Below are 60,948 nucleotides of genomic sequence, written 5' to 3'. Positions count from 1 at the left end.
CTATTTTGTTTCTTAGTTACAAATTTATTTCCTTTCCTATTTCATATGATACATACAGGAAAGTTTATTGAAAGAGAAGCCTTGAAAAAAAAGTAACCCCTACTTTGACTACTGTAGCAACTACACTATAATCTACAGCTTCATTTATTTTGGCCTAGCTACTTGAGCTGGACTTCTCCTCGCACAGTGGAATACTTCCAGGCTGCTCCAGGATATTTATATGCTGTTCAACATGAGAAAGAGGCCTGAAAAATCCCAGTATCACTTTACACAGAGGTATAATAAACTCCAAACTTAAAAGTAGATCTGAATAAATAGTTCTTAGCAATTTCAGCATAGCATTATTTTTAGGATAGGTTAGGTTCACAAAAATTCCTGCTTTTTCCTTCTCTAGAAATGGAAAGAGAGTATCAATTGTTTAAAAATATACTAATAAAAAATTTATCAATATTTGGAACCCACACTACAGTGTCTAACTGAACACTAAATATAGATGACAGTTTTGTGCTTCCTTTTACAGGACCTATAGGAATTCACATGCCCTGAGGAAAGCAGGGAAAGAACTGCAGGAACCCGTAGAAAGGGGTTTTTGTTTGTTTGGTTGGTTTTTTCTGGGGGGATTGTTGTTGGTTGTTGTTTTTCTTGTAGTGGCTACATGAGTGATTTCTATTTGGATCTGGCCCCTTTAAGCGGCTCTTCTGGAATTGCTGTAAGTTATTTGCATGTCACCTCACTTTTGAGGGCTGAGTTGTCTTTCTGGGGGACATGGGGGTCAGGGTTGGAATTTCAATTGTTCATTATAGACACTTATAACTTTTAATAGATATTATTTAATTCTTTTAGATTGGATTTTTTAAAAAAATCAACCATTCTGTTTGGGAAAAAGGATTAAAAAAACAAATTACAATTATTCATTCACTTAAGATTTTCATTACCCTTGAATTAAATTCTTTTGGGAAACAATTTCGGTTTGGTGGACAGAAATACAAATGTGTACTTGTTTCTGTGGCTTATTAAGGATCTGTGGGGAATATAGTAAAACAGAATGTTTATAGAAAGTCATTTTTATTTGTCACATTCTTGGGATGGTAATGAGTGCTTTCAAATAGTGACAAGGAGAAAAAATCAGTGGTTAGTTAGCAGTGAGATAACAAGAGAAAATGGAATTACTCACAGTTATTTGAGTTCAGGGGGTTTGAAGGGATCTTGGTAAAAAGTTGCTTTTAAAGGGTGCCGCTAATATCTGGCTTAGCAAATGTGGCATGACCAGAGGATCATTATGACAATGAAAGAAAGGCTATTAAAGCTGAGTCTTCCAACAAACCCAGCTGGTCCCAGTTAGCCTCAAAAGGAGAGGCTAGAAATAGCAACAACTATGTGACCAGCAGCTGCAAATTGTGACTTTGTAGACTGCTCAAAATTGTGGATGGGCAGAAACATAGATTTAAAATTGGAAGGCAGTTCGGAAGTCACCTAGTCCCATTTTAGATATGGAAATATTTTACATTTATCAAGGAATTGCTATGTTCTAGGCAGTGTTCTACTAAGTGCTTGGAATACAAGTAAGTAAGATAGTTTCTGCCCTGAAGGAGCTTATATTCTAATGGGGAAGGACAACATATAAAGGGAAAATGAAATGGAAGATGGGTAGGGATAATTTGGAAATGATGGTTGCTAAATGACATAAAGACCTGGTTCCAGAAATGTGGTGGCAGAGCAGCTAGAAGGCTAGATTTGGAATCAGGGAGACCTGAGTTCAATCCAGCCACAGATACTTACCAGCTGTGTGACTCATGGTAAGTCATTTAACTTCTGAGTCTCACTTTTCTCATCTTCTAAATGGAGATTATAATAGCATTCACTGAAAAGGGTAATGAAATAGTATAGGTAAAGTACTATGTGTGTGGTAACTATGTTGTTATTATTCCAGGTAAGATAAGACAAACACTTGCCTTTTAGAGGTTGATGTCTAAGGTGAGGTTTTAGGGACAGAAAGACAGATGAGGACGATGGGCTGAAGAACAGGCAACATGATGTAGAAATGGTAGCCCAGAAAGAGGAGCAAAGAGAAGTGAAGACTACTGTCCAAAGTTATATAGGTTCTAAGTAACAGAGTCAGGATTTGAACTCATGTCCTCTGACTTCAAATCCACAACCTCTTTACTTATCCAATAGTGAAGCAACATCCTGGACCACACTCCTGAAAACCCCACCCAACATGGCTCCCTCCTACTTATTTCTTGACTCTTCCAGATTTGCATTTTACAATTTCTTTAAAAAATTATATTACAATCTTTCATTTTCATGGTTTCCAATATCAGAATGCCATTCCTCCCAAGAGAACAATGTTCAGATTCTATTTGTCTGCACTGGGTTGCCTTCTGAATTCTCTCTGGTCCAATAAGTACAATAAGGGACACATATTTTGAGTGGGTGGAAATTCCAGCATGTCTACTTTTGTCAACTGAATCATTGCTTTTCTGTTTCTATAGCTATGACTCTTCCAGCTACTGATCTACTACTTTACAAATATTAATTAAGCATCTATGTGAGAATTAAGATATAATAGCACCATTTTCCAGTGGAGGAAGCTAAGGTACAAGCAAATCAAATCATTGATCCAAGAATGTAACATGAGTCAGTCAGAGTTAATAAGTAAGACCCCCAAGTTTGAAATTTAATAAGTATAATTCACAAAAGTATTCCCATGTTGATGCTCAGTATTATGGATAATCTAAAGATTTGATACTAGCAAATTTGAACTCCTCTATAATCTTTCTAAAAGGTCAGCCTAAAAACATGTGAAACTCTTATATTTGTGTGACCTTGGACAGGTAGACCACTTATCTTTATGAGGCCTCAGTTTCCTTATCTGTAAGAAGATGAATTAGATGATCTCTTGGGTTTTTTTGTTTGTTTGTTTTTGCTGGGCAGTGAGGGTTAAGTGACTTGCCCAAGGTCACACAGCTAGTAAGTGTCAAGTGTCTGAGGTTGGATTTGAATTCAGATCCTCCTGAATCCAGGGCCGGTGCCTTATCCACTAGATGATCTCTTAAGTTTGTTCCAGCTTTGAAATATGATTCTTGCTTAAAAGTATTTCACTCTCCATGCTATTTCCTCTTTTCTGTGGGAAAAGACCCCCAAAATTACTTGGCTGTTAATAAAATTTATATAGAAATGGTCCAGTAATAATACCTCTATTAACCAAAGATCTTGGGGCATGAGGTAATTGAATGTAGGTGAATGTATTGGGAGAGTTGGGAGGGGGTGGGGAAGTAACTCAGTTTTGTTGCTAACATATCCTATTAATATCTGTCTGAGATTTTTTTTCCTACCACACCTTCTCAGAGTGTTGGTGATCTGTGTGTTTTGCAATTGGTAGTAAACATAAATGTTGTTTTTGTGAAATTAACCTTTTTTATGTTTTAAGTTTGTGGAAGGAAATTATTCCTGAAATGTTACTTATATGATGATTTGTCCTTTAGAGTGGTGCATTTGTCATCAAGTACAATCAAGAATCACACCAGAAAATAAACAGTATACAAGTGGAAAATTTCTCACATTTGTTTTTCCTGTGTCTCATACAACAAAATAATAATGTAGAGAACAATCGCCACCCCCCCCCAGCTACTACCTTCATATTCAGCTTGTGTTGGTAAATGTTTAACAAGGGGAGAATATCTTAAGTCTAGACAGTCAACGAAAGAATCAAACCCTGATTTGTAAAATTTGCTGATTTCTGAAGCATAAATGTTCACACTGAAAATTTTAAAATCTGCTCAGGAGCTGGTTTGAGCTAGTTCCTGTACACCTCTCCCTATTTATGACTTCTTATTTGCACATCCCACTTTCCATCCTTTGTGAAGAAGAGAGGGTAAAAATCCTAAATTAAAAAAAACAACAACAACAACCATTATTTTATTATTTCACCTCCATACTACATAATAATCTCTAACCACAAACCAGCTGCATTGTAACTAGTATGGAGGGAATGGAGCTTTGGCCCAGGGCACCTAGGTCATTCTGCCTCCTTGCAACGATTTCTATGTCCTTCCCCCCTCCCACCAATCCCTAAGAATCTTGACTTACAGTTCTCTGCCCATCATTGTTCAATACAATTGCCACAGTAGATTCTGAGTCCACCTTTCCCTCCAAACCTTCTGGATACAAGGACTGGACCATAAATTCTTTCAAGTTATAAATATATAAACCTGTGTAATTTTTGGAATTTGGGTACATTTGCCATACATATCAATAAAACTTAACTGCTTGATCAAAATTTATGTTTTAAAAAAATTATGAGGGGCAGCTAGGTGGCACAGTGGATAAAGCACGGGTCCTGGTTTCAAAAGGACCTGAGTGGGGCAGCTAGGTGGTGCAGTGGATAGAGCACCAGCCCTGGAGTCAGGAGTACCTGAGTTCAAATCCAGCCTCAGACACTTAACACTTACTAGCTGTGTGACCCTGGGAAAGTCACTTAACCCCAATTGCCTCACGAAAACAAACAAAAAAACCCCCCAAAAAACAAAACAAAACAAAAAAATCAGAAGGACCTGAGTTCAAATTCAGACACTTGACACTTACTAGCTCTGTGACCCTGGGCAAGTCACTTAACCCCAATTGCCCTACAAAAAAAAAATTATGAAGACCAAAGATTTCAAAAAGTTTTAAGAACCATATTTGTTTTTCCTTTTCCTTTTTAGCCTCCAGTAGGTACAATAGCATGGTAAACCTGACTGACTTTTTAGCCACCACAGCTAGGTGGTGCAGTGTATATACTACATATTGCTGGGCCTGGAGTCAGGAAGATATGAGTTCAAATATCACCCCAGACACTTTCTGGCTGTGTAACTCTGGGCAAGTCACTTAACCTCTGCCTGCCTCAGTTTCCTCAACTGTAAAATGGGGTGAGAATAATAGCACCTACCTCACAGGGTTATTGTGAGGATAAAATGACACAATATTTATAAAGTACTAAGTTCAATGTCTGGCACATTGTAGGCAATAAATACTTGTTCACTTCCCCCCTCTTGTTTGAAGAGGAGGCTGCAGTGCCTTTGATCATTCTGATCGTGTATTCTGATTGCACTGTGGATAGAGATGAAGGATATTAAGTTATATCTATACTCACATGAGGAAAAACTCTGGAGTTTGCCTTTTTGACCAAATCTTTGATCTCAGCTTCTTTTCTCGTGTTTTTTCCCTCTTCTCAATGTAGAGTGCAAAAGTATAGGCTGTGGAAAGGGGGAGTGAACCCAGATTCTGGGATTAGTCCTGAGTTCTAGTCCTGACTACCATTGACCAGCAATATATGAGTATAGGCAAACATATTTAAGGATTTAATGATATTTTTATATAATTAAGATGTTTTGCATCCATGTCAAAATAACTAAGGTGGCTCCAGTATGTTACTGATGAGGCCAAGATCTTTATCTCTCTGGTCTTTTACTTATAAAATGAGGGTATTAAATTAGGCAATATATAAAGTCCTCCCAACCTCTAAAATACTCTGACTTCATACTATGTAAGTAACCAAGCTGTCCCACAGGCTCAGTCTTGTCTAACTTTGTCCATGGACATGAATACCTAGCCTGAATGCCAATAAAGTAAAAGAATGAAGACTGTGGTGCCTACTTCCTTCATTTTTGAGATGTGCTTAAAAAATCATTTCCTAGTGTCCTTCAGGATTCAGCTTCCCCTCAGTACCTTGATACACATTCAGGTGGTTCCCAGTGATAATTAATCTTCCTTCAATGTTTGGTGATATCATAGAAGAAAAGTCTTATCAAGATAGCTCCTCCAGAATGGGCATCAATTGAAGAATGGCTAAACAAATTGTGGTATATGAATGTAATAGAATACTATTGTGCTGTAAGAAATGATGAGCAGGAGGAGTTCAGAGAAACCTGGATGGACTTACATAAACTGATGCTGAGCAAGATGAGCAGAACTAGGAGAACACTGTACACAGAAACAACATTGTGTGATGATCAACTGTGATAGACTTGGCTCTTCTCAACAGTGCAATTATCCAAAACAATTTCAAAGAACTCATGATAGAAAATGCTCTCCACATCCAGAAAACAGAACTGTGGATTCTGAATGCAGATTGAACCATACTGTTTCAACTTCCTGGCTGTTTTTTCTCTTTTATGAGGTTTTCCCCTTGTGTTCTGCTGCTTCTTTCACAATATGACTAATGCAGAAATATGTTTAATGTGATTGTGCATATATAACCTATATCAGATTACTTTCTGTCTTGGGGAAGGGGGGAGGGAAGAGAGGGTGGGAGAAAAATATGGAACCAAAAATCCTATGAAAACAAATGTTGAAAACTATCATTACTTGTAACTGTACTTGTAAGGTACTTTTATGATAAAAAAAGGAAAAAAAAGATAGCTCCTCCAGAAAAATTGTTCAACTTATATGTCTCCCACAGGATGTGAAGAATAACCCATCTCATTTATGTAGGAGCAGAGATTACTTGAGATTTTTTTTCATTTTTTCCAACAGATTTTTACTTTGTAAATGACCATATGTTAGTAAGAAATCAACCCTCACATTCTTCAGTCTTAATCTAAATTGTAGTTTTCCAATGAACAGTGATTTTCCTAAAGAAACAAGGTTAGAACCTTCAGTTTATCATGTTTTCTTTTTTTTTATAAGTGAAGCCTCTGTCTTTTGCCAAGTATCTCTCCTTCAAATTTCTTTGCTAGGCACTTTGCCTGGACTTCTCCTTTGCCCTTATACTGCTGGTATCATATTTATCTGTGTACTTGTAAGCTCATAGAGAGCAGAGGGTATGTCATATCTATTCTTGTATTCACTTAGCATCGCTCCTTGCACATAATAGATATAAAATACATGTTTGTAGAATTGGACTGAATTTACTCTAAGATATAGTTTTTGGTTCCTGCCCTCAGGCCTAGAATGTCTACTTTTACTTGGCTATGGGCATTTTCAGGGTGGAATAGATTTTGTTTTACTATGGAGCTTCCAAATTAAGACACCTAACTATGTCTCCAGAGAGGCAGCTTTGGATAATGGACAGAGACTTAGCCCCAGAGTGGGTAAGAACTGAATTCAAGTTCTAGTTCTGACACTTATCTGTGTGACCTTAGGAAAATCACTTTCTCTCTCAGGCCCCCAAGCAAATCTCTAAAAATATAAATTGCAATACAAGTAATGAGCTGCTTTGGTAGAGGGAGTTTTCTTACAGGAAATTCCTTATACAGATGGAATCATAAATCCAATCCTCAGCACTTACCACGCACCTCCCCACAAAACATTGTTCCAGCAAGGTATCCTACAGGGAGGTAGGGGGCTACTGCAACAGCAGGCCAAGATTGTGATTCTAAAAATGAGTATCATACATCTTATCCTCATTCATTTCATTTCCTGCTACTCAGAAAGTGGCTAAGAAAGGTTTTGTTTTTCTATTAGCCAGAATTTGCTTACCTTGCTTACCTGGGTTTTCCTTTCCATCTCATTTAAAGACCACAGTCTCTTAACGTACAAATTAGAGACTTCTTAAAATGTAAAATGTCTGTTCAATCTCTTCAGTGTTGATTGAAGTCACACTTGCCATTAGAGCATATCATCTTAAATGTGGCTTCTCCTAAACCTCAATTATGTTAATATTTGTTACTGAAATGACCCATCCCTTCCTGAACACTTTAATATGGTACAGTCTTCTAATTATCTATGTTATTTCTTAAACACAGCCAGGGAAGAAATAAACTTAATTGGAAATATTTTGTAAGGGTGACTATTTCCTGCCCTTAATCCTTAAAAAACTTGTTAAGTAACAAAAATCGAATCCATAAAACTCCAGGTGGATACTCTAGGTTCTCATGATGGCCCTGCCAATTGTTTGTTTCAGTTTCCTTGTTCCAGTGAGAGATCATGGCTAAGTATCTTTGGGCAAATTCCTGTTCTATAAAAAACAAAAACAAAAAAACAAAACCCTAATTCTCTTAGTCCAAAACAAGAGAAGTGTTGGTTTCTTTTCTTTCTTTTTTTTTGGAGGCAATTGTAGGTAAGTGACTTGTCCAAGGTGACACAGCAAGTCTGAGGCCAAATTCAAACTCAGGTCCTCCTAACTTGAGAGCTGGTACTCTATCTACTGGGCCACCTAAGCTGCCTACCTTGGTTTCTTTCTTTCTTTTTTTTTTTTTGGCAGGGCAATGAGGGTTAAGTGACTTGCCCAGGGTCACATAGCTTCTAAGTGTCAAGTGTCTGAAGCTGGATTTGAACTCAGGTCCTTCTGAATCCAAGGCCAGTGCTTTATCCACTGCGCCATCTAGCTGCCCCTTGGTTTCTTTTTAAAGATTACTTTTGAAATCTATTGATGCATTCTATTTTGATACAACAAATTTGTCCCAACAACACCCCCCCATAATAAATCCTTTACAAAATATCTTTCCTCTCAAATGGATAATTAACAATTAACAACTGTTAACAGAAAGGAGGGATGTATCCTGTAACTTTGACAATTCAGTATTAACACAGAGCACTATATCTGACCAGAGTTTTGTTGCCTCTGTATGCTGACTTTCTTTGCACTGTTACAGTTGTAACAGTAGCATGTGCCACTGTGGAAAGTAATGTACACTGACTGGCATTTCATCTTTTCTATTCCCTCCTCCCTTCTGGACAGTGGCAGAGCTAAATCCTCCCAAGCCTCACCTATCTCTTTCAGGGTGTGCCCTTTTCTTGGGATGATGCCTTCTCTTCTCTGCCTTTATGTCTCTCACAGTGAAAACTAGAGATTTACTCAAGCACACTTTGTTACAAAAATTAGCTTGCTTTGAGACCGACAGCAATACAATGGCCTTTAGGTCCCTGTGATCCATTCTCTGCTACCTTATGGGGTTTGTATTAGATGAAAAGTTATTAATAAAAGCAAAAGAGCTCAACACTCCCCCTATTAGGAAAATTCCTAACATTCATACAAAGGTTTAGCTTTCTGACCTGATTTAAATTTTGTGTATTTTTAGTTAACTCCACTCTTCCTCCAGACTAAAGGAAGTACAAGCAAAAGTTCAGACCAAAGTATTTTAGTATAGGCAAAAGGAAGCATTTTAGCTAAAAAGAAATAAGAAAAGAGTATATAAAAGTATCTTTTATCATACATAGCAAAGAGTAGATAGACCTTTCAGAATTCCCTTAGTCTTTGAGGAGGAAATGAACAATCAGCAGCTTCAGTCCAAGTTCTTTGTTCCAAGGCATCAACAGGGTACAGATCTCTGTCTGTCTTTTTTATGTCTCTTTTCTCTGTCTCTGCCACTCTTTGTCTCTGTCTCCATGACTCTCTCTTTCCCTCCTTCCCAATCTCCTCTTTTTCTTACTCCATGCTCTTCTCTCAAGTTCAGTCCATTAAGTCTTTGCCACATTATCACTTCTGTTCAAACTGTCACAGGTTCTTCCTTCTGAGAACATTCTTTTACTCAAGTACACCTCTTGGCTCAAAGGTTACAACAGTCCAGAACTCTTCTCAGGGCTGAGAGGGAACATTTGTCTCTCTCTGAACAATAGATTCCAAAATTCCTGTCAGTTCTCTGATCTCTATTATACAGTTATGGATAATGGGGTTTTTTTTTGTGGGGCAATGGGGGTTAAGTGACTTGCCCAAGGTCACACAGCTTGTAAGTGTCAAGTGTCTGAGGCTGGATTTGAACTCAGGTACTCCTGAATTCAGGGCTGGTGCTTTATCCACTGTGCCACCTAGCTGCCCCCTGGGTAGTGGTTTTTATTCCCTGATAATTCCTTCCTGGTAAGGGGATCTCAGACTTTATTCTACCAAGCCACCTCTGTAAGTCATGCCAGGTGCATATTATCTTCATTCACAAAGAGAGAAAAACAAGCAACCTGAGCTACATAAATCCCACCCACCCATCCCTTTCTGTGTGGTGTCTTATTTCCCAGATATTTAGTACATTGGGTTTTAATTTTAATTGGAATTTATCTTTCTTTTCTTCCTGGGATTGTTAATAATAAATAGAAAAGTTGCTGCTTTTTATGGATTAATATTAATTGAATGCTCAACCTGCAGTCAGAAAGACCTGGATTAAAATCTTGCCTCTGACACAAGGTGTATGTGACCAAGGGCAAATCATTAGTCTCTCAGAGACTCAGACAATTGTTGTTTGAGCTATAAATTATTGGATAAACAATAAGTTACATTAGTGAGGGGAATTCCTACACCAATAAAATCACAAGTCCTTGAGGTTTAAATTTTTTTAGTTGATTCTCTAGGTTTTGTTTTTTTTAAGTAAGTCATCTTATCACATGCAAATTTGGATGATTTTGTTTGTGCTTATTCCTTCAATTGTTTTTGTCATAGCTATAGCTAGTATAGCTAGAGAATTATTTCAAATAATGGTGGAGACATTGGCATATTTGATTTATCTTTGAGCTTACTGGGAAAGATTCCCTTGGTTCTGTTTTTTTTTTTAATTTTAAACTTGCTTTTGGCATGGATAGTTGTTGTTTTTTAATTTTTAAAAATAATATTAAGAAATGGACCTTTTATTCCTGGTTTGATTGTTTTATGCTTTAAAAATTCTCATAAATGAATGTCATATTTTGTTAAAGGCCTTTTCTGTGTCTGTTGAAACAATGTCTCAAAAACTAGGTTGAAGAATAGTTGTTAATCTGCATTGATAAAAGAAGTTTCTTTTTCTTATACCAATGAAAATAAAGGTTCAGAAAAAGGCAGTAGTGATTTTTTGAATTTTGCTATTAATATAATTTATGTTTATAGTCTTCCTAATATTGACCTATCCTATAAATCAACCTGATCAAAGAGAATAGTCTTATTCTATTTAGCACTTTGTTAATATTTTATTTAATATTTTTGTGTCGGTATTAATTAGTGATAGTGAACTCGAATTTCTTTCTCTGCTTTATCTCTCCTTGTTTTAGATATAACATTTTTCTGAAAGAAGGAATTTGGTAAGGTGCCCTTTTCTCTCTTTTACAAACAGTTTTTTTAGCATAGGGTTTTAAAAATATTTGATAGCATTTATTAATAAGTCTTACTGGGTTAATTTTTTTCCCTTTTAGGAGCTTATTTATGACTTGCTAGATTTTTCTTTCTGAGAAAGGATTATTTAGATTACTTATTTTGTCATTCTGAACATTTTATAATTTTATAAATACTAATTTGTTTTCAGGTTTATTGGCATATCATTGGATAATATAGTTACTCGTAATTTTCTTTATTTCCTCTCCATTAATTATGAATTCTCCCTTCTCATTAAAAAATGGTAATTAGGGTTTACTCTTTCTCTTAAAAAACAACAACAGGGTAACTAATAGTTTACCTATTTTATTGGTCTTTTAGAGCCTTGATTTCTGAAGTTTTACCTGCATGATCCAAAGCCAGTAACTTTTCATGGCCATGGAAAGGAAATTTAGTATGAAATTGTAACAGAATAGAGAGTTTCACATGGTCTAATGGAAGAGGAGGGTAGAGCAAGATAGACTTGGAAAGGGTGAAAGAGGGGGAAATGGCAATAGAGGAGAAAACTTTTTGTTTTTTGTTTGTTTGTTTTTTGCAGGGCAATGAGGGTTAAGTGACTTGCCCAGGGTCACAAAGCTAGTAAGTATCAAGTGTCTGAGGCCTCCTTTGAACTCAGGTCCTCCTGAATCCAAGGCCAGTTCTTTATCCACTGTGCCACTTAGCTGCCCCTGAAAGGGAATTTAGTATGATAATAATGTCACCTTTGGAGCAGGTAGGTGGTACAGTGAGTAGAACACTGGCCCTGAAGTTGGGAGGACTTGACTTCAAATTTCACCTCAGATACTTATTAGCTGTGTGACCCTGGACAAGTCACCTAACCCCACTTTTCATGAACATTTGGGGCCTTCTCCAGTTGTCCTGACATATATCTTTTTTTTTTTTTGGTGGGGCAATGAGGGTTAAGTGACTTGCCCAGGGTCACACAGCTAGTGTCAAGTGTCTGAGGCCAGATTTGAACTCAGGTCCTCCTGAATCCAGGGCCGGTGTTTTATCCACTGCACCAATCAGCTGCCCCCCCCCCCCCATTATGTATCTTGTCACTGGACCCAGATGGTTCTGGAGGAAAGAGTGAGGTTGGTGACCTTGAACAGCCATCCCTCACTTAAATCCAATTCACTACAGTCCATCACATCACCCTGATGTCACAGTCCTCTTAGAGGATAAAGGACAAACAACACCAAAGTTACATTTATAGAGATTTAAGGTTTATAAAATATTTTCCTCATTATAACTCTATAAGGAAGGTAGTAAAAATGTATACTTACCACAATTGAGAAAAAATGCAAATATAATAGCTTACTGATATGCTGCACAATTAGATAACTGTCCATAGTAATGCTCCCTCTGGCAATCACCTCAATTATGGTCAACTTGGCTTACTCTCCAGTGTTACTCTATTGATGTGTGGTAGAACTTGCCTTTCTAAGCTACTTTCTTTTTAAGAGTGGCAGTTGGGGTTAAGTGACTTGCCTAGGGTCACATACCTAGTAAGTGTTAAGTGTCTGAGGCCAGATTTGAACTCAGGTACTCCTGAATCCAGGGCCAATGCTCTATCCACTGGGCCATCTAGCTGCACCTAAGCTACTTGTTTTTAACCCCTTGTTTTCTTTCAGGAACAATGAATCATTCTGCCTTGGAAACTGGCTCCTTTGACACCCATGAAGAGAGAAAGCTCTATGTTATTGATTCCTTAAATGACTTAAACAAAGTGAACTTCTCTCCTACTGGATCTCAGCATGTAATCTGTATGTATGTGCCAGGGGAGGTCTGGCAACTGTTTCTTTGTTTACAGTTTGTCTAAAAATAACAAATGTTAGTAAGAGAATGTGGGTTCATCTTCAACATTTTGGAACTAACTGTTTATCACCAGGAAATTGATATTGCTTTACTTTTGTTCACTAAGTTCTTGATAGACTTATAGAATTGCTCAAACTAACATGGTCTTTCATTTTCTCTTTCTATTTATTTATTTACTCATTTATTCATTTGTTTGTTTAAAGATTGTATCTCTATCTTGCCCAGCCTGTAAGGGTAGCATCTTCTTAACAGTGGAACTTTGAACTGCTCTGTTACTGACCTAGGCTGGTTTACCTCTCCTTAAACAGTCTGTTGGACCCCTGCTACTGGGGACTTACCACATTGGTTTCAAACTTGGTGTAGACACTGAATGGCAACACTCCAATGATCCACATGCCTTAGTCTCCCCTGCAGACAGGATTATAAGTGTGTGTCACAATGCCCACCTCCCCTGTTACCGAAGTTTTTCAGGTGCCAAAAAGGAAAAAAATATAGCCCTGTTTCCCACCCCCTCATTCTAGGAGTATTTCTCCAAAACTCTTATTTTTCTACCACTTAGTACCATCAACTCAAGGTTTCCATTCTCATCTATTCATTTCTCCCCAAATTCCTATCTTCCTTGCTGGCTACTTTTAGAGAATCTTTAGTGATTTTCTTTTCTTTTCTTTTTTTTTTGGTGAAGCAATTGGGGTTAAGTGACTTGACCAGGGTCACACAGCTAGTATATGTCAATCATCTGAGGCCAGATTTGAACTCAGGTCCTCCTGACTTCAGGGCTGGTGCTCTATCCACTGGGCCATCCAGCTGCCCCATCTTTTGTGATTTTCATAGAATGACAGACACTCAGACTTAAAAGGGGGCCTCAGTGACCATCTAGTCCAACGTACACCTGAAAAGGGATCTTCCCTAGGACATAGCCCATGAGTGGTTATACATCCTTTGCTTGAAGCCCTAAAATGACAGCTAATATGTATTCTAATGCATACTGTCCAACTTTTCTGTACTTCTAATTCTTTTTTTTGATACTTTTCATTCTTAAGATTTTTTTTCTATCATAAAACTTAAATTTCTTTCTCTGTAACTTATATCTGTTGCTCTGTTTTACCTTCTGAGGCCAAACAGAACGGTCTATTCATTCTCACATGAAAACACTGCAAATACTTGTGGATAGCTATCTTGTGCTCCCTCAAAGTACTTCTTTCTCCCTGCTCCCTTTTCCTCTTCTGCTCTAGACACTCCTAAGTGCTTCAGAGCCTCAGGCGAGCTATTATGAGGCATGGCTACAAGCTGTGAAATGAATAGATAGAAGTGGGGAATGGCCAGTCCTTTCACTTGAGCATTCTTTCCATCTGATGTGGATCACTGCATGGTTGCTTTGGCCATAGTAAATAGATATTGATCATGAAAATGGCTGCTATGAACTGTCTGGTTCAGTGAAAATGAAGAGACACACTCTGTCTGAATCTCAGCCTCCACATCTCTTTTTATTTGGCTTTGATGATAAGACTATAGCAAGCATATTACCACCAAAAGGAAATCAACACAGGGTAGGTTTTGGGGTTTTTTTTAACCCTAAGGGAATTTTATATTTCATATACCAAAAAGACCTAAAGCCCAGTTACCCTATGCATACAAAGGAGTTGACACATCTTTCATCAATCAACAAAATATTAAATACGTATTCTGTGCAAGACAATACCAGGCACAGTGGGAGACAAGAAAAACTATGAGGCATGGTCCTGCTCTGAAAAGAGCTTACACCTAGCTGCCCCCTTAGAAGGTATTTCTAGAAGGACTCAAATACGAGCAGTGTCATACTGGGCAAGTCATTTAACCCCTGTGTCTGTTTCAGTAAAATGTGAAAAATCAAGACAATAAGCACCCACCTCAGAGTTATTCTGAAGCTCAAATTATACACACACCATATGTGTATATATATATGTGCATGTATGGATGGATGAATGAAATATTTTACAAATCTTAAAACACTAGTAAGCTATTACTGTTATTAAATTATTTTGGACCCTGCCTTCTTATGTAGAAGAGGGTCCTTACCTTAGGCAACCCAAATCTCCACCCCCTTCCTTAGGGGATTATAGAGTGCTGTTTTAGGCCACAGAGGAAACAAACTTCCCTCCCATCCAGATCAGACAATGGCTTAATTGTTTGCTGTCCTATACAGCCCTCTCCATGGCCCACTTACTCCTGACCTTCAAAATCTAGCTTCCAATCCACTTGGTGTTGCAAGTGCCACATTTTGTAGGTTTGGATGCTACATCAAACAAAAAAGAGTTGGATCTCGATCAACAAGCTCTTCCAACTTTGCCCCTCCCAGGTGGTAGTCAAAATGATAGGTATCCCAGTCTGCTATTCCTTATCTGGGAAACTAAACACCAGTAGCCTGAGTACATAGCCCCTTCTTCAGTAATAGGATTCTCACAACCAGGCTAAACAAGCCTGTGATTAATCTTGACCTGGAACACTAGTTCTGGCCAATAAAAATTGATCATTGACCAACTTAGAAGCAGCAATTCTGGAGGAGCTTCTTTTGGGGGAAAACAAAAACAAAAACAAAAACCCAACTTGTTAACCAATAAAGATGCAGATGGATGCCACTTAACTTTCTACTTCATTTAAAAGAGCCTTGGCATAACTTACTAAGATAAATGAATGGATGGATGGCTGGATCAATGTATTGTACTCTACTATACATCGAGCAGGGGTGCAGAGTAGACTGGGCTACTCCTAACTCTGCTTTCCCAGATTCCACTATGATCTATCTTTCCCCTCGACCTTTCTACCAATACCTTTTCCCCTTCTGGCTAGACACTGAACACCTTCCCCATCCACCCATTCCTAAAGGAGGAAGAGCAGAGCTCTTACTCCACTCCAACCCTTGGGCTCACACCTCACTTTCCAATATTTGTGGACCCTGGGTCATGTGGCCACTTTCACCACTTACAAGAATAGGTCTTCCTGACTCCAGGCCCAGCACTTTTCCCACTGCACCACCACACTGCCCCTGTTTATGATTTAGAATGAAAGAAAAATAGGGTCTTTCTCACACTTGAATTATGGTCCTGATTCTGCTACTTATATTCACTAGCTTAATGGCTATTCTCTCTGAGTCTCAGTTTTCCCATCTGCAAATAATGGATTCAGATTACATGCTTTTTAAGATCCACCTCAGTTCTATTTCAGACCCATTTCAACCAAATTTATAGTTTAGACTGTAATCTTGCAGGTTCTTCATACCCATGAAAATAGAAACATTGATTCTTTCCTATGTTAGAGCCCACTGAGAGAACCAATTGTTAAATTTTCAGTGTGAGCATTTACTACTATTTAATTACTACTAATTATTTACTAATATGGCCTTGATTTATTGTTTTGCTGATGGTCTAGACTTTAGAAGGTGTTGGAAAACTCTTAATAATGCAGATTAAACTTAGAGGTGTGTACATTTTCGCCCCCTGGAGAGCCAGCTGCTAGACATTTACCAGGAGTGCTGCTCAGATTTTAAAAAAATATACACAATCAAACATATCTATGAAAAGGTATCATTGGTTAAACTCAAATAGAAACAATCTGGGCCTCATATTGACTTAGAAATCCACAAATTAACATTATGTATTTTGTATTGTATTTTTATTTATTTTGCTAAACATTTCCCAGTTACATTTTAATCTAGATAGGGCAGCACTTGGGAGTTTTGCTTGTAGTTTGCAGCTTGTAGGCACTGAGTTTGACACCTCTGCTTTAGATTATTCTGAGAGGAATACATTTGATGGAGGAAGGAAAATTAAAGGAGTTGCAGAGAGCACTTGAACAATTCAATTCACCCTTCCCCAAGTTTTTGATTTCTTTATTGGAAAAGTTCTGTGAAAACAAGTCTTTCACAGTTATTGCATTTTCATCTCAGCTACAAAACAGTTAACGAACCTTCTCCACAGAACAAACCAGTCTTAGAAGCACCTTTTAAGAACCAGGAATGTCTCAGGGCCAGATTCAGGCATCAAATATTATTCTAGTGTTCAAATAACTCCTTAGAGGAAATTCTAGGGGCTCAATTTTTCACAGAAAGGAGAAATCCTATAGCCAGTCCAATTCTCGAGCCTTGGTCTCCATTATATTTTTATCTACTTCAGGGAAAAGGGTAGAGAATATCTACCAGCTCTTCTGCCTGACTTCTTTCCTCTACCTCTCAAGAAAAAAAGAAATCCTTCATAAAGCAATAAGCCTACCTCTATAATTGGCTGCCACCTGCATGCTCTAACTTCTTAGAAATTATCTGAGCTTATTAAAGGAAAGGACAGATAGGCAGCAGAAGGTATAGCAGCCTGGTCTTGGAGTCAGACCTACATTAGAATCCTGCCTTAGCTTATTAGTTGTGTAACCCTGACCAAACCACTTAACTTTTCTATTTCAATTTCATCATCTGTGAAATGGGGACAGAAGCACATATTTTAGCCTAGTTATTTATGAAAATCAGATGAGATAATGTTTCCCAAAAGTATTAGTGTACTTTTAAACAGTTAAAATTTAAATGGTTATTTACTTTTATTTAATAATATAAATATTTGTTTATTTTATTAAAGCTATTGAAGATTAAAATGGCACTAAGACTTCAAAACTATTATAATTTTCGAATGCACTAAGACTTTTGGGGCACTGCAGTGTATGCAAAGCTCTTTGCAAACATTGAAAAGCTATATAAATGTTAGCTATAATTAAGGAAGTAACCTAACCCTGGGCACCTTGGTGGCACCATGGATAGAGTGCCAGGCCAAGAGTCAGGAAGACTCATCTTCCTCGGTCAAATCTGGCCTCAGACACTTACTAGCTATGTGACTAACATGTTTCCTTGTCTATAAAAATGGCTGGAGGAGGAAATGGCAAACTACTCTCATATCTTTGCCAAGAAAACCCCAAATAAGGTTAAGAAGAGTCAGACCCACTGAACAACAACAACCACCCCAACCCTGGTTATTCTTTGGATGAGAATGAAGGAAAAAGTGGGGTCAGTGGAGGGGGAGAAGAGGAGGGGGAGGGGGGATCTATATAATAACACAAGTCCTAGGGGGAAAAAGCTGAATAATTCATGTTATCAGTCCGAAGACAGCCCTGCCTCACTCAAGTCAACTTTCTCAAAGATCATAATAATAGCAGCTAACATTTATATGGCACTTCCTATGTTCCAGGCACTGTGCTAAGCATTTTACAATTATCTCATTTGATTTTCATGAAAACCCTGGGAGAAAAAAAAGAAAAAAAAAACCCTGGGAGGCAGGTGCTATTATTATCCCCATCTTACAGATGAGGAAACTGAGGCAAACAGAGATTAAGTGACTTACCCAAGAACACACAGGTACTGAGTGTCTGAGATGGATTTGAATTCAGGTCTTTGTGACTCCAGGTTTAGTGCTCTAGCCACTGCTAGCTGCCACATTATCATAGATTTAGAGGAGAAAGTGATCTCATAAAACATTTAATTCAGTTCTCTCATTTTTCAGATAAGGAAATTGAGGTCCAGAGGTTGTGTCATGCCCAAGTTTCCACCGACAGCAGGGAGCTGAGCTGAGATTTGAACTCAGATCTAAATTCAACACTCTTTCCACTGCATCACAGTTTTCCTAACAACTGTTGTGTTGAATTCAGCTAAGTTGTTTTGATATTACCATTCCATCTGCTTTCCACAGCAGGGAAGATTGGAAGAAAGTTTGAGTAGTGACTGAGTCTTTTTCTCATTTGTTTTACATTAGCTCAAGAGAAGAAGTTCATAGGAGGTGCTGTTAACATAGGGAATGGAATCAGGAACCGAAGCTTATTCTTTGTGGGGCTGATCATTGCCTTGATCGTCAGCTTGACACTGGTTTCTTTTGTGATATTCTTACTAAGTAAGTAAAAAACCCAGCAGGAGCCTCATTACTTAAAATGTTAATTAATAGAATGTGCATCCTTCAATTGACTTGCTTGGCTAGCTATGATCCCTTTGTGCAGTGATATGCATGAATAACTTATAATGTTATGAAGCAGTTAGGGATTTTCTAGGATGAAAGATACAAAATAACACCTTTAGAATGCAAATTCTTTGAGAGTATAGATTTCTTCATTCTCCATATATACCTTGTTATTTACATGTTACCTTCATTTTAATATAAGCTCCGCGAGGGCAGGGGCTGGTTTTGCCTTAAAAAAAAATCATCAGTGTCTACCACCTAGTTCCTGACACTTAGCAAATGATTAAAAATGCTTACTGATGCACTAATTGACCTAGTGCCCAGCACAGTGCCTAGCATAAAGTAGGTGCTCCTAGAGAGCAATTTATTCTTTGTAATAATATTAAAATAGTTGCTATTTGTGTAGCTTTAAGCTTTGCAAAGCATTTTCCATATATTACCTCATTTGATCCTTGAAACAATCTTGTATGGTAGATACTATTATTATTTTTATTTTACAGAAGAAGAAACTAAGGCTTGGAGAGATTAAATGACTTGTTCAGGATCACCTAGCTAAGTAAGTGTCTGAGGTAGAACTCAGGTCTTCTTGAATCCAAGATGTTCCATGAAAACACTAAAACACTAGATGAATGAAGATGACGACGATGATGGTGCATGATGATGATGACAAAGACCATGGCAATGAAAAATCTGCTTTCTTGGAGGGAGTTATGCACATCTGGGAATTCTCTAGTATTCTTTTATCCTACAGAATTATTTCATGAAATTGCAAGAAAAGTCACTTATGCATATTACTTGACCTTACAGAGAAGTGTTATCTCAGTTGTCACTGGGTCTAGATGCTAATAGAAAATTATTCATGGACACTGACTTTGTAATTTTTGTCATTATCATCATCATTATATGTGAAATTGGAAGGAAATTTTAGGAAAGCTTACAAAGTACAGGGAATCCCGAGCCCATTTTCTCTATCTTTCGTCCTATATATGATGATAGTGAAGTTAAAAATCAATAGCCTAGGGAGCAGCTAGGTGGTGCAGTGGGTAAAGCACCAGCCCTGGATTCAGGAGGACCTAAGTTCAAATCCTGACTCAGACACTTAACACTTACTAGCTGTGTGACCCTGGGCAAGTCATTTAATCCTCACTGCCCCACCAAAATAATAATAATAAATCACTGCCCTAAATTGTGTTTATGTGCAAGGGTGCTATTAGGTCTTATATTGATCTTTAGGGGCTCAGACATTCTTTTTTGCATCTAGGATGTAAGGATCCTATAGAGAAATAGAAAAAAGAGAGCACATCATATTTTAGTTCCACAATTCATCAAACATTCATTAATGTGGATTCTAGCTTATCTTTGTAGACAGACATTTCACATTTCCCCCCTTCAAGCACTTCACTTTCTAACCCAATTGGCCAATTTTCTTCTCCCCGAACCTGAAATTCTGTGTACTGCCCCTTTGCCTTTTTGCAGGCCCCCCTTTATGCCTGGAAAGTCCTTCAACTCTTAGAAACCTTGACTTCTTCAAGACTCATCTTAGGGGCAGCTAGGTGGTGCAGTGGCTAAAGCACCGGCCCTGGATTCAGGAGGAGCTGAGTTCGGATCCAACCTCAGACACTTAACACTTAATAGTTGTGTGACCCTGGGCAAGTCACTTAACCCTCATTGCCTCACTAAAAACAAAAAGACTCATTTTAGCTAAACCTATATCTGGGAAGACTTCTGATTCTCCTGGTTGTTAATGTTCTATTGTCTTTCAAATTATCGCCTATTTCCTTACCTTTATTTGTTTCTGCCTGTAGATTGTCACCTCCTAGAGGGGAAGGACTACTGAATTGATCTTTTCTGCCTTTGTTTCCCAGCCACTTGTGCAATGCCTTGCCAATGAAAGGCACTTTAAGAAATACTTTTTTGCATTGGTGTTTATTGAATGAAATTAAGTGCCTGTTATCTACAGATCGCTGTCCTATGTGCTAGTGATACAAAGACTGGAAAATGACTTTGTCTCTTCAGGAGCTTAAGAGGGGGAATAAGATGCATACAAATACCTCAGACAAAAGTTAGAAAAACATTAAATGTACAGAAGAGCTCTGCCTGAGTGGTCTGAGAAACTTCTAGAGGGAGGAGATCATTTTTAGCTAAGGAGATTAAGGAGAAATTCACTTTCAAGATGTTTCTTGAGATAGGAAATGTTTCCTGGAAATCTTTAGATTGGAAACTGACCAAAAACCTCTATAAGACTTGGTACAGAAGCCCTGTCCTTATGAGGTTTGAGGGGGAATGAGGATGTGGGGAAGGTGAGAATTAATTCCTGAATGGCAAACCTGCACATTTTAATGCTTTGGTATTATACAGGAATAAGTCTGTTTTATGGTTTATTTAATTATTGTTAAATGATTTGACCAAATCTTGCTTGATTTTGTTTTTTTATCTCTTGCTCCCAACATTGACCCTGGAAAGGAAGTGAGGACGAGAGGGTGAATTATTGGTGTTTTTGAAAAATGTATTTGTTGTGTATACTATATACACATACAAACATACATTTGTGTATATTTGTATATGTGTGTACATGAGTGTGTGTATGTGTGTAATCATCATCATCACTAGTCCTGGAATCAGGAAGATATTTATTAGCTGTGTGACCCAGGCAAGTCACTAATCACTCTTTGCCTCAGTTTCCTCATCTGTAAAATAAGGATTATAATAGTATTTACCTCCTAGAGTTGTTGTGAGGATCAGATGAAATAATATTTGCAAAGCATTTAGCACAGTGTCTGGCACATAGCAGTAACTATATAGATGCTCTCTCTCCCTCTCTCTCTTTCTCTCTCTCTCTCTCTCTCTCTCAACTACACTCCCTTAAAAAAAATGAAGTCAGGGCAGCTAGATGGCGCAGTGGTAAAGCACTGGCCCTGGATTCAGGAGTACCTGAGTTCAAATCTCGCCTCAGACACTTGACACTTACTAGCTGTGTGACCCTGGGCAAGTCACTTAACCCTCATTGCCCTGAAAAAAAAAATGAAGTCTCCTCCATCCATAACAAAGAAAAACAACTGAGCAAAACCAATCAACCATCACGGTATATATCATCCCACACCCATAGTTCCCCATTTCTTTTTTTTTTTTTTAAAGTGAGGCAATTGGGGTTAAGTGACTTGCCCAGGGTCACACAGCTAGTAAGTGTTAAGTGTCTGAGGCTGGATTTGAACTCAGGTACTCCTGACTCCAGGGCCGGTGCTCTATCCACTGTGCCACCTAGCCGCCCCTCCCCATTTCTTTACTGAGAGGAGGGAGGTATGTTTCTTCATCTATGTTGGGAGTCCAAAATTGGTCATTAAAATTAATCAGAGGTCAGCTTCCTTTAGTGTTATTTTCATTGACATTATTGAAGCATTATTGAAGTCAAATTCTTGTTGCTTGATTCAGAGTTAGAGAACCTGGGATTGAATCTTGGCTCTGCCATTTGATATTCATGCCACCTTTGGGGAACCACTTAAGCTTGATGAGCCTCCTTTACCTCCTTTACAAAATGAGATGGTTGGGTTAGGTAGCTTCTAGCTCTAGAGATGTCATCCCATGATCTTATGATTAGATGCCTCTAAGATTCCGCTTAGCTCCAAATTCATGATTCCAGGCTTCCTTAATTTTGAACAAAGAGAAAATTTTTACTTTCCTTTCTTGGGTTAATAAGACTCATCATAATTAAGAACAGATTTAAGGGGTTCACAGGGAGAAGAAAGTGTTACTGTTAAAGGATACAGTGACAAATGTTGGTGGAGGTGTGAAAGAATTTGAATTGCATACTTCCTTCTCAAAGTATATGGTTAGCTTTGCCCAAAACTGTAGCCCTGCTAAGGTCCTATCTTTCCCTTATGTATTGACTGGTATAATTCACCCCAAATAACTTCAGATTCAAGGAGGAGCAGGTGCTTTATGGTCCATGTATTTCAAGGCTGGAAGGTCCAGTTGGAAAGCTTAGTTTACTTTTCCATGAGACTTTATCAGCTGAGAACAGTAGCAGGTTATCAGCACAATTAGTCCTTGGAAGGTGGACCTTGGAAAAAACTTCATGAAACTGTGATATAAATAGGAACTTCAATAGAGTAATAGATTTTGTTCTATAGTTCTGGGAAATTTTAACTTCTGTAAATACAACTAAAGTTGTTGTTCTCTGTATTACTAAATTGCCAGGAGTTCTATTGAGGTCAGGTTCTGTTTTCATTTCTGACTTTGGATCCCCAATGCTTGGCATAGTCCCTGACACATAGTTGATGTTCAAATAAGTACTTATTGAATTTAATTGGTTTGAAAAGATTTTTTCCTCCTATCTCAAAAGTCATTTGAAGGGGTTATTATTCCAGAACTAGATGAACTATGTTCAAATAACTCTAAAATGGCATTTAAAAAAATTGTTGTCTTTTGCTTTTTATGTCATTTCCTGATATACTGACATCTCCCATGGAGCCCTCTTTTCTAACAAAAGAAAAGAGTTAAATAAAACCAGTAAAAACTGAAACTATGTCAGACACTGCATGTTAACATTCTGACCCCAAGTTCCACCACCTCTCTACTGAAAGAAGTGTGTTTTATCACAACAATCGAAGAGTCAAATCCATTTTGGAGGATGCTTTTCAGAATAGGGAATAATCATGCTCACCATTTTAGTGTTGGCACTGTGAATGGAATGCTGGACTTAAGAGTGAGGAAGACCTGAGTTTGAACTTTGTCTCAGATACTTACTTGCTACATGATACTAGGCTAAGTTTCCTCATTTCTAAAATAGGGTAATAATAACACCTATCTCGCAAGGTTGTATAAGGATCAAATGAGATAAAAATGATTATTATTGTTTTCATAAATGTTTTTGGCCAGGCCAAGGTTTATATTTATCTGCCAAGGGTATTCAATATTGGCACCATTTCAACTACCAAATATTTCAGTGAAGGATGAACTTTCTTCTGTTCTCTCCTCTCCCTTCTCCCTCTGCTCCTTCACTTGACAGAATGTTGTTTCACTTCCTGACAGGCAGACTTGTCCTTGTACAATTGTGTTCTTTCCAGTGCCTGGATGAATGTTAAGCATTGAGTAGTCATGATAAACACATTCAAAACCAACTGATAGAATTTATTTTCCTTTTAAAAGTTCAAACTGGAAGCAAGATGGATGAAGTGTCAAGAAGATTAACAGCTGAAGGAAAGGATATTGATGAGCTGAAGAAAATAAACAGCATGATATTAAACCGTCTCAACCAATTGGATGCTATTGAAAACTAAAGAAATGATCTGTAAAACATCAACTGTGAAAGTCTGGAGGATTCCTCTTAACTTTACAAAGAATATTTAGGTGAACTTTTCAGGAGGTTACTATAAGAGAACAACACATTGGGTGACAAAAAAAAAAAGGGTTGATGACATTCTTTTGGTTGTATCCATGAGAAAAAATTCTAGAAATAGCAATTTCTCAAGCCTCCGTGATATAGTTGTTAATGTTTTTGGAGGATAAATGATGTGAATGAGAATGGAGAAAGCACTGGATTTTTAGTCAGAATACTTGAGTTCTATTCCTGGCACTGCCATGTACATTACCTGTGTGACCTTGGATAAGCCACTTAATAGCTTTGGGCATCAGCTTCATAGGATCATAATAATCATAGATTTAGATTTGAAAGGAACCTCAGTCTACCTACTCCTACCCTCTCATTTGACAGAGGAGAAAACTGAAGCCAAGAGAAATCCAGTGACTTGTCCAAGGTCACACAGGTAGTAAAAATCAGTTTTTTTTTTTTAATAACTAGTTTATTTGGTTTTGAGGGTTTTTTTGGGGGGGGGCGGTTTGTGAGGCAATTGAGGTTAAGTGACTTGCCCAGGGTCACACAGCTAGTAAGTGTCAAGTGTCTGAGGCCAGGTTTGAACTCAGGTCCTCCTGACTCCAGGGCTGCTACTCTATCCACTGTGCCACCTAGCTGCCCCTAAAAAATCAGGGTTTTAATTCATTTCCTCTCACTTTAAAGCCATTGCTCTTTCCACTATACTATGTCTTTCCTTAAGTGTAAAATGAGAAGATTGCATTAGGTGAGTTCTAAGGTTTTTTCCAGCACTAACATGTTTTATGTTCTATGTTAAGGTGCTGGTATGAATGACATTAAAACCTCCTAAGTCGGTTTTAAATATATCCTTTAAGAATGTTTGTTTCAAGACATGCTAATATATCTGTCACAAATTTCTAATACTCTGTGCATATTTCCTGAGAAGACTTGAGGAGTTACTCCTTATAATTATTGGTTCTAAGGCTAAGTAGAGACAATGTCTTTTATATTTAAAAAAATTCTTCTAATAGAGTATTGTACTTTTGTTATTCTCTCTACCTTTCCAGTCCTTTCTTTTCCTCTGCTATTGTATCTTACCCTCCACATACCCTACTATCCAGTGACACTGGCCTCCTTTCTTTTCCTCACATATGACATGTCATCACCCAGTTCTGGGCATTTTCGATGTGCTGACCCCTCTGCCTGGAACTCTCTCTGCCTCATGGCTCCCCTGACTTCCTAAATAATCTAAAGTCCTTTCTTTTAAAAGGAGCCTTTCCTGATGATCTCCTAATGCTAATCTGTTGATTATCTCCAATTTATTTATTTTTTTGTTTTGTTTTGTTTTTTGCCCAGGGTCACACAGCTAGTAAGTGTCAAGTGTCTGAGGCCGGATTTGAACTCAGGTCCTCCTGAATCCAGGGCCGGTGCTCTATCCTCCAATTTATTTTGAATGCAGCTTATTTGTACATAGTTGTTTTCATGTTGTCTCTCTCAGCTCCTCGAGAACAGGAATTGTTTTGTGCTTTTCTTTGTATCTGCAGTGCCTGACACATAGTAAGTGCCTAGTACATGCTTATTGATGATAAAACAATAAAAGTAAAACAACAAAAGATAATTCCAGATTAGTTTCCTGCATATATGATATGAGTACTTGTGTCTCTGTATAAGAGCAAAAGAAATAAATTTATTCTCCTCCAGTAAGTTTGCTATAAATTTATCTTATTTATCAGATTTCCCACAAAAAGAAAACTTTTTTGGATGACCCTAACCTGTTGGTGAAGGGCCTTGAGTTCATGTTGAAAGATTTTTATTTCATGCCATAAAGGACTTGGGACATGATAATTATCTTCAAGTATTCAAAAAGCTATCACATAGAAGAATGTTGTTGTTTTTTTCCTACCTGGGCCAAGAGGGCAGAACTAGCATCAAGAGGCAAATTTGTGGGTTTGTTTTTTGTTTTGTTTTTGTTTTTCAGGGCAATGAGGGTTAAGTGACTTGCCCAGGGTCACACAGCTAGTAAGTGTCAAGTGTCTGAGGCCAGATTTGAACTCAGGTTCTCCTGAATCCAGGGCTGGTGCTTTATCCACTGTGCCACACAGATGCCCCCAAATTTGGGTTTAATATTAGGAAAAATTTCTTAACTATTAGATCTGTCCAAAAATAGAATGTGCTGCTCTTTGTGGTAGTAGATTCCTGCTCACTTGAGTTCTCAATTGACATTCCAATGTCAAAGAAAGAATGGATGATCACATCTGAGAGGTTTGCAGAGTAGGTTATTATTCAGGTATGGGTTGGACTAAAAGAATGTAAAGAATTAATTGTTATTTGAGGTTTTTATGCCTTGGTGTGCACTGGCCTGGGGCTCCACAAACCACACGGTGCTCCAGCCACTGGTTGTAGCCGTTGCCAGGGCTCTGGCACCTCATGTCATCACCACTCGCTGATGCCTACATGGGCCTGGCAAAATTATAAAGATTAGAAGCCTAGTGAGGGCAGTCATGTGACTGTCAGAGCAGCCATCCCATTGGTTGGGGCTGTGTGGGGTGTTTCTAGGTTAGGGGGAGGAGAATTGGGCATTCTAGGTGGAAGCTGGAAAGCAACAGGTGTCCTGCTGCGTATTTTCAGCTGATTCCTGGGCGGTGGTATTTTTTCAGGTATTATAATTTCCCTTTCCCCATTTTATTTCCTTTCCCTTGATCCTACTAATCCTGTTTGTGTGTTTTTTTAAGTTCGTTCTTGTTAAAATAAATCTTGTTCTGTTTTGAGGAAGGCTGCCAGTCTCCTTCCTTGCCCCAATATTGTGGCGAGTCACTTAGCTAGCACTCCCCAATTAAAAATTGGTCCCCACAAGGCCTCACAAACTTGACATTTTGTGATTCTGTATTAGCTATCAATGACTTCATGTGTTAGTTTTCCCAGGGATGTTTGCCTTTCTATGAGAGATAATTCCTCAACTTAAAGGAAAGTTGAGTGCTTATTATACATTACTTTTCCTTTGAAGTAGATATCTTCCATACCTGGCACACATTCCCTACTTACCTTTCCCTCAAATTCAAACTTAGCTCAAGTACCATTTTCTAGGTGAGCCTTTTCTTATTTTGATCCCTCCTACCAACTGCCATCGCTCCCCCAAAACAATTTACCTCGTATTAATTTTTAAAAAATTTTTTTCTCTAAATATATATATGTGTATATATATATATATATATATATATATATATATATATATATATATATGCTGACCCTCCTGATAGGAATGTAAGCTCCCTGAAGACAGAGACTGTTTCACTTTTTTTTGGTATCTCTAACACCTAGCACAGTGCCTGGCACATAACAGGAACGTATTAACTGCTTGATGATTGATTGATTGATTGATTGATTGATTGATAGCCATTGGTGACAGCCTGGTAGGTGAAATACTTAGGAGGTGAGAGGCTTTCCTGGTGCCCATCAAGTGACACTACTTAGGTGACTGCCTGTGTAACCTATTTGTAAAACTGTATTAAAATTTTATCCTGTTCTAGTTCTCCTGATTCACCCCCTCTTTCTAGTTAGTATAGTAAGTTTATAAGTAGCCCATATAAAGTAACAAAAACAGGAATTAAGATTGCAAAGGGGAGTATTGAAATCACTTACAGATTGTCTCATAGATCAAAGGAGTATAATTTGCAGACTGTATCATATATTAACTAAAAATCACATCCTGAGAGTACATGCTAAATCAGGGGAAGCTCTCATAGACCTTGTTGTCAGAGCCTTTTGGTCCTATGAATTGTAAAGCTCAGATAAACTCCAGACATCTGCAGTAAGACCGGTAGGACACCAAATGCTACTGATAATTGAGATGATGTGAATATATTAATGAGCTAACCCCAAGGTGGCACAGGTAAAAGTCTGTCCCCCACAAAATCCCTGTAAAAATGAGACTCCAAAATCTTCACCCCTGTGTACTCTTCCACCTTCATATGGGTCCATGCTGCCCAAATGCTCCCAAAACCAATCCTCAGTTATATAAGTGACTCTCCCTTTTCCCATTCTCTTCCCCAAGTTGCCTACCTTTCTCCATCACTCTCATGCCATCTACCTTCGTGTCTTCCCCCTTTTGCATTGTCTCTGAACTTTTTGTGCTATTTGCCCCGGAACCCTCTCTGCCTTATTGAAATGTGATTGAAACCTTACTTCCCACTGCCATTGTAGTTTTTCCCAGCAAGTAGCAAAGAGCCCGGGAGTGTCTGCCCTCATTTCATTATTCATAAATTAATCAGCAATTCACTGAATTGAACTCCGCTTACCATAATTCAAACAAACTAACCATAGATTCTATAATTTGGTTTTTAGGAAATTGAGCATCTAGGCAAAAGGAAACATCAACTTCCCTGAATAACTGCCCATCTATTTCCTAGAGATACTCTGTATGCTCTCTGGAAAGTCTACATAGTTGGTTTGGTCATTGGATACCTAACTCCAGAGTATTTCTTATGGGTAACTATAGTGCACATAATAATAATGATAGTTATAAAATAATAATAATAACAAAATAAATGGGATAACTTTTTTGTTTAATAAAAACATGGCTGTCTCATGGTAAACATTGTAGAAGTCCTTGCATTTAGAGTTAATCTTTATGGAAACAAGGTTTTTTGTATCTAAGATTTCCCTCCCCTCCCGACCCCCCCCACCCCAGTTCCCTGGTATAAAATCACTTTTTGGTAGTGGGAACAAAAGTTAAAAAACATAACAAAACAAAAATAAAAACAAGAACAAAAACAGAATGTCAGAAGAAATGAATAATTATTAAAAATTAATTACTTTGCCCCCCCAATGAAATGATAAATGGATGGTGGCAGCTTTAGATCCAGTTATCTCCCTTGGGAAAAATATTTTCTTCCCTAGCTCTTCTTTCCTAATTGGTGAATGAAGTTTTAATAATTCCCCAAAGAAGTATCTTCATAGGAAAAATAGTAATAAAATTTAGCCTCATTTTCATGGGTATGGGGGCAAAATCTTTTGATAATCATGAAACGAAGTAATAAAACTTCTGTTTTAATTGATTAAATATAGATTGAGAATCTACTATATTCCCAGCTCTGTGCTAGGCACTAATGGAAGATACAGAATGAAAGCCATTTTCCTTGTCCTCAAGTGTCTTACAATCATACTGAATATAAGATTACAATTTATATTTGTCATGAAACACTTAGGTAATGCCATTGGACATTAAGTGAGTAAAGGCTTTCAACAGCTTGTGCTTTAGAGCCCTGGTTTCAAACTCAAATAAAATAGGGGCCACTAAACTATACATAAGGATCCCTGCAGGCTGTATATTGATTTAGAAAACCACATATTAATATTATTTATATTTTGCTGCATTTTATACATTTATTTATTTATTTATTTATTAGGGCCAATCATGTGGGGGTTTTTTTTGGTTGTTTTTTTTTGTGAGGCAATTGGGGTTAAGTGACTTGCCCAGGGTCACACAACTAGTAAGTGTTAAGTGTCTAAGGCCAGATTTGAACTCAAGTCTTCTTGACTCCAGGGACGGTGCTCTATCCACTGCGCCACCTAGCTGCCCCCGCCAATTACATTTTAATCTGGTTTTGGTTGTATTCAGGAGTGCTAGGGACTGCAAGTTTGATACCTGTTCTATATCAATGATCTCCAAAATGGAGATCCTGGCCTGACCCCAAAGGGTATTAATCAGCTAATCTGAGAGTGGAAGGATCCTCCACATGGCTGTCAAAGTGATTTTCCTAAAGCAAAAAATAGTCTGACCATGTCACTCTCCTACTCAATAAACTTCAGTGACTTCATATTGCCTCTAGGAACAATTCTTTGTGTGTTATTTACACACAATTTACAATCTGGTCCAAATCTACTTTTTTCAGCTTTTATTATACATTACTTCCTTTCATGTACTCTATGATTCATACAAACTGATGTTCTTACTGTTTTTCATATACATCACATCATCTCAAAGGCTGTTCCACATGCCTGGAATGCACTTCTCTCATGCTCCCTTACTTGGAAGCCTTTGTTTCTTTTAAAACTTATCTTATGTTACTCTTTATACAAAGTCTTTTTTGATCACTTCCATAGCTTCTGGTGCCCCCTTAATTATTATGTATTTGTTATCTATATATTTTATATTTGTTTCCACATGTACATGTTGTCTCTCCTGATAGAATGTAAGGACCTGAGGTCAGGGACCACTTCATTTTTGTTTTTGTATAATATCTAGAACAGTGACTGCCTGGCTTAGAGTAGGTGCTTAATGATCGAATGTTGATTGGTTAGGAAAGGTTTCAAGAAGGGTGGGGCTATGAGTATGGTCTGTTCCAGAAGGAATGAAAATGCCAACTTGGATGCAGTGGAGGACACTTGTATACTTGGAGCCCTGAATAACCAATCTCCATCAATAAGGAGAGTCTTATCTAAATGAACTTTCATCGTTTTTCTTCACAAACCTTTCCTGCAATTTGGACACTGACAGAATGTTAAACCATGAACAATTCTCCGTTTAAGCTGCTAATAGTGTATAATTAACCAGAAGCAATACTCACTAACAGGAGAGGAGGGACACCTGGTGGCAGTTGATCATTACAAGTTAAGGAAGCAAATTTGGCCAAAGAAATAAAGGAGATCAAAAAGATAAAGACTGTCAATGGAACAGCAGGTTTTAAAGGAAGCCCCTATTATGTGCTTTTTTCCTTTATATATCTAGAATTTAAAAGATAGTGCCTGGCACATAGTAGGTGCTTATTAAATATTGTTTGACTTGACAGTCACTGTGTTAAGTGATGGAAAAATAAAGCTCTCAAGGAGTTTACATTCTGGAAAGGGGCAAGGGGTAGGGAGACACAGCATGTACATACATATAAGTTTATACAAAATGAATACCCTCCCCAAAAAGCATGCCACCAATTTTTCGAGAGGGGATGATAATCCTTTCACTATTCTATTTCAGGTAAAACAATGATGAAGAAGGAGAAAATAGAAAGAGGGAAGAAGAGGAAAAAAACTAAACCCAGCAATGTAAATAGAACAGTTAAAGAGGGGGCATCTAGGTGGTGCAATGGATAAAGCACCGGTCCTGGATTTAGGAGGACCTGAGTTCAAATTCGGGCTTGACACTTATTAGCTGTGTGACCCTGGACAAGTCACTTAACCTTCATTTCCCTGCCCCCCCCCAAAAACCAAAAAACCAAACCAAACAAAAAAATAAAACAGCTAAAGAACAGTGGCCACATCTAGGGAAAGGTCAGCAGAAAATCAGAATGGAAGGAGAGGGAAAGAAAAACCTAAGATTTAGCCTAAGGAAACATCTGCTTTTAAAGTCCTGATGTGCCACTGAGCCTTTTCCTTTCCCTTTCCAGCTTCTGCTCCAGACACATAGGCTGATAGCAAGAGTGTGCTGGAGCCAGATCCAACTGGCTTTCAAGAGACAATTTTTAAATTTTCAGGGTGAACATTTACATCTCCAAAATCAGCAAAATGCCACAGATCATGACTTGATTTACTGTTTTGTTAATAGTCTAGACTTAAGAAAGTGATAAAGGATTATATTTAGGGTTTTTTTTGGGGGGGGCAGGGCAATGAGGGTTAAGTGACTTGCCCAGGGTCACACAGCTAGTGTCAAGTGTCTGAGGCCAGATTTGAACGCAGGTCCTCCTTAATCGAGGACCAGTGTTTTATCTACTGCACCACCTAGCTGCCCCCAAGAAAGTGATAAAGTAAATGTTAATAAAGGAGAGCAGCTAAGTGGGGCTGTGTTGGGCCTGAAGTCAGGAAGACATCTTCCTGAGTTCAAATTTGGGCTGAAAAATTTACTAGCTTTGTGGCTCTGGGCAAGTCATTCAACCCTGTTTGTTTCAGTTCCCTCATCTGTAAAATGAGCTGGAGAAGGAAATGACAAACTATTCCAGTATCTTTGCTGAGAAAACTCCAAATGAGTTCATGAAGAAATATAACTGAAATGACTGGAAAACAACCCCAAACTGCACATTTACCAAAGCATCACTATCTGGTATTACTCTTTATGGAGTCCGTTAGCTATTTAGTGATTTTTTTTTCTGGGGCAGTGAGAGTTAAGTGACTTGCCTGGGGTCACACAGCTAGCAAGTGTCAAGTGTCTGAGGTCAGATTTGAACTTGGGTTCTTCTGAATCCAGGGCCGGTGCTTTATCCACTGTGCCACCCAGCTGCCCCCTATTTAAGGATTTTTTATAAGGCCCTCGGCTAAATAAATGACTACTTCCTACTTCCTAATGAATTGAAGAAAAATTCGAAGATTCTGCTCAAATAAATCAGTCAGTGAATCACTGAATCCCTAAAGTGTCCATACAATGTCCTAGGTCAGGAGGCATAGTATAAACTATGGTCTCTGCTCTAAAGAAATTTACAATCTGCTTGTAGGATCAAAGGATCTCGAGGTGGAAGGCATCTAGTCCAATATGATCTTTCTTTTACAAATGAGGAAACAGAGGCCCGAGGAAATTAAGTGTCTTACTCAAGGTCCCATAGGTAGCAAGCTTCAGAGGTATGATTTGAAACTGGGTCCTCTGGCTCAAAGGCAAGTCTTTGTGCCACTCTTGTGTAGAGATAAGGCTAATATTATAGGAAAGAACAGTACACGGGACAAAATAAAGCCCCACATTGTGTGGTACAAGATGAAAGACCTTGTAGGAGCTGTGATGAAATAATGAGATTTAGCAGATACTCAAAGACCCACCTGGAGATTAATCTATACTGATTGAATCAAGTGAGAGTGATTGACTGCTGATTAAGCCTACTTCGAGTTAACTGGATTGTAATCACACCTGGCTAGCCCTTAAGAAGGTATTGTTCTCAGAAACTAGACTGTGAACTCAACATGAGAACACCTTCAAAGCCAATGGATTTGGAGGACAGCAACCAATCACCTTGAAGCAGTGTGTAAGGACCAACTCTGTTCCAGACCTATAAAAAGCTTCCACAAACAGCTTGCTGGGGAGTTCCTGATTAAAGCAGACTTGTGGAGGAGGACTTGAGGAAGAACTCAACCAGGCTGGAACTCTAGGCTAGGTAGGACTTCTTTTTCTTAACTTTCTGAACTCCTTGTAAATATCTATATGCTTTAATAAATGTTTAATGCCCAAAGACTGGTACTGAAGCTATTTAATTTAAGGCAACCACAATTTAGATTTTAAACATCACAGAGCTTAGAGGAAAGAAAGCAGTATCCTTGTTGTAGTATAGACCCTGCTATTTGGCATTTAAAACCTGTCTTATTACATATTACTCCACCCAAATGGCTTTCCTGCTATTCTTCCCTGTCTGCCCTTCATACTCCCCTCCATCACATAGAATCCTGAGGCTCCTTTAAGACTCAGAGCAAGCACCATAGAAGACCTTTCCTGATTCCTACATCACCACAAACACACCTGCTAGTGCCCTTCCCTTCTATTACCTTGTATGTGTTCTGCCTATTCCAATACAGTATATGCACATGGTGTCTCCCAAGGTAGAATCCCGACCCACCTGAAGTTAAGGCTTGTTTTACTCTTTTTTTCCCTTTCCTCCATAACCTAACAATATCTGGCACAAAGTAAGTGCTTAATGTATTCTTTTAAAATTAAATGATTGATGTTTCTCCATAGCATATTATATTGGCTCTTGGATTAAGGTGCTGTTATTGTATTGTGGGAAAGAATGCTTCTATAGCTATTCTTTTTAGTGTTTTTATCAGGAATATTGAATGTTAGATTTGATCAAAGGCTTTTTCTGCATCTATTGATATCATCATATGTTTGGAAGACTTTAAAAATTCATATTTTATTATGTTGATAGTTTTTCTGATATTGATATTGATGATATTGAATGAGCCTTGCATGCTGTTATAAACTGGTTACGATGAATTTTTTCTTTTGTTTTTATTCATTTGAACATATATATATAAAGACAAAAAAGAGCATTTCCATGCACACAGTATATATATATATATATATATATATATATATATATATATATATATATTACATGTATATATAAAGAATAACACATAAAGAGAATTAATTATGAAAACATGAATTTACATTTCACACTGTTTACTTTTAAAAAAGTATGTAGGGGGCAGCTAGGTGGTGCAGTGGATAGAGCACTGGCCCTGGATTCAGGAGGACCTGAGTTCAAATCCAGCCTCAGACACTTGACACACACACTAGCTGTGTGACCCTGGGCAAGTCACTTAACCCCAATTGCCTAAAAAAAAATTAAAAAAAAAAACCCATGTAAACACTATACATTTTTTTTCAAAATTACTGTTTTCTACACTTCTTTCTAAATTTTCTTTTATTCTCTGCTGCTATTTAAAAATTGTATTGCTGTAGTCAATTAGCTGATAGTTTATTTAGTATTTCTGTATATTCATTATAGAAATTGGTATATATTATCTCTCTTAGAGTTATCTTACTAGGTTATTAATATCAATATAATATTTCTCATAAAAGATATTGGACATTATTTCATCTTTCCCTATATTTATGAATAATCTGTGATATAGGTATATTATTTGTTCTTGAAATATTTGGGGAAAAAATCAGCAGTGCTCAGTCTGGGCCAGGCATTTTTTTCCTGGATACCAGCAATTTTTAATGTTCATACCCTGGGGCTCCCTCAACACTACCCCCTTGAGGTGGTACCTTGACAGCTGGATCCAGGTTCAAAGTACTCTCTTTGATTCAGCATCTATTCAAATCTATAGCCCACATACTCCCATATAGTGTTTCATTTTTCCCTCCAGATGAAAGCAGATGACTCATGAATTCAAACAAAAACTACTTTGTGAAATTGGTGTGGTAAATAAGAAGGAAAAATTCCTCCATCCCCACTGTACAAAAAGGAATGTCTCCAGACTCCCATGTCACATTTGGGAAAGGGAATTCTCCAGGAATAAATCATGAACTTAGGAATACAGGGTTGCATCTTGGATGTCACATCTTTAATGGCTCCTCCACCCACTGCACTATTATGCTCCTCATTTTGCCTCATTGCTAATTCACATCACTTATAAAACTGCTGTTATTCCATCCCAGTAGATAAGCACGCAGTGATGTGGCTATTTCTTTGCTGAACTACTGCCATCTACTGGTGATTTCTTCAGCTACTGGTGTTTTTCCCTCCTCAAGTGTCTTACCACTATTTTGTGAAACTGCTCTGACCAAAACACTCTAATCTAGGATTGTCAGTATACTTTCACTTCTTTTGCTAGACTGGATGCAACAATGGTATTGGATAATTTTACAAGAATGATTTTGAGGAGGAAAATGCCTGCGTGTCCACATTCTGACATAATAGCAAAAAGTATTTCTGGTTAAACTGTCTGTTTGACATCTTGATTCTCCTTCAGTCAGAACTCCCCAAATCCACACAGTATTTAAGTTGAGGTGAATAAACTCTTTCAATTCCCATAATGCCCCTAGCAGCTCGTATCAGTATGTAAATTAACCTAGAGTTGCACTTAACAATACTATAGTGGGCCGGGTAGAACAGGTGACTTTTGTCTTACATTTAGCTAAAACCAGATTGTTGCCCTCCTTATATGCCCTTGGGTTTTTGCTTAAAGAAAGAAAGTTTAAAAATTAATGTGCTTAATTCCTCTAGGAATGTATCAACTCATTGGACATAGGACAGAAACTCTACATTTGGGATATTAAATTAATGTCTGTAGGTGGTCCAAAAACCTGTGTAACTGTTAACAGTATTTGCTTCCTCTTTAACCACTCCACCACTCTATCAATGCATAAGAGGAAGAAGGTCTCACAGGGCTGAGAACCATTTTTATTTTTGCCTGTTTCATGGGTTGATAATGCCAAAGAATTTGTTCCCTATTAGCCAGTCAACTGAGGATTAACTTTTCCACACTTAGTAAGGCTGGGCCTTGGACAACAGACACAATCCATTATCAGGACACAATTCATCACCCGAAGCATTTCTAATTTGGTAGAATCTACCCCAACTTGTGCTCTGTTCTTGTGGAATCAATATTACCTCCTTGTGACAATGAGGAATTGAATAAAGACTTTGGGGATACCCACTGAAAGTACTATCTATTTAATTCAAAATTGACTGTATTTATATAGAAATGAAATATATATATATTTTTCAAATATGTGTGTGTATCTGTATATATCTATATCTCTCTATCCATAGATTTATCTATCAATGTTTTGATCCAGGGAACACATATCTATTCTATGTGCAATCTACTTCTCTCAATTCTACCTTCTTTTATTTTATGGATTATAAAAAAAGGTGATTTTTCAAATGAAAATCCACATGTTCCATTCATAAACATTGATTCAACATGTTCTGGGTTTAAATTATAATAATAGTGGAAGGGAAGAAAACTATAGCAGGGACATGAACACTTGCTGTTGTAGCAGTATTATTGGTTCCACCTGCAAGCCCCTCATTCAGAGTTCTTGGTGCCATCCTGAAATTTTCTCAGCATTCAGGGTAACTTGGCGATAAAGACAGTAGTTGGAGAAGAAAATTGAAAAGTCCTAAAAATGTTTTTCTATGGTTTCAGAAAGACATAACAGGAAGTTCTGACCATGTGTGAGGGACACTCTCTAAATCCTGAGAACAGGGAATGACTGCATGGAATTCACTCACCTATCTTGGCTAGGACTCAGGTCTGGCTAGCTTTGATTGAGAAAGGTGAGAGAAAGGTCTTCAGAAGAAATGTATAGTTGTCTAGTGAGAATCCTTTTTGGCCACCAAATAATATCTGTGGGCCTGACTAAAATACAGAAATGTTTTGAGTATTTTGGAGGCATATTGACTCAAGAATGGCTCATTCTAAAATAGCATTTCTCCAGAAGGCAAGAACAGTGGGGACCATAGAACCAGGCAAGATATGCTGGCTAGGTGCAGTGAGCTTCTGGGTAGGGCACTGAGGAGTTCCTAGGTCAAGCAGAAGAGTTACATGACAACTCTTTAATTTGAGGCAAAGAGAGATAGGTTAGGAGATCATGCTCAGAGAGGTAGTGTTCTGAGTTCAAAATATTGGAGGTCTTGTGATGATATGGCCTAGCATGTGACCATAATGGTATGGATTGCTATGGAGTGGTGAAATGTAATGCTCGTAAATGTTTAATAATCAGCTCTCTGGAAAAAAAATGTGCACACAAAATACTTTAAAGTTTAATCTACATAATTAACATTTTCTCCATCACTTTCTAAAGTCTAGACAATCATCAGAACAGGAAATCAAGATCCAATGTGCTTTTGCTGACTTCAGAGGTATAAATGCTCATACTGCAGATTTAATAATCAGCTCTTTGAGCAAACAGGACCTGGCTCCAGCACGCCCTTGAGTGGAGATTGAAGTAAACAGAGACAAGTATGTCAAGGAGTTCAATGGGCCAATGGTATTGAGAATAAAAAGGATACTGATAAGGAAGAGAGGAAGAATGTGAGTTAGGTCCTAAAATTATCCAGAAAGGTTTGAGTGAATCCCCGCTGACAGAAAACAAAAGTAGCAATTATTTGTAAAAAGTGGTATATAGCTGATTGATCATGGACTTGAATAATGAAGTAAAAGGGGGTGTGATCTGAGAATGGCACTAAAGATTGAAGAGAAAGTTAACTCTCTATTCTTAAATGGGAAAAGTGCCACTGGAGAAGGTAGAAGGGAACTGTATATTGCCCAGAAAGATCAGGTTTCTGTTTTGATAAGAAGACAGAAAGAATAGATTTTCAAATTACATTAGGACTAAGGGAAATAAATTACAATGTAATCAACTTTCTCCAGAGAACAGATAAAAGGAATACGAAGGAAGAGGGGGAAATAAGTGTGTGTCAGTGTGTGTAAAGTGCCTACAATATGTCAGGCTCTGTGTTGGGTTCTGGGTGATATGAAGGCAAAGTGAAATTGTCCCTATCCTCAAGGAACACAGTCTAGCCAGAGGAGACATTATCTTTACATCAAAAACAGACAAAGGTGATACAAGATACGCAATAGATAGAAGGTGATTTAGGGGAGAAGGTACTAGATGTGAGGTAATCAGGAAAGGTTTCATGTGGAAGGTGGTGCTTCAAATGAAGCTGGAAGTAAACAAGGGATTCTGAGAGATGGACATAAGGAGGGAACACATTGCAGGCATAGGAGACAGACAATACAATTTCTTTTTTTTCTTTTTTGTTTTAGTGAGGCAATTGGGGTTAAGTGACTTGCCCAGGGTCACACAGCTAGTAAGTGTTAAGTGTCTGAGGTCAGATTTGAACTCAGGTACTCCTGACTCCAGGGCTGGTGCTTTATCCACTGCACCACCTAGCTGCCCCCAAACAATACAATTTCACTGAGATGAGAGATGGAGTATTATATATGAGGAACAGGAAGAACAGGTTCACTGGACTGTAATACGTATGAAGGGGTATAATGTGTAATAGGGTTGTTGACATAGGTTGGAGCTAGGTTATAAACGAATCTGAATGCCAAATCAAGGAGTTTAAATTGGATTCTAGAGATAATAGGGAATCTTTGGAGTTTAAGTAGTAGAGTAACATAGTCAGACTTGTACTTTAGGAAAAGCACTTTGGCAGCTGAGGACGATGAATTGTACTGGGGAGAGACCACTTAGGAAGCTAAACTAAAGTAGTGGCTATGTGAGTGGGTGGCCGGGATCAGATGTGTGAAAAGATATGGACGTAGAAATGACAAGATTTGACAACAGATTTTATATATCGGGTGAGTAAGAGTGACAAGTTGAGGATAACATCAAGGTTGCGAACCTGGGTCACTAGGAGGATGGTGGTATCCTTAATAATAATAGGAATGTTTAAGAAGAGGGCTTGATTTGGGAGGTAAGATAATGAATTCTGTTTTGATCATATTGAGTTTGAAATACCTATAGGATGTTGAGTTTGAAATTTTGAGTTGGTAATTTGTGATTTGGGCCTGAGGCTTAATAAGATCTGGGAACCATTAACAGAGAGATGATTAAATCCATGGGAGCTGATGAAATCATCAAATAGAGAGACAATAAGAGAAGGCTTAGGACAGAGCACTGAGTTATATTCACAGATAAAGAATGTGGTATGGATTATTGAGAGAAGTTACAAAAGGAGCCTATGACAAACTGTTAAAAGCCGTAAAGAGTCAAAGAGGATAGAACTGAGAAAAAGCCATAAGATTTGATGATCAAAAATTCATTGGTCACTTTAGAAATGGCTGTTTCAGTCATGAGATGAGACTCTTAGCCAGATTGCAAAGGGTTAAGAAATGAGTTGAAGGAAGTGGAAGAAGTGGAGTGTAGACAGATGGGATAGAGTAGATGATACTGTAGTTGGGTACCATGTGGGTGTTAATGGAGCCAGCAAGTGTAAGAAATTTGTTTTCAGGGGAGTGGATACAGAGTAGGAATAAAGAAAGTACTGGGGTTAGAGATAGAATGAGGAGAGGGAAGGTGGAAGGATATTGTTTCTTATAAAACATAGCAGTTACAGAGGAGTGGACCAAGTACATCAAAGACACTTGGTAGGAAGAATATTTGTACAAAGCCCCTGAGAGATAGACAAACAGAACCAGGTAAAGCTGCACTTTTTTTTTTCCCAAATGGTATACTCAATGGGCAATCTTTAAAGATCATCTGCCTTCTAGTTTATCTGTTACTGATACAGAATGGGTCCTTGCACAGAAACTGCCTGGAGGTTTCTCAGGGGCTTGACCCTCTCTCCCATCCCTCTTTCCTAACTGCCTCAGGCAGCTTCTCTATCTTCAATCCTTCCCTAAGGTCCCTTTCCTCAAGATAATTGCTTGTGATGGAAGAGAGCAACTTGATACAGCCAGAATGCATGATGTAACAGGAGCTCTATATATTTTAATGAAATGGAAGATAAATAGTATTACTGCATAAACTGCATAAAAATATAATCTGATATTGTGATTGAAAAGTCTCCCAAGGGAAGGGTTTAAAGACTTGAGAGAACAGGGGATGACTGTACCAGCTGTGGAACTCATTACCTAGTTTAAAAAGGTATTATCTGTCTTTTCTCAAGTGGAAGAACTCTGCAGGCAGAAGCTGCTGTGTATTGATTTGTGTTTGTTTATACCTTGATTTCCATAAACACTGAACTCACACGATAATGAAGAAAAAAAACCATGATGTAGATGGGACTATATCTCACCAGTTCCTAGTATTTACTCTATATCCTGACTATGTAAATGATATCTTTTTTGCCTCCATTTTGCTGAGATTCTGATTGATTACAGGTTCTTTTCATTAGCTATAGCCTTTAAAACAAGCACTTTAAAAGTGATTTGCCAGACTGTACATATAGTTGCTAACTTTGTGGTTGAGAACATCTACTAAGAACTCAATTCTTTAAAAAAAAAAAAAGAATTTAAAGGAAAAAGTAGAGAGCTTTCCACTAGGTGGTGGAATTCTGCCATGGACACAGGTTTTAAAAGCATAGGGGAAGGAAAATAACTTAATTAAGAAATTTTAAATTTAAATAGAAAATGCCTATCATAACAATGTTAGGTATTGATTAAATGAATTTATTTTCTTGATCCAAAAATGGAAAATTTTTCTTACTGTTATTTTTAAAATAAAGATAAAAACCAAAACAATTCTGGTATTCTAAGTTTTCAGCCAGAAAATAGAAGATATAGTATCTTTTTTAAAAAAACCCTTCAGTTTGGCAAGACCCCCACTCTTCTCTGATTTTAGATAATAATTCAATTAGCAAGTCTCTCCTATATTTGTGAAAATTGGTTAAGTTTCTATCTGAATGACTTTTTAAATGATAGCTATTGATGAAATTATGTTGAGAAAGTCAACTGATTTTTTTGTGTGTGCTGGGCAATGGGGGTTAAGTGACTTGCCCAGGGTCACACAGCTAGTAAGTCAAGTGTCTGAGGCCGGATTTGAACTCAGGTACTCCTGAATCCAAGGCCGGTTCTTTATCCACTGTGCCACCTAGCCACCCCCAAGTCAACTGATTTTTAAAAAATCACACACACCAAATTCATCATGTGGTTCCTAGGACATGAGAAGCTCACTCAGTGAACAAAGGTAAATGTAGAATAAGATGCTAGTGACTTGGTCAGGGATGTCATTAAGTAGCTTATATTTGGATTTGTAGTAAGAAATGTTTCTCTTCTGTTCTTTCCTACACTATTTCCATGCTCTGTTAGCCCTGGATATGGTATAATACAACTGTTGCTGAATCATTAAGAATAAGTATCACATGTTCAAATCCAGCCTCAGACACTTAACACGTACTAGCTGTGTGACCCTGGCCAAGTCACTTAACCCCAATTGCCTCACTAAAAAAAAAGAAAAGAAAAAGGAAAAAAAAAGAATAAGTATCACATGGAGGTAAATGAAGACTAACATGGTGCCTGTAAGTAATTAGGAATTCCAGAGAAGTCCAAAAATAAAAGATGTCATCAAGGAATTGTATAAAAGGTAAAGAAGATGGATTGGTTAGATGGCAATGGTTACATGCCTTATCTATATGTAAAATTAACACTGCAGCAGAATTCAGAGCTTTCTAAGATCACTCACCTGGTCTTTTTCTCTGTGCAATATAATCTAGGCAGCAAGTGAGCTCGATGGCAGCATTGCAAAGAGATGACAATCCACCACAACTATGAATACAGAGAACTGGTTCCTCTCTTGATAGCTGTTTCTGAGAGTAGAAAACAAGGTGAACAAGACATAAGATATACTCTAAAAGAAGGTCACAGCGAATCATTCCAATGACCTTCACCTGCCCACTTCCACTACCAAACAACAATTTAATTAGCAAAAATAAAAGGTGGAAGAGCTAGGTACCTATTTGCCACAGATTGGACAGAGGAAGTACGGTGAGGAATGATATACATTAGTGTGATAGAAACAGCACTCAATTTAGAGTTGGAGGACCTAGGTTCAAATTTAAACTCTACTACTTACTATCTGGGTGGCAAGTCATTTAACTTCCTCGGCCCTGCTTTCCTCATTTTGTTGTTTCTTTCCCAAAGTCTTCAAGGCCAAGGAGGGTATCATGGACATCCAGGTAGAGAAAAGTGAGGTAGGTGCCCTTGACAGGGACCTATAGTGACACTATTAGCCAAAACTCAGTTGGGTTGGCTAAGTGCTATGCCTAATACAAGAAGGATGGGGCTTACTTTGGCACGGCTATTGTGTACTATGTGTATTGGAGATCACATACATATGCTCTTCCATTGTTACTCTGAAGAACACAAATACACGGGCCCATTAGGTCATCATTTGGCTGTGAAAAGGCCTTGTTGAAGCTAGAAATCCTCTCAAATGGACACCATGATCTGAAGCACTGTTCACGTTACTGAGAAGGTCCCACTTAGTACTATCAATAAAGTTCTAAACAATTACCATGTCTTGGAAAGGAGCTGGCTGAAGTCCAATCTAGACATATGAACTTGTTTCTCCATTAGTGTAAAAGGTGAGTAAAGTCAGCTGTGGCTGCAACCAGTTAATTTTATTGGTTTCAAAGGTACTGAGGTCAAGAGCCTGACTCAATACTCAGTTAAGTCAGTGAGTATCCCTCTGTTCAATAACCTGCAACCTTACTATTAACAATTTTTTTGGAAAGGTATGGTGTTGGTCATAAGAATGAATATGGATAAAATACATATGCAGGATTAACACTTTCATCCACAAATACTGCATGAATATTTTGCTAGGAAGTGTCATGTAAAATAAAGCAGTCCCTTTTTCTTACAGACTAATAATAAATAGGTGCTGTTCTTCATACTGTCAGGATGACAGCATGGATGTTCATTCTGTTGGGCATGTGTGCTGAATTATTTTTTCTAGTACTTGGGATTAATTTGTGCTAATCCATCAGGTGGATTCCATCCATATTGACTTGCCTGGTCAATCTCAGAACCAACAGCTTTCATTTGTAAGGCAAATTGTTAGATTGTGATTAGAACTCAGGTCATAGAACAGAATGAATCTCACTGGCTTAAAGAAGAATAGAGGTGTGCTCTTCTTGACTAGATAATTCTTGACCTCAGTAGCACTGTAACCAAGCAAATTTACCAAGTGAATTTATAAGAAGAAGCTGACCTTTTACTCACCTTTTACAATAAATTGTAAGCAGGTTTCTCTAGGTTCAACATTTCCATGCAAGGTTCTCAAATTTTTTACTCAGGATGTTAAGGTATCAGTTGAGCTTTTGATATTTTAGGATTCAGTCAGTCAATAAACATTTAAGTGCTTACTATGTGTCAGGCACTGTGCTAAGTGCCGGGGGTACAAGGAAAGGCAAAAGACAGTTGCTGACTTCAAGAAACTCACAATCTAAAGAAGGAGACAACACACAAACTACTATATATGAATTATATATAAAATAAATAGGAAAAAAGTAGCTACAGTGTTTGACTTTGCTGGCAGATCTGGGTTGAAATTCCGACCTGACACTTGCTAGTTTTGTGATCATGGGTAAGTGACTTAACTTCACTTAACCTCAATTTGCTCATGGGTAAAATGATAATAATACCAATAGTGCTTATCTGAAAAGGTTGTTGGGAGCTGCAAGTGAAATGATGTATGTAAACTTTGTAACTTTAAAGTATTATATAAATGTATCATTATTACTTGTTAAATTTTCCTTTGGAATTTTGGCCCTAATTTCCCAAATATTAGTACTTATTTGCATATGTCTATGTTTGTAATTTTAGCATTAATAACAAATTTTGGAAAAGCAGTAACCTAACTAACCTAGTGCTTAACAGAGGCTTGATTGATTGATTAAACTGATGCCAATACCAAGACTTCATATTAATTTCTTATTAGATCCATAGGTATTTTTCCTAAGACTCTTTAGGTGTTTCAGAGTTCTGTCTGCCCATGGTCAATTCAACATTTCTTTATGGAAGCCACACCATGTAGCTAGTTCTTAAGAGCATTACAAAGAAATGTAAGCTGTCATCTTTGCTCTCAAGGAGCCTAGTTGGAAAAACAAGTTATAAAGCAGTAAATAGTAATACAAATATTAGCTGTAGAAATAAGTAATACAGAGACTATATATGAAAGGAGCTCAAAGAAGGGAGAAATTAATATGGGTGAACATGGTTGGGAAGGCTTCATAGAGGAAGAATGACCTGACTTTATCCCACTTGAAGGGTTAGTTCAGAAAAGAAAGGAAGGCGTCTCGGGAGAAAGAGATTTCTACAAAGACAGAAGATTGGGAAATTAGCATAGCAGTTTTTCTTTTTAAATGTTTCAATGGTACTCTTATTTTTTTTCACAACATCGTTTCCACAATGTTTATTTCCCAATGACTCCCCTTCCCCAAATGCTACCTTGTGACATATAGATAGATAGATGTATATACACACAAATAATATAAATTTATACGTGTGTGTGTGTGTGTGTGTGTGTGTGTGTGTGTGTAGTTGAGCAAAACAAATTGGTATATTATCCATGTCTGAAGATTCCATACCTATGGTCTACCACCTCTTTGCAAAGATGTGTGGGGAAATTAGCATAGCATATTCTAGGGGCAGTAAAGAGTCTGTTCTGACACATGAACAGATTTTGAGTTAGGGATTAGACTGGCTAGGGAAGGCAGTGAGAAAATTGCTGAGCACCTTAAATTCCAGACTGATTTGGCAAATTAGACACTGTTTTCAGTGAAACATATACTTGTTATCTATGGATACGTATTGTCTATGGATTTTTTTCTACTATATATCCTTCTAATATATATCCTTAATGCCAGGTTCATATGATGGCTGTTTTCACTATCTTAATTTGCCTTCCCTTGTTTCAGACGACTTTTAGTATTTTTTTTTTGACTTAGCTCAATCTATTCAGAAGTGACAGTGCCTGCTCCTAGAAGCATGCTAGTCAATTCTGGCATCATCCTGGTACATGTCAGTTTAGGTATTTGCAATACTTCCAAATATTCCTTATTCATTGTTCCATCAGAATACCTATTTTTTGCAATGCTACCTGTTTAGTCAAGAAATTTATTTGATTGTTTCTCTCCTTTTTTATTCCCCTCAAAGGTTAATTTTAAAAATTGACCCAGTGTTTAGAGTATAATACACCTAAACTACTTTTACTATTAAAGTGTTTCACCATCAGCTTAAATTTCTCAAGGTTTGTGTTTCTGTGCCTCAGCCTCAAATGTTCATTAAACTGTAACTAGTTTTGTCCATAGGCATACTGAGGATGGCAGCAAAACTATAAACTAATTAAGCCCATACATATTCAAAGGTTTATACATTAGTCTGTAATATTTCAAATTGAGGAAGGGATGGGAACATTCAAGGCACTGTGCTAAGAACTATACAAATACAATCTCATTTGATCTTCAAAACAACTTTGTGAGGGAAGTGCTATTATGACCCCCACGTGAGGAAACTGATGCAGACAGAAGTTAAGAGACTTGCTCAGAGGTTACACAGCTAGTAAGTATCTGAGGCTGGTTCTGAACTCAGGTCTTCCAGATTCCAGATTCAGCACATTTTAATTCATAGCTGTTCCAAATATTTCACTTACAGATGAAGCAAATGCTCTTAAGAGAGAAGGAAATAAGCATTTATTAAGTCCCTGCTATGTGCCAGTCATCATGCTAAACACTTTTAAAAAATTATCTCATTTATCCCTTGCAACAATCCTGGGAGATAGGCACTATTATTATCTCCATTTTATAATTGAGGAAACTGAGGCAGACAGAGGGTATGTCTTGCTCAAAGTTGTAGATTTAGTAACTGTCTAAAACTGGATTTGAACTCAGGTCTTCCTGACTCAAGGCCCAGAATCCTATCCAGTGCATCACTAGTTGCTCTGAAAGAATGTTAGACAGAACAGGAATTAAATGATATCCCCCCATACCTTATTGCCAAATACCTGGATGTAGCCATTGAGCCTTTCTTCTAAGAATCACCATCATTATTTAATACTTATTAAAATCTGGTTCTTTCTCACATGGGCTACCTAAGTACCTCTGTGGCCATAGCCAAGAAATAGGTAATCAAATTTTCCTCCCTAGTGTTCTCTCTTCTCACCAGCCTGGACTTTGATGAACAGGGAAATAATTTGATATCTTGAGTAGAAATAAGGCCAGAAAAAAACTTAGATATCATCTAATCCCCTGCCCTAATTTTATAGATGAGGAAACTAAAGTGTAGAAATGCTACCTCAGATACTAAACAGATTGATGACCTTGGGCAAGTCACTTAACTTCTCAGTTTCTTCATCTTTAAAATGGAGCTAAAATAGCACCTACCTCAATAGGGTTGCTGGGAGAATCATATAAGAGACTGAATTATGATAGATACACGACCTCTTGTTCCAGGCAAATTTTAGCATCTTTTTGACTAAAGTATATAATGATAGCACCTGCTTTAGGAATCATGTTAATCAGTTGTCATCATTTTGAGACATATATCTTCAATATCGCAGTTTGGCTTCTTTCAGTAACTCCAAATTTTCTCTTCTTCATTGCTCCATAATTCCCTTCCCCTCCTCTCTCTCTCTGTCTCTCTGTCTCTCTCTGTGATGATCTCTCTTTAGTCCAAAAATTTTGTTTTCATTTTGATTTTAATACAGGTCTTCTGACTCAACTTTCAATGTTATTTTCACTAAACCACACAAGTCAACTGAATTAGCAAAATGTAATCTAAATTATAACACCTTAAAGTTTACAAAGTGATTTACACATGTTATCTCATTTTATTTTCACAAAAACAGTATGGTCGATGCTGTTAATTTTTCCACTTAATAGATGAAGAAACTAAGGCTCAAAAAAATCTAGTCATAGATTAAAAAGGTCACCCTGCTTCAAAGTGTCAAAGGCAGAATTCAAACACAGCTCCTCCTGACTCCAAGACCAGTTTTCTTACCAACTATTTCATACTGCCTCTAATTTTTGAATGAGTTAATTTAATGAGGCAAAGGACTGGTAATCACACAGATTAACATAGAAATAGAAAACTTATAAACATGTAAATATTGTTTTAAAAATAAATTCTATAATTTGAGAATGCAATTTTTTAAACAAACCCTTAAATTTAATAAGCACATACATATACACAATGAAGGATAAGTTTCCATGTTAATCCTAATGCTAGATGCCAGGCCTAGAAATCCTAAATTTGGTGGCAAATAAAGAAAGAAGAGAGCCCACTAAGAGAACTAGGAAGCCTCTAGCTCTGTTTTTCTAATGGCTAATGGTAAGAAAATTCTTTAACAGAGCCCATGACCTCTAGACCAGAGACATGAAGGAATAAAGTTTTGCCTAGTTGTCCCCCACCCCACCCCACCAAGGTTTATAGCAAATAATTTAGCATCTAATAATGAAGACCCTCATATAGCTGATCAAAGATGAAAGTCACTGCCATCATTATCTTTATCTAGGTGCATTGATTTTGTTTGTGCAGAAAGATTACTTTGATATAAATGACCTTTTTATCCATGATTATTAGTTCAATTTCTTGTATGGTTAAGAACTTGCCCCTCTTCCCCCAGACATAGCTGTGAAAGGTACTAGATCTGGTTTTCTTCTTCTTTTTTTAATGGTTTTCCCTTAAATACTTAGGTTCTAAATCTATTTTGAGCTTATTGTGGTATTCCGTTTAACATATTATTCTAAACCTAAACTTTTTTCCCAACAGTTCTCAAATAAGGAGTTCTTTCCCAAATAATTTATATTCTCAGATTTTTAATATATTATTATTTTTAATAATAAATATTTTAATTAAAGTTTTGAGTTCCAAATTTTATCCCTCCTTCCCTCCCTCCATCCACTCCCTGAGGCAGTAATATAGGTTATACATGTGCAATTATATAAAACATTACCATATCAGTCATTTTGTATAAGAAAACTTGAATGAAAGAAAAAAAAGAAAGTGAAAAATAGCATGATTCAGTCTGTATTCAATCAATATCAGTTCTTTCTCTGGAGGTGGATAGTATGCTTCATCATTAGTCCTTTGGGATTGTCTTGGATCATTGTATTGCTGAGAATAGTTAAGTCATTCACAGTTCTTCATCAAACAATATTGCTGTCATTGTGTACAACATTCTCCTGGTTCTGCTCACTTTACTATATACATCAGTTCATATAAGTCTTTCCAGGCCTTTCTGAAATGATCCTGCTTGTTGTTTCTTACAGTATAATAATATTCCATCACCATCATATACCACAGCTTGTTTAGCCATCCCCCAGTTGATGGGCATTTCCTTTATTTCTAATTCTTAGCCACCACAAAAAAAAAAAAAGCTGCCAGAAATATTTTTGTACAAATAGGTGTTTTTCTTTTGGGGGGGGGATGTCTTTGGGATATAAACCTAGCAGTGATATTGCTGGATCAAAGGATATGCACAATTCTATAGCTCTTTGGACATAGTTCTAACTTGCTCTCCAGAATGTTTGGATCCATTCACAATTCCACCAACAGTGCTTTAGCATCCCAGTTTTCCCACATCCCCTCCAATGTCCAATCTTTTCCATTTTTGTTATATTTGCCACTCTGATGTGTGTGAGGTGATACTTCAGAGTTGTTTTGATTTGCATTTCTCTGATCAATAGTGATCTAAAGCATTTTTTTATATTATAAATAGCTTTGATTTCTTTGTCTGAAAATTGCCTGTTCATATCCTTTGACCATTTATCAATTGGGTAATGACTTGTACTTTTATAAATTTGACTCAATTCTCTAAATATCTGAGAAATTAGGCCTTTATCAGAGATACTTGTTTCAAAAATTCTTTCCCACTTTTCTACTTCCCTTATAATCTTGGTTACATTAGTTTTGTCTGTGCAAAAACTTTTTAGTTTTATATAATCAACATGATATATTTTACATTTTGTGTTGCTTTCTATATCTTCTTTAGTCCTAAATTCTTCCTCTGTCCATAAATCTGACATAAACTATTCCATGCTCTCTTAATTTGTTTATGGTATTGCCTTTTATGTGTAAATCATGTACCCATTTTGACCTTATTTTAGTATTTGGTATGAGATGTTGGTCTGTACCTAGTTTCTGCCATACTATTTTCCAGTTTTCCCAGTTGTTTTTGTCAAATAATTGGCTTTTGTTCCAAAAGTTTGGATCTTTGGACTTATCATATACTAGATCACTATAGTCATTTACTATAGTGTAATTTTTATCTATTCTATTCCACTGATCTACTTCTCTATTTTTTAGCCAGGATCAGATTGTTTTGATAATTACCACTTTATAATACAGCTTCAGATCTTGTACTGCTAGACCAACTTCTTTCACATTTTTCATTGATTCCTTTGATGTCCTTGAGCTTTCTTTCTTCCAGATTAATTTTATTATTTTTTTTGATTTATAAAATATTTTTGATAGTTTTATTGGTATAGCACTAAAGAAATAAACTAGCAGTTTTTAAAAATTATATTGGCTCAACCTACCCATGAGCAGTTAATATTTTTCCAATTGTTTAGATCTGACTTTATTTGTGTGAGAAGTGTTTTATTTTCTGGTCATATAGTTCCTGGGTTTTCCTTGAAAGGTAAACTCCCAAGTATTTTACACTGTCCACAATTATTTTAAATGGAATTTCTCTTTCTATATGTTGTTGCTGGATTTTGTTGGTAATATAGAGAAATGCTAATGATTTCTGTGGGTTGTTTTATATCTTGCAACTTTGCTAAAGTTGTTAATAATTTCAAATAGTTGGGTTTTTTTGTGTGAGGCAATGGGGGTTAAGTGACTTGCCCAGGGTCACATAGCTAGTAAGTGTCAAGTGGCTGAGGACATATTTGAACTCAGATCCTCCTGAAACCAGGGCCAGTGCTCTATCCATTGAGCCACCTAGCTGCCCCTCAAATAGTTTTGTAGTTGATTTGCTAGGATTTTCTAAGTATAACATCATATTGTCTGCAAAGAGTGATAGTTTTGTTTCCATATTAACTATTCTAATTTCTTTTTCTTCTCATTGCTACAGACAACATTTCTAGTATAATATTAAATAATAGAGGTGATAATGTGCATCCTTGCTTCACCCCTGATTGTATTTGGAAGGTTTCTAGTTTATCCCCATTACAGATAATGCTCTCTACTGGTTTTAGATAAATATTACTTATCATTTTAAGGTAAGCTCCATTTATTCCTATGCTTTCTAGTTATACATTGAATCACTGAGTTCGGTTGTTTCTGATTCTTCTTTACCTAGTATGTTTGACAATCCTTCTCTAATTTTTTAGTTATTATATTTTATTTAATGTGTTTTGTAAATGCTTTTTAAATTTTTAACCAGCACTAAATAGTTATGATGATAACTGCCTTACTGTATAATCTCCGTTCTGAAAATGCTATTCTTGCTTCATTCTTATATTTCTAAATTATTTCCCTGGAGATTCTAGACTTTTTGTTCCTCCAAATGAATTCTTAAAATTATTTTGTCTTGTATAAAGTTTCCCCCTGGCACTAGTATCTTCATTTTTATTATATTGTCAGTTCCTTGAGAGCATTTTTTTCCTAGTGCACAGGAAAATAATAGGCACATATTAAAATGCTTATTGATTAATTGATTCAGTCAGAAGAAGTTCTTCATTTCTTTAAGGAGTGTTTTGTAATTATAAGTCTTGAGGTTGTCTAGGTAGATGGACTCCCAGATATTTTTTGCATTTTGTAGTTATTTTGAATGGAACTTGCTGAAGGCTTTTGTTATGACTATTGTAAAGAGGATACTCCAGTGAGAGTTCAACAACAACAAAAAAGAGCAATGCTTTCAGGTGCAAAATAGACATTCCTTACCCTAAAAAGGGTGGGAGACTTGAATATAATAATTGCATTTGAAGAGGTCAAAAAACCAATAAATATTCCTACCTGGCATAAACTGCATTTACACTGTTGTCTCCAGACTCTCATCTATATAAGATTCTCAAAGAAGTTTGGAAAGTTAAAAAAACAAAACAAAACAAAACAAAAAAGACCGGTCACCCCAATGGAACAGAATTGCTTATGTAAGGAAGGGGCTTTGGATTGAGGAAGAATTTGTCAAAAGGTGTTGATGGGGAAAGGATGATTCATAATTACTCTTGTTGCTTTTGAATAAATGCTTCTGCTAAAGATCTGAGTCTAATATTAAGGGGGCCCACAAGTAGGGACTCATGAACTATTATTTGGGAGAATGGACAGTTATAGGGTTACCCCAAGAACCCTTAGGATCGTAACAGCAACCCCTCTGGGAGCACAACTGGCCTAGGATGTGAGTCGGGTGAGTGAGGAGAGTGTAAACAGTATATAGAAATGCTATTGATTGTTGTGGATTGGTTTTTTATTCTGCTTCATTAATAAAGTTATCATTTCAATTAATTTTTTCCTGGAGGTTTCTAAATAAACCATCATGTCATAGTTATAGTTTTGTCTCTTCTTTACCTATATGCGTGTCTGTAATTTACCTCTATTATCTTATTTCTATCTCTTGACTTTCTAGTCATGTCAAATAGCAACAGGGAAAGAAGACTTCTTGCTTTCTTCTTGCATTTATTGGGAAGGCGTCCAGTATTTTTCCATTTCAAATAATGCTAGATTTTGACTCCGTGTAGGTATGTGTTGTATGCATGCATGCATGTATATGTACATACATATGCGTGCACATGTATATAAATACTGTCAAGTCCTGAAATAAATCAAACTCATGAGTGGAGAAATAAGGCATCTTTAAGAATCAAGATAGGGGCAGCTAGGTGGTACAGTGGATAAAGCACTGGCCCTGGATTCAAGAGTACCTGAGTTCAAATCTGGCCTCAGACACTTAACACTTACTAGCTGTGTGACCCTGGGCAAGTCACTTAACCCCAATTGCCTTACCAAAAAAAAAAGGAATCAAGATAACAGGGTTGTGAGCCTGCAGCCCTGGGGTCAAATACAAGGATGTCCAAAAAGTAAACTTATAGAAAAAGTTTTTATACTTTTAGGAGGAAAGGGTTAAATGAGGTAGGGGAGCTTGATCATGAGACCCCACTTGCCCTTGGCAATCTGGGCAAGAATACCCATTTATTCTGGTTAATTTACCCTTCATGAGCTTGATGTAGAATGGTAAATAGTTGATCAGATTGATCATGAGGTATCCCAAAAGAATTATAAGACTCAGTGACTCAGTTTCCCAAGTTTTATTGAAAGACTGTGATGACCACAGGGAGAATACCAAAAAAATGGGAAAGGTATCTCAAATAGAAAAGGAAAGGAGGTTATATTTATAATCAGAAAATAATTGATCATCTCTTCATTATCCTAATCTCCACCTTAGGGAGGTACGGGCCTATCCTAATTCGAAATTCCTAGGGACTTAAGCCAACCCCAGAGGTGGGTACCTTTCTCCTTGGAGGTGAGTTTTGGGGGTTTACACTTCTTAAGGTGAACTTAAGGACAAATTTGGCCTTTTCTGCGCATGGTTCTAAAGACATGCTTAAATTTGTCAATCTCAGAGGGTCTCTGTGTTTATGGTATCTCTTTACTTAAAATCTGGTTTTTAGGTGTACTGTCATCTAGGAATGTTTTAAAAATTTTTTTTTTTTTGCAGGCAATGGGGGTTAAGTGACTTGCCCAGGGTCACACAGCTAGTAAGTGTCAAGTGTCTGAGACCGGATTTGAACTCAGGTACTCCTGAATCCAGGGCCAGTGCTTTAACCACTGTGCCATCTAGCTACCTCCCCCCCCCCCTTTAAATTTTTTTTTTTTTTTGCAGTCATCTAGGAATATTAATGGCTATTAATGGTTCCTGGTTACTGTCTTTGTTGATAGTAAGGGTTGAAAGGGACAAACCCTCTTGGTTACTGTAAGAACACAAACCTTAGTTTCTCTGTTAACCCTTTTAGATACTATTGATAGGTTTTCTGGGGCTTTATTTATTTATTTTTGTATGTGAGACAATTGGGGTTAAATGACTTGCCCAGGGTCACACAGTAAGTGTTAAGTATCCGAAGCTGGATTTGAACTTAGGTCCTCCTGACTTCAGGGCCAGTGCTCTATCCACTGCACCACCTAGTTGCCCCGATAGGTTATCTGTTAACTCTTTTAGCCTCCTCCATTAAGCTAACTTGTCATAAATCTCAATGAACAGGACAAGGGCATCAGGAGCTGAAATCCATCCAGCTCAAGCTAGGTTCATTTACAAGGTAAGATCCAAGGGTGAGGACTTAGAGTGTGGTTCAGCTCAACCTAATTGATAGTAAATATCTTAAGAATAGTAATGCAAGAACATTACTAGAATTCTAACATTATTAGGATTAAGAGGGAGTAGGGGCAGCTAGAGCACAGGCCCTGGAGTCAGGAGTACAAAAATCCAGCCTCAGACACTTAATACTTAACTAGCTGTGTGACCCTGGGCAAGTCACTTAACCCTAATTGCCTCACTAAAAAAAAAAAAAAGAGGGAGTGGCAGGTAATAGGTAATATTATATTTGATTTTCACAATTTTTCTGTCAATACACACACACACACACACACAGAGTTCTTGTTTTACATAACTGGGCCTTTCTGCAGACCTTTGCCTAATGTGATTTTTACATTATGAGAATTTGCCCCTATCTACTCACTTCACTTAGCCTATATAACAAAGGTATTCACAAAATAATGCCTTTATACAAGTCATAAAATGTACTAAAATGCAGACATGTTAAATACTGTACCATGATAATAAACACAATTTTGAAATAAAAAGTAAAGTTAATGATAAAGTATGCACAGTACAGTACAGTAAAGTAAACATGCAGTATGTTGTCCCTTCCCCATTCATTGCACTGCACTATCCTGTATCATTGGTGGTTGGCTGCATAACCATTTTTAATAAAGCTATTGAGGGATGTTTGGACAGTGGCTCTCTTTTTTTCCCCTCATATATGTGACAATAGTGTTATGGTAGTATTATGGGCCCCGGTTACCCCATAAGTTGTCTGGGGAGGTCAAGGAACTTTTTCCTTGAAACCCCAAGAGTTTTCCCCTGACATCAAATTGGTCTCTCCTTGAGCTCAACCAAAGGACAGACACACCCAAAAGAGATAAGTAGCACTGGATCAAACTGAGCAAGTTCCAGGACCACCACCCTACATTCCAGTCCTCCTCACCACCTGGATGAGGTAATCCTGTCAGGCGTGGCTGTACCGGGAGAGGACACAGAAACTGCCCACCAGCAGACTGCTGGGACCCACCAGGATGGAGTTAACACTCATCACCAGATTGCCAATGACCCAATCATCAAACTATACCAACCCACCACCAGAAGACCCCCAACCCATCAACCAATAAGGGACATTTTACCCACACCATCTTAGCCCTATAAAAGGGCGCTCCCCAAGCTAGTTGGGGAGGACAGCATTTTTTTTTCTCTAAAACCTTCCTCCCGGCCAGTTTCTCTTGTACCCCAATAAACCTGTTCTGTTATTCCTAAATAGGACTTGCTCGAAGTGTAATTCTTTACAGAGGAATCCTGAGGACTCAGGTGCTTTCTCCCCATATCAATAGGAAACAATATTATCCTCAACTCGTCTTTGAACTTTAAAAAATTTTGAAGTATTTGGATCCATCTTTTCAATCCAAGAAAAAAATTCCCTTAAATGATGAAATGTTTCTGCCAAATGTTTTGTTGTGAACTTTTTTTTTTTGGTTTAACCTCAGGTTCAGAAGCTTGTCTTTCTTCTTCTGCAATCTTTGAAGTTAGCAGCTTAATCAAACCCTCATTCGACAGTTCTTCTCCAAGAGACTCAATCAACACCTCCAATTCTTGTTCATGTCTGGCTCCAATTCTTGTGCTAATTTTACAATCTTGTTACTTCTTCAAACAGTTCATCTTTGTCAAATCCACAAAAATCAGGAAAGAACTGTGGGTACATTTCTCCCCAAGTTCTCATCATACATGTTTCTGTTACATCTTCCATACCGTAGCAATATTCCAGATTTAATGGTAAATATTATAGATCTTTCAGAAATTGTTATCTGCATCCAAAGCAGCAATTGCCTGGGCAAATACCTTGAAATTTAAAATCATTACTGATCCATTAGGTTTTAATAATGAGGTTATATTAGAGAGAAGGTAGACCACTTTTATATCTTCATTAAAATCATCCAGAAGGGAAGGATTGTCCAAAATCAGTGGAATCTTGAAAGGAATGCCATTATCATTACAAAACTTCTCAACTTTGAGAATGAGCAGTGCATAAAACATTGTTCAAAAGATGATAAAGGTTATCCATGCCTTAGAGTTAGCAAAAGTAATGTGTAGATAGTGTTGCCTTCCTGATTCCTTTCAGTGCTCTGGGATTTTTCTGAGTGGTGCATAAGAACATGTTTTAATTGGCAAGTCTCAGATGCATTCCCTCCAAGAAGAGTAACTCTATTTTTCAAAGCTTTATGCCCCAGCAAAATTTTTTTTCCTCCACTGAGATGACATGCTTTGATAAAATAGTCTGCTTTTGTCTACATTAAAGATTTGCTCTGGCAAGTAGGGACATTCATCTATTATTTTTTCAGGGACTCTGGGAACTTCTTTGCTGCTTCAATATCTGCACTAGCAATGTCTCCTGACACTTGTACATTATGAAATCCTGCATGATTTTAAAATTGTGTAGAGCAACCACTGCTTGCTGAAAATATCTGTGTTCCTTCAGGGTACTTTACCTTTAAATGTTCAAAGAGGCTTCAAACTTTGGCTTGAATTGTCATCAAACTTAAAGGAATATTCTTCTGTTTGGTCTTCTATCCACATAGTTAATAGTTTCTCCATCACTAGAATATCGCCTTCTCTTTGTTTCAATAGATAACATGACTTCACCCAATCACTGCTTTTTAAGCACACTCCTTTGTCTGGGCAGCATCCTTCACTATCTGTTCACAGTTGATACCACAAGACTAAGTTCATGTGCTATAGATGGCAATTTTTCTCCTCCTCCTTGTTTTCAAATTATTTTCATTTTCATTCCCAAGTCTATTGGCTTACATTTACAAGATGGTTCACTTTTCCTCTCAAAAGTGTGTTTGCTGCTAGCTATGGTGAAAAATAGAAGGATCTCTGTTGAATAGAGGGAGAGACATTATCATTCACTGTCTGTAGACCTGGGGGAACTGACTTAGAGATTCTTCTCAGCTTCCCACTACCATTTATACTGCCTGCATCAGACAGCATGCTTTGTGTAAGGACTTTTCATAATTTCTTTGGAACACAGATTTCTTTCAGAATTCTTTAGCTTGAGGGGAAAAACAATCCTCTTCTCAATAATTCTCAGAAACTCAGCAGCGATGTGACAAAGGCTCTTTTATTTCCTTCTCTGGAAAAGGAGGCATCCTAATGTGCAGCTAGTGGGTGCAAAGAAAAGGGGCTTGCAGGACCTGTTTTATACCCTAGTCCCTAACACAAATGGACCCTCCCCCTTTTCATCATTGGTCTGATTACTCAAGGGTTACAATCTATGCACAAAAACTAGCTAATTGGAACGAAGTATTCCCACCCCTCTTCCTTGTATGGGCATAACTTTGGAGTGGGCCTTATACTTCCTTATATGGACACAACTCCGGAGCAGACCTTATTGAGACCAGGACTCCTTGAACCATGTGATTTTGTTAGCCTGAGGGGGAGAAGGGGATCTGAGACCTTTGTCCTACAAACAGGTCTGGAGGAGTATGATTGACTGTTATATCCTCATTGAGAGGAGACAACTACCCATTTTCTCACATTTAGTAAAGTCAAATTTGTGTGATGCAAATTTACATAAAGGATGAATTTATATATACACACATACCTGTATCATATTAAAAATTATACTCTTGTATTTATGCTTTGTAGGATAAATGTACTGTGGCAAAGATTGTTTCTGTATCTATTGGTATAACCATGTGGTTTTGATTATTTTGTATTTAAATAAGATTAATTATAGCAATTGTTTTCCTAATGATCTTTTTTCCCTCATAAATCCAATTTTATAATAATGAATCATTTTTGGAAAATGTTGCTTTATTCTTTGTGCTAGGATTTGATATAAATTTTTAAAATAGGTATTCATATGGATTATTTAATTTATAGTTCTTTTTCTTTGCTCCATTCACCCTCAATTTAGGTATTAGGACTATATTTGTCTCAAAAAAGCACTAAAGTACTTTCTCACTTTTTTGAGAATAATTTACATACTAAATGTATTCATTGTTCTTTAAACATTTGACAGAATTCATCAGTAAATCCATGTAGACCAAGTCTTTTTTCTCCTCCTTTTGGTAGTTCTAAGAATTTCAATTTCTTTTCCTAAAATGGAATTATTTAGGATTTCTATGTATTCTTTGTTAATTTGTGTATTTTATATAGAACACATGATATATATGCAATTTACATATGTTTGATAATCCTCCATTTCTTTTAAACTCTGAGTTTTGCTGACTTATGACTACATAATGGTTCTGATATTTCTTTTTGTTTCTTTTCTGTTAGTTGTGATTTCACCTAGTTCATTCTTTGTTTGGGTGATTTCATTTTCCTCTCATTGAAAGTGTTATGTAAATGTAAGCTGTTTTTCTGATATGTATCTTGTAAAGTGGAGTTGAGGAGAAATGTGGAGTTAAGGAGACATGGGTAGTTGGTGTTTTGCTGAGACACCTAGAAGGAAATGATTAATAATCAACTTTGAAAGGTTTTAAAGCAACTCCTTCCATGAGCCAAAAGGAGGCCCCCTCTATCTTTCGTTAAATAGTGATCAGCAGCTCATTATTAAAACAAAATAAAATCAAACAAACAAACCTTATTAGACAGCCTGTGGCCTGCTATATTGCCTTCTTAGCAGCCTCTTAATAAAGTACATCTTTTTTCTAACAGGCTCCTCTGATTTGGGGGGAAGTCTTTATCTTCCTTTTCTTCCTGATTTGGAAACCTGTAATAGATGCTGGTGATGTAGTAGAAATTGGTGATGGTGGGGGTCCTTAGGCATTCCTCTTGAAAGAGGCACACCCTCTGGTACACAAATCCAATTAGAATAAAATAATCTTTTATTTAGGTGCTAGAGGAAGGAGACCAAGAGAGAGAGAAGTCAAGAACTTCTCTCAGGGGTAGATGGTTCAGAGACATTCTCTAGATACCTATCTCCTTGAACAGGAGAAAGGCAAAAGCTTTTATAGATAGTAGATGGGGTGACTGGAAGGAGTCACCACCTGACAATGGAAAATTCCCTTTGGGGGTGGGGTGGTAGTCCTGACTTTTGGAGTTATCTCTGTCCCCTAGTGCCAATCAGGCAGCAGCCATGCCTAATGGGCTTATCTCCCTTACTTGTTAGGTGGGTGTGTCCACTCTAATAGCTTAGCTTGTCAAGGAGAGTTTCCCCAGACCCATATCCTTTAGTTTAGCTGGCCAGTTTAAATTTTAATAGTACCAAATTCCTTGATATGTTCCAACCACAACTTACCTATGTTCTTTCCTATTCTATGTTTCAATCAGCAGTCATCATGATAAGCTCTAATTAATACATCGGGCAGCTGTGGTTCTAAAAGTAGGTCCCCAGTTTTCTGGGGAGTTGGGAGGAGTGCAAGAAATTTGAGGAATCAAGGGACTATAGCAAACCTCTTGTTGGCAGAGTTCTTCAATCAGCTTAGATGCAGCAAATCTGTTCTTGAAAAAAAAATAGATCATGTCTCCAAGCTGAAGTTGTCTCCTGCGTGTTCTAGATTTCAGGGATCCTGAATTTCAACACTAGTTAGTCCTTGTGCCTAAGCCTAATGATCCCTCAGTTCAAATAGCTATGAATTATTAAGGTCAGTTAATTAACACATTTTTCTTCTGTGGAGGTAATTAGATGAATAGCACATTTGCCCTTTTTTTCAGATCCCCTGGCTGTGGCTTGGGGTTGAATAGAGGCAGGCAGCATATTGTGGTACAGATGCTAATGGGGAACATTATTTTTCTGTTCCCATTTGGTTTCTGAAGCATCATTTGGTAACTGAAGACAGTTTTTACTGGGGAGGGGTGGAAATGGAATTTGGAAGAGAGGTGGTGGAGGGAGGGCAATGAACTCCATGCCTACGTTCCATGGCCGTTCAGAAGTCCTTTCTAAGCATTCATTATTCATTAGTCACTTCATCTAATTTTAGGCTTCATATTTTGCAATTTTCTGCTTTGCCTTCAAAAATCACCACATCATTTATGCAAAGGTTATCCTAATTACACTTATTTGTGTGACTACTTCAAGGCCATTTCCTCTCCACACACATTGTGCCTACACCAGAATATTGCTAGAATTCAAAAGTTATTTCATTTAAAGCATATTTATCAGTGAAGAGTGCTGGTGAAGCAGTATCTTATTTGCAAGTGCTTTGGGTAAAGAAGATGGCAGTTTCAATACACAAAGAGCTATCCTTTGCTTTTCTGAGAGCCTGCTCAAGTGCCACCTTGTACCTTAAGCAGCCTTAAACTCTAGTCACTGCCTACATTAATGAGATGTTTCCCAGATCATGTAAACCTTCCTAGTCAATTCAGGTAAACATGACAAGTGATCCTGGTGGCATTGGGATGTTGTGATGTTAGGCCAGGATCCTGAACAAACCTAGCTTCAGTTTCCTTAGGCTGTTTGTTGCCTATCAAAGAAATCACCACTCCTCTTCCTCCTCAAGTGTAGAAAACCCAGCATTTCTGAGAATGTCAGAATGTAAAAATAACCAGGATTTTTGCTGTAGCCAAGTCCTCATCACAAAGACAGGGATGTAGAACAAAATGAAGGCATAGCCTCTGCCAGGTTCACATAGTCTTTTTGGGTTTTGCCCCTAAGTTCATTCACATGCTATTCAGAAAACCCTCACAGGTCCAGACCCTATACAGCTTCCGGGAGGTTTTGTTGGGTAGAGTCTCCTAAATGTTTTAAGGGATAGCTTACAAGAAGTCATTTAACAGGGAATTGTCTAATTCTGAATTACAGAGTTGTCTGGGTCCATTGACTTAAAGACATTATGGAAAAAAAGGAAGACAGGCTTAATCTTAGCCTGAGGACTTCTCATGGTCTTTGCTCATTTCTTGGCAAGGTGTAGTGGATCTTAGACTAAGGCAATGCACTACAAGTGGACATTAGATTCCCTTTGCCTGGGAGAAACCACTTGTACTCCCGCAAATGGCAAGTTAAAAACTCCTGAAGAGGCTGACTAGCTGAAGCCCAGCAGATGGTAGCAGAGAGCAGCTTGACACTTATGGGAGATGATGTAATACCTAGCAGAGATAACATGACACCTAGCAAAGAAAAGAGATGCAGACAAAAGAGATCCAACAAAACCTCCCAGAAATTATATAGTCTTCGTCTATGAGGCCCTTCTGAATAGCACGTAAATAAATTCAGAGGCAAAACCAAAAAGGCTTCATGAGCCTGGCGGGATTATGCCTTTGCTTTTTGTTTTGTTTTGTTTTGAATATGTTTTATGCCCAGCAGAAGACAATATGATATCACCAGAGGCCCCCAAACTCTGCAGAATATGTGGCCATGAGAAAGTTATCTTACCCATCAGTGCCCTCAGGGAGCTCACTAACTTTAGATACTAATCGGGACTACTAGAGAGTATCACTAACCAAGAGTACCCTAAATGAATGAAATCAAATATCTAGTCCAAAAACTCCCCAAATTTTCTGTGCTGCATAATAGATGAAAATTAATGTCTTGGGTTCTTCTTAAGTAAAAAAGGAATTTAAAAATGTTTTTGGTTAAATTTCTTGGTAAATTTACATGCATGCATAAAAATATGTATTAATAGTCTTGTTCACTGAGGGAATTGAGGGGTTTAGAATAGCAAGTGGTAGTGGAAATTGAGTGAACTACACTGACTCCATCTTGTGACTCAGTTCTGGAGCTAGCTCAATTTCCTTTCTATTCAATTATGTGTCCGGTCCGATTTCTGTC

General features: G+C 37.5%; 1 protein-coding gene across 3 annotated transcripts; it reads left to right on the top strand.

Annotated features, from left to right (window-relative positions):
* Window positions 1–384: 384 nt before the first annotated feature.
* Window positions 385–31,131, top strand: LSMEM1 (leucine rich single-pass membrane protein 1). Of its 3 annotated transcripts, none has more exons than XM_043968015.1 (5): window positions 385–709; window positions 10,927–10,956; window positions 12,640–12,771; window positions 18,586–18,720; window positions 23,929–24,592. In XM_043968015.1, the coding sequence occupies exons 3-5, from the start codon at window positions 12,645–12,647 to the stop codon at window positions 24,057–24,059; spliced, it is 393 nt and encodes a 130-aa protein (XP_043823950.1). In that variant the 5' UTR covers window positions 385–709; window positions 10,927–10,956; window positions 12,640–12,644; the 3' UTR covers window positions 24,060–24,592. The 3 variants fall into 3 exon arrangements, 2 of the variants coding, with proteins under 2 accessions (XP_043823950.1, XP_043823949.1); XR_006353318.1 differs by lacking the exon at window positions 10,927–10,956 and adding an exon at window positions 31,062–31,131 and having other exon boundaries at window positions 401–709; window positions 23,929–24,129; XM_043968014.1 differs by lacking the exon at window positions 10,927–10,956 and having other exon boundaries at window positions 404–709.
* Window positions 31,132–60,948: the final 29,817 nt, after the last annotated feature.

Source organism: Dromiciops gliroides, chromosome 5 (assembly GCF_019393635.1).
Source record: "Dromiciops gliroides isolate mDroGli1 chromosome 5, mDroGli1.pri, whole genome shotgun sequence".
Taxonomy (NCBI): Eukaryota; Metazoa; Chordata; class Mammalia; order Microbiotheria; family Microbiotheriidae; genus Dromiciops; species Dromiciops gliroides.
Note: the sequence above shows the minus strand (reverse complement) of the source record. Positions and strands in the feature narration are given on the sequence as shown.

Excerpts from the sequence above, each read along its gene's own strand:
- LSMEM1 (XM_043968015.1), top strand. The coding sequence starts at position 12,645 with ATGAATCATTCTGCCTTGGAAACTGGCTCCTTTGACACCCATGAAGAG. Across the intron at positions 12,772-18,585 it reads TGGATCTCAGCATGTAATCT|CTCAAGAGAAGAAGTTCATA; the intron begins GTATGTATGTGC and ends GTTTTACATTAG. Across the intron at positions 18,721-23,928 it reads TTTTGTGATATTCTTACTAA|TTCAAACTGGAAGCAAGATG; the intron begins GTAAGTAAAAAA and ends TCCTTTTAAAAG.